This window comes from Uloborus diversus, chromosome 2 (genome assembly GCF_026930045.1).
Source record: "Uloborus diversus isolate 005 chromosome 2, Udiv.v.3.1, whole genome shotgun sequence".
In the NCBI taxonomy this organism is placed as follows: Eukaryota; Metazoa; Arthropoda; class Arachnida; order Araneae; family Uloboridae; genus Uloborus; species Uloborus diversus.
Window position 1 is genome coordinate 6,528,813 of NC_072732.1, and position 72,089 is coordinate 6,600,901.

Here is a 72,089-nt window from a genome sequence, read left to right on the forward strand (position 1 = left end):
TTGCTAGTAACAGAGCCAATAAGATGCTTGGGTTTATCAATAGATCTATTTCAAACAAATCTAAAGAAGTTCTTCTGCTCTTATATAGAAGTTTGGTTAGACCTCATTTGTAGTATGCTGTTCAGTTTTTGTCTCCTAATCTTACGAAAGGAGATTATTGGAAAAGGTTCAAAGGCGGGCTACAAGGCTAATAAATGGACTTTCTCATTTAGACTATGATTCCCGGCTTAGAAGGCTAAAAATGTACAGTCTTGAGCAAAGAAGAGACCGAGGGGACATGATTCAGTTGTTTAAATTTATTAAGATGAAAGATGCTACGGGGCTGAAGTTTAGCACTGAAAACAGGACGAGGGGTCATTGTTTTAAGCTATTTAAATCTCATTCTAACATGGATATTGGGAAAAATTATTATTTCAGCAGGGTAGTGGAACCTTGGAACAACTTACCGGAAGAGGTGGTAATGAGCAAGGGAGCTGATAGTTTTAAGAGGGCCATTGATCTTCACTGGGGTTTGTAAATTGACTAGGAGCAGCCTAGGTGGGCCCAGAGCCTGTTGCTGGTCGTCGCTTTTGTATTTGTAAATACTTAAGCGTGCATGTTCCGCACTAGCACAGCCAGAAATTCATTCAGGAAGAGGTTTTTTTTGGTCACAACAGTCCTTACATGAGTATTAATTTCTGTATTAAGATTGGCAACCAAGACCTCTGGCAGAAATGTAAAACCCCAACCCCTCCCCCTCCCGCCACTTTGCTGGGCCACTGAACTTGATTCTTTTTTGCTACAGTACTAAAGTTACTTATATCTCTATTTTATTTTCACTTACTAATATGAAAGCTTAGAATAATTGGAATTAAAATGATTGAAATGCGTCTTTTCAGAAATTCGGAAAGTACCCATGAAAGGGGGCGGTCAGAAGATAGTAGTATTGAGGGCAAGCTCAGCATTATAGATACGTTATCGATCAGGTCACAAAAGTAAGTGTTTTAAATATATAATTTTTAGCATTAATGTTGTGCAATATAACTATATTACATCTCTACAACTTCAACCATTTGCATCTATCAAGGAGTTTCATGTTAGTAACATGAAACTCCTTGATTTGTTAACCCATCTGACATGATTTTTTTTTACTAGAGCAGACCATTTAATGGAGTTTTTCTAATTGTATTAACTATTAATTGTTTTGATGCAAAGTATTATTCTAAATTGACTTAGTGTAAATTTTAGTTAGATTGGAATTTTAGATTGACCTCTATTGACCGATTTCTGAATTTTTAAATTATCTGGAGAAAAAAAGGCAAGAATGCTGGACTTCTGAGCTCCTTCCATCTATGCTATGCTATTTTACATTCATTTTATTTTTTGAACTTTTTAGCTTGAATAAAACTGATGTGTTGTGTGTACAATGACTGATCATAAGGCACATGAATAGGCTTCATGATATTAAATATTTGATTTTGAACCTAAATATCACAAGCAACAGGCATTATTATAACACATATTTTTTGAGTTATATCATAAATACGTTTTTTTGGTTACAGTTTAAATTTTTTACAGTCGAGTCCTGACTTATGTGAGGGGTGCGTTTCAAGACCCCTCGCGTACGTCGAAATTTCGCATTGTGGAAAAGGGTACATGTAAAAACTTTTATAAACGTACCCAGTTATTTTAGACACTTGTAAACACCACCTCAAACTGTTAAAAACCATTTCTTAACTATACGTTACAGTTTCTTAAATAAAAAACTGAATTTTTATTTGTATTTTAAATTAAGAAACTGTTTTTTTCATACACATAAAACACTGCTACAATGCACAAAATCAATGAGTAATAGGAAAGAAAGACATAAAATAAACCAGGAAGGTACGTACAGTATGCATTAGAGTTAGAAAAACAAACGCACTATAGTTTCTCTATACAGTAGATCTAGTAATGATATTTGTAACTTAAAAAAGTGAAGAAGATGATGATTTATACTGTATGATCTCAAACCATTATTTTATATTTTTTAAATACGCAATACAGTTGCTTCACTAGTTCTTTTATAATGTTTATATCTATGGCAACCCCCCCCCCCCCCACTTCCTGGTTTCTTAAATTCACAATATAAGAGCAACTTCCATTTTCATAATTTTTGCAATTTGCTTAGATATTACTCGGTGAACTTTAACGGATTTCCTTTTCTTGACTTTTAATTGTACATATGAAAGATGGTGTCATTATATTTCAACAACTTTCACATTTAGAATGAAAGAAAAAATTTGAAAATGAGGAGTAATTGCTTGTATAAGCAATGTATCAGACTTGTACAGTGTGAGAACATCCGCTCGCAGTGATGCTAAAGGGATGAAGGTTCATTCACGAAAAAAAAGTTAGAAGCCAATAAAACGAAGCCGATACTTTCACACTGCGATTCCCTTCCTAAAATTTTCATGTTGCATGCAAGGAATTCGCATTATGTCTAAAATTCTTTACTGGTAGAAAAAATACGTTATAGCCATTTCGCATAAGTCGGATCGCGTTGTAGCAGGAGTCGTCTGTATTATAAAAATTTGTTACACAGTTAATACATCTTTAATATATTTTTATTTTATTGTGCTGCTTAGTTTCAGTTAAATATATCTTCCTCAAAGAAGTTTATTCGTGTGAAATTTCATTTCTGTTCTTTAATGAAAAAGATTTTTTTTTTTTAATTTTTTGAGCAAGCTCCTTCTCATTTCCAGTACTTCTGCATTCTAAAACAGGGGTCCCTAATCTTTTTTCACCCAAGAGCACATTTTAGAATATCGGCCGGATGGCGGATGCCACTTTGTATTGTTTTTTAATTGATTGATTAATAGGGCAATAAAATTAAACCGATAAAAATTGTTAGTTATTCGTAATATTTTATGTAAAATATATAACTGATAAATACTATTCACACAAAATCTTCAAACAATTCTTTTAAACTAAAAGTTTGAATTTTAAAAGGCAATACGATTTTTATCAATGCATTTCATTGGCCATTACTTCGTAATTAGGAGAAATTAGGATATTCCTGCTAGTAAAGTTGTATTTTTTCTTGAGGAGCTCACTGAAAAGGAAAGGTACAGTAACCGCCGCTTATATGAACCATGTTTGTTCTAAACATTGGATTGATCAATTAAGCACTGATTCAATTGAACTGCATCCACTGTATTACTCGTGTGAATTTTAGTTTTGATATTTTCATAATACCGCTGCAAAGGTAATGCAACTCATCTTGGGACCCGCCATGTGAACTACCCGAGAAGTAAAGTTTCAAGCTCAGGCTTAATCTTATCGCAACTATACTATATCGGAAATTTGGTTAGCTAAGACTTGGGACGGTAGGAGAAAGAGGTTGGTCATATTTCGCTTTGCTCATAACAATGTTAAGTGTCATTTCTACTTTTGTGTGGCTAATAGTTAAATATGAGAACTTTCGCGCTGCATTTTTTTTTACTGAAATATTTTTATCCTCATGCAGTGGTGGGCAACATAAGACGATGAGCGGGTACTGTGGTGCCTGTGGACATAGGGTTGGGGACCCCTGTTCTACAGCACATGAATTAGGAGGATCTCTTCCAATTTTTTTATTAATGTAATCTAAATTCAGGAGTAGACTTGGGTTATATAAAGTTTCGAAACCAGTATTTTTTATTGCATCCTTTGGAGGGTAAAATACAAATGTAACAGTATGAAAATGAATAAAATTAAACTATTTTATTACTTGCAATTTCACACCTTGAATGACACAGGGTTTGCACGGGTCATGGAAATCCTAGAAGTCATGGAAAAAAAAAATAAGCAAATTTTTCATACCTGGAAAAGTCATGGAAAATAACAATTTTTATTCAAAGTCATAGAAATTTGATCCAAGTCATGGAAGAATGTCCTGGGCCAAGAGAAAGTAACAATAGTTAAAAGAGAATTAGAAATATTAAGTGAGTTAACAGTATTGCACCATAAACGCTATTAAAAAACTGAAAAATTGGATGATCCTGAAATCACCCCCTAAAACAAATCTGAATTTATAAATCTCATTGCATCCACTTCTGTAGCAACCGCTAGTCTTTTTTTTTTTGCAATGTGATTTTACTGCTTGGACATCACTCATTTTGAATTTACCATTATTTTCAACAATTCTTATATTTTATATTCTGTAGTAGCTAACTTGCACGTTCTTGATTTTGCCACGCCCACTTAAAAACGCAATTCAATTGTTTCTCATTTTCATCCCTCGTAAAAACTTTATTATAAAACTTATCAGAGTTTAACTTAATTTGTTGAAGGTTTTAGAAACTTAAAATCTTTAGTAAGGTGATAGAATGCAGAAAGAGGATAATTCTAATACTCTAAAGCAGTAGTGCCCAACATACAGCCTGCATTTGGCATCCTCATAGACCCACTGCACCTATCAATTGCTTCCACGCACCCCACTGCCACATTCAATGTTGGGAATCAAGCACTATATTCTGGAATTTCTGAGTCTATCAATTTATATGCATTTGAAAATGTTCAAATAAGTAAACAAGTACACTTGAATCAGAAGATTTTATGCACTACTGAATGTTTTTTTTTTTTTAATATAAATATCTGGTTTAGAAACATGAATTTACCAAAAAATGTGGCGTTGGGTTACAGAACCAAAACACGGTCAAATTATGTGGATGATTAAGTGCACTGTTGACACTAAAAGGCAACTTTTGAAGCAATTTATTGAAACTTAGTAATGATTCATTCAACCTTTGTCCTATTCATTATCATTCTATCTGTTTACAAAATGAAAAAAAAAAAACAACTATTAGATTTGATTTTAAGTATCATTATAATCCATTCACTATCTTTCTTTTATGAAAATTTATATGATGAAGACAAAGAAGAATAGTTTAGTTTTTTAGGTGTACCCTGATATATTTTCAACCACAAGTAAGTGCTTCGAAAAAATAGTGGCATTTACGTAGAAGTTTTGCTAAAGCTCATTTCCGAAGAAAAAAAACGGCAAGTTTGATATTAAATAGTACTATTCTCTTCATGTAACGAGGTCATGGAATTTTTTCATTCGAATAGAGTATGAACCCTGATGACAATAAAAGTATTTATAATTTTCAATTATTTTTGCAGCATTTAACAATTTTCCATTTCATATGATCTTGTTAACCCAAAACTAGGTTTTCGGCTTTGTATAGAATATGTTCTTTTCATTGTTTTAAAACTTATTTAAGTGTCTAAAATCAAAAGTATGAGAAGCTGTCATTGTAAAGCTGTTGTTTAAAAAATGTTTTACAGCTTGGGTACAGGGTTTTAAACTTTTGACAGTTGTATAAATTATGTGAAATATGTTTTTTACATCGTGATTAAAAACCAAATAATAATGTCAAATTCACCAATCCTGATATAAACATTTTTATTCAATCATATAGATAGTAACTGTCAATCCTGTTTGAGACTTTCAAGAAATGATGAAAAATGGTGATCCTATGTTTTTTGCAGGTTTCAATGCAGGTTCTGTTTTCAAATACATTGTTCGTCATGCACCCTAATTTTCAGCACGTATTTCCAATTTGTTCATTTTGAAAAAAGTAAAAAATTATCTGAACTTTCACTTTGCCCCACATTTTCCTACTTATAACTGAATTATTATAAATGAAAAAAGTGTCTTAAGAGTTCATAAAAGTATTAAAATTTATTTTTTAAAATACTGCATTTAAGCAGTATAATCTGCTGCGCATAAAAGCATCCATTTCTTTTAAAATATTTTTGAAACTCTAGTTTATTTTGCACATTATCTAATTGCTGCCATTCATACCTGCATCTATTACGTTTAAATTACAAAACAAAACATAGTTTATTTAATACATTATCTATCGGGTACTACCGATGTTAAGTAATAAAATTTTCTCTGGTTCCTGGTGAAATTCGAACTAATCAAAAGTGACACATCGACATTGAGTGAGGTTAAATGTAATGCAAATATATGTAGTCACGGCAGGTAATGTGTAAATCGTCATACTTAACAGTAACGTGGAGTCCACATCCTTTCTTTTTTTTTAAATTTTGTTCAGCCAATGAAATGTTACTCCTGAAAATGAGCTGCTTAATAAAACTTAGTAATGTTAGTCTGAAAAAAAATCAATGATTTCTCTTTTCATATAAATGTTGATATTATTTTGGACTATTCATCCAGTTCTTGTTTAATCCACTACAAAATTGACTCGTTACCTTTTTACACCATTTCTAAAACCACATATTTATTTTCAAACAACAATAACAACACATCTACACTTAACAACACAAAGTTCTATTCTACAATCGCAATTACGCACATCAGAGATCGGGAGCAGTCAGCGCCCTCTATACTGTCATTACTTTGATTTACAACAGTTGATAAGTAATTTCTTCAGTAGTTGTTTATTTAAATTTTAAAACTTTTAGTTTTTTTTAAAGGATTTTTAAAATCTTCAAATTCTAAGTCCTGAAGTAGTCTTTAAAGCTTGAGTAACTTTTATCTATTTATTTATTTATTTTTTTTCTAGTATTAAAAGTAAAATTTCAGATATTGATACAAGACTAGAAAATTTAAATAGGGTCTATAAATTTGGTTATGTACGTGTGAACAACTTACTGATGTAATAGTTTCTAAATTTAATTCATGGGGGGGGGGGGGACATATTGAGTTTAAAAACTTTTAATTCTTCTAGATAAATCTCTAATTCTTGGCATTTTTTCACTTTTATTTTCAAATCTTTCTGTTGAAGAAATGCTTTTTGCACCCAAAAACTAAGCTTTTCAAATCAACTAATCACAAAAAAAAAAAAAAAAAAGTAAAAGAGAATCTTTATACTAGCATCTCCTCCCCCTCTCCCTTCTGTTTTTTGTAATAATTAGAAGCTGCTTATAAATATGTTTTTTGAAGGGTTTTTCTCTCTCTTTAGCTTTGTATGTAATAAACATACAAAAGGCATTTTTAAATTGAAATGCTTTAGTCATTGTCTGTGTCATATAATGCTATATATAAATATATGACAAATGTTTGCAACAACTGCTAAGAAACAACTCTGTGACTGTTTGCTAAATGTTAATATGTCAAATTTGTCATCTTTTCAAGAGAGAAAAAACAAAACATGATATGTAGAGTTATCAAATTTTGGTGTAGAATTATATGAAAGTTTTTATTATATCATGTTTGGTAGTTCATATTTTTCCAGCTTAACAAATTCTGGGTGTAGAAAAATACCCCTCTAAACACATATCATGGTTGGTAATATAGAACATGGTCAAATTTGACCTATGGGTCATTATACAAAAAACGTAAGTTTTTGAAGTTGGAATTCATAAAAAAAAATCTTCAATTTTTTTAAAAGTTACTTTATATTGTTCCTTTTAGGCACCTTTTTACTCTCACATAGTTAGTCACATTCTTGATTGATTATTTTATAACTTTCTTTTGTAGCTAAAATTTTGGGTGTGAACGGAGGGTAATGGATAGAGTAAATATATATTTAAAATGTCATTTTTAAACTTTTCATATAAATAAACATTACATCTTGTATAAGGAAAAAGATTTGAATCGATTAAAATGTACACATATTTCTTAAAATGGATTTAAAGAAAGTTGTATGCTCCATTTCTCATTGTATATCCTCCATTACATCTGTGATACAGAATATCATACAGAAATGGAGGATACAAATACTTATGTAATTTACTTTAAAAAAGTGATTCTTAACTATTTTTTTTTTTTTTTTTTTTGTACAGAAACAATTTTTTCTTTTGTATCCTAGTTCTTGAGTTAAAAAGTTAAGGACCTATTTGACTTCAAAGAGAATAATGCTGAAATTCTTTCACACTAATTTCTTTAGCTTCACTATTTCTATAGGAAATTCTATTGTTTAATTAAATTCTGAACGGAGAATACAAGAAAGACTGTGATAGTGTTTCAAAAGATTGTGAATGCTATATATTTCTTTATTTTGCAACATAAAGCTTTTAACCTATTAAAAAAAATACCAAACGATTTGTATTTCACTATTAAATTTGTTATACTTTTTGTATTGAGTAAATAAATGAAAAAGTGCGTGGGAAGAGATGTGTTGGGACATGTATCCTTCCGTTCAGTGAAAAAAACATTTAAAAATTTTCATAACATCATTAATTTGTATTGATCATTTTCAAAATTTGTTATTCTTCTCTAAATCTTATAAAAAAATTGCTTAAAAATAAATATTTTTGAAACAAACCACACTGGACATAAAAAAAGGCGTTTTTTGTAGAATGACCCTATCAACTTTAGCAAATAACCACAGAACTAAATTAAGATTCTAGTTAGGTATGTATTATGATTAATCGAAAGTAGTTTTTGCACTTTACCAGATTACAATATTGCTACCAAATGAAGCTTTAAGAATTACTTATGTTTTTTTTTTTTTTTTTTTTTTTTGCTACAAATGTTTTGTATTTGCTTCAGACTGTATAGTGACAGTGTTCAGAATTAAAAATTTTGTTACAAATCCATGAATTCACCTGATACAAAACTGATCAATCTGATACAAAACTGTTCTTTCTAATAAAAAAAATTGGCATTTTTGCTGATAAAGAAATGAATTTTTGATTTTCTACCCCTGTCTATGATTTAAAAAATAATTTTTGTTAAAGTATCATGTAAAACAAAAACCATTAAAAATTAAGCTTTTTAAATATTTACCAAGACAAATACTGAAAGTACTTGTCTCGGTAAATATTGTGAATTTTCCTTTGTTAACCCTATCAACTATTACATAAGGAAGTTTTTTATGTCATTGGTGCATATTAACCTTTTTTTTAAGCAAAATATTTTTTTAATGAACATTTCGGAGAATATCATCAAATGTTCATTAATTAAAACTCTTCAATATTTATTCATTATTTATTTTTTTGTTTCCAATGGGGATGTATAAGATACCCACCTCAAGAATTGTCTGGGCCACAACCAGACCTAGTGCGCTCCCCAACAATGCATCAGTCTTTCATGTGTCACCATTAAGGCACGGATGCATGACACAGTAGTTTTTTGATGCCCAGTTCCCACCAGATGGAGGCACCTAGGATTTGATGCGAAGTTGCACTAGGAATTTAATTTTGCCTTGGGGAATTTTAAGCCTAACAAATACCCTAGGGATCTTTTACGTGCTGCATAATTATACGACATGAGCGCTGATGATTTTCTGCATCTCGAAAATCCACCGGCTGGCTACCTCAGGCCGGCCAAAACCTGGGTCCACAGGCATAGAAGGCCAAATGACAAAAATATTTTATTTCTCGCTTTGTCCCATAAAATCAATAAATAAAATCCACTCATTTGTAAAGCGAAAGTTAACTGCCAAAAATGAAAAATACTATTTCAATGCAAGTTTTATTATAAAATACAATGTTCTTTCTTTATGTACTGTAATTTTCAAAGCAAATTTCCAATTTGTTCATTTTGAAAAAGCCTCTACTAGCATATTTTTTAAAAATGTAAATGTAGCATTAGAAATTTTATAAAAGCATATATTTTTTTTTTTTTTTTTCTGTCTGGAAAATGTTTGCTATTCTGATTATTCATTTTCTGTTTCAGTTGGATGAAGTGTGATGTGAAGCTCTGAAAATCAAATAATGTGATTGGATACAGTTTCGATTCATATTTTTATAACATATTTTCTGTAATTACGATGTTATGGAGGTTTTTTTATATAAATTGGCTTTTTTCTGTGTGATAATTCTTTGTAATAAAGTAACATAATGTATACTTGCTTCGTTATTGCTGAGTTCTAAGTTTTTAAGTAATTACAAAAACTTTGTTTAGTACAGCCCATTCTCTTATATTTCACACTTTTCTGCTGCAGCTGCAATATTCTTTAATAAACATAGAGCATTCAGCCTTTTTACTATTATTATTTTTATTTTTCTGTAAATGTAATTAAAACTTAAGTGTAAAAGTAAATAAGAAGCTAATGATTTGTTTTTTCTGCAAAAGTAATAGTGAATTCATTTATTTAACACTTACCTAAGTAATATCTAACATGTTTCTAATTTGTGAGAGTATTTAAACCCTATTAATGATGAAAAGTTTCGGGAAATGATTTGTTAAATGTTTTCAACCACATGCCTATTAATAACTATTATATGGGTGCTAATTACAGGTGGGACATCGATGAAAGGAATTACAACATCGATGGTGTTGATACAGATACATAAACCAAAAAAACATGTTTTCAAACATCGCTCTTTTTATCAATATATAGGATCAGGTGGGGTGGAATGGGTAGTTTATTAATCTGTGAGAATTTTTTTTTTTTCTTTTTTTGATTAATAGAAACACATGTTATTTACTAGAGACGTACAGAGTACCCGGTAACTACTCGGTACTTGGCCAATACCGAGTAATTGTAAACAAATTTCTCTCTTGCATAAATTTATACTATTTAGAAAAAATGGGGCTAAAAATATTTGGAATTGTGAACATATTTTTTTTTATAATAATTATTGGTCCATACTCCATACTGGAGTCGACCCTGGGACCTTCCACTTGGTCGCCAAATGGCCTAACCACTGAGCTATTTTGCTTGTGGAGGTAGACATCTTATATATTATTATAACAAAAAGATTAATTTAGTTGATATTTATTTAGGAATTATAAAATCTGCAATTAGCACCATTGAGTCAACATAAAATTTTCTTTCCTGCATGAAGTATTACTATTCGGAAAAATTGGGGTTAAAAATATTTGAAAGCGTGAAAATAATTTATGATGATTATTATACCCCCACTGGAATCGAAACTGGGACCTTCAGCTTGGTAGCCAAACGCCCTACCCACCAATCTGTTTCTGTTCTGGAGGTCGAGGTCTCAAACATTACAATAACAAAAAATTCACCTTAGTTGATATTGATTGAAGCACTATAAAATCTGGAATTAACACCATTGAGTCAACATAGAATTTTCTTTCCTGCATCAATTATTACTATTCGGAAAAAAATATTTGAAATTGTAGAAAAAAGTTATGATGATTATTGACATCCACTGGATTCAAACCCGGGACCTTCCGCTTATTAACCAAGCACTTCAACCACACAGCTATTTCGGCTCCGGAACCTGACATCTTAAACCATATAAAAACAAAAAATTCACCTTAGTTGATATTGGTAATCTAGAGGTAACATCATAGAGTCAATATAGGATTTTCTTTCCTGCATAAATTACTATTCGGGAAAAAATGGGGCTAATAAAAGATTTGAAATTGTGAAAAAAAAAATTATGATGCCTTTTGTTCCCCACGTGAATCAAACCTGTGACCTTCCGCTTGGTTGCCGAAAGCCCTAACCACCGATCTGTTTCGGCTGACAAAACATTCTCCTTTATTGATATTAATTTAAGCACTATAAAATCTAGCATTAGCATCATTGAATAAACATAGAAATTTCTCTCCTGCATAAATTAATATTATTTGGAAAAAATGGGGCGAAATAAATATTTGGAATTTTTTTTGAAATGATTGTTGGTTCATACTGGAATCGAACCTGGGAACTTCCACTCGGTCGCCAAACGCCCTAATCACTGAGATATTTCGGTTCTGGTGGGTGGGGGGTGGGATCTTAAACCTTATAAAAACAAAATCATCACTTTAGTTGCTATTGGTTTAAGCACTAAAATCTAGAGGTAACATCATTGAGTCAACATAGTTTTTGTTCCTGCATAAATTAATGTTACTCGGAAAAATGGAGCTAAAAAATTATTTGAAATTGTGAAAGAAAAAAAATGATTATTTTTCCCCACTGGAATCGAACCCTGGATTGGGCGCTCGGTAGCCAAACGGTCTAACCAATGAGCTATTCGGTTGTGGAGGTCGAAAGTTTAAATCTTATTATAACAAAACATTCAACTTAGTTGATATTGATTGAAGCACTATGAAATCTGGAATTAGCACCATTGAGTCAACATAGAATTTTCTTCCCTGCATAAATTATTACTACAGTAGAAGACAGTTGCGCACACCTTGAAGCGAGAGCTTTTGCATTATACAGGTTTTTGCGTTATATAGTTCATTTCACAAATTTTCAAATTAATATTTTACAGAATATATCTTTTTTTTTTCCTGCATAAGTTAATACTATTCAGAAAAAATAGTGCTAAAAAACTATTTGAAATAATGAAAAAAAAAAAAAAAAACATTGATTATTAGCACCCACCGGAATCGAACCCAGGACCTTCCGCTTGGTAGCCAAACGCCCTAACCACAGATTAAATGGTTAACAATTTTAATGGTGTCAAAAAGAAAGTTGTGGGATAATTCCTTCACTTTTTATTGAATGAAGAAAGTAGTGCCTAAATTTCAGCTAAGCCTAAAAAAATTCGAGTTAAAAACGCAAATAACTCCCGGAGTAATCAAGTTAGAGCATTGGAACAAATTGCGTAGATCGCGGAAAATTCTACCCTTTCGTCAGTAATATTAATATGTGCAAGTAATTTTTCACCCCCATATTCGAGAATTAATGTGCAAGTTGGGCTTAATTTGTAATAAAAAAAGAACTACTCGTCGAAGTTTTTTTGAACTGGTCTGCAAACCTTTCCTGTGCTGAGAAAAGAAACTAAATTTTCGGCGAAATCGGCAGGGTAGTTCTCGAGGTTTTCGCCTTTAAAGAAACAGACGCTCTTTGGAGACTTCATATTATACTATGTAGAGATAAAAGCAGGGCCGATCCTAGGGTGTGGGCCGCTCCTGTGCAAAGATCTAATGTGCCGCCCCTCAAGCGTAATTTGCATATTTTGTCTAATCTTTGACGTCCATATAAATATTTCTTAAAATTTCTGTATCAAGTTCTAATTTAAAAAAAAAAAACAAGAATGTTGAACCTATAAATTGCACCTAAGGAGTTTCTTACAATAAAACTTTTCTTCCTCTTTTATATCTTTGAAGAAAATAATAGATACCAAAATTTACTAGTCGAAAGAACGCGTTTTATAGTCTGTCTTCGGTGACATCAGAGAAAGGACGGAGGAGGAGGAATCAGGGGAGGGAGGATTGCTTCCAGAAAATTATCGAAATTGGCGTACAAAAAATAGTTAGTTAGAGTCGTGTATATTCAAGGTGCATGGAGAAATTTTCGAAATTGACGTCAAATATTGCAATTTTAGGAACTTTTTCGAGACTTCAGGGTAAAGTCATGTTGGAGTTTTTCCTAAAATTCTTTCAAAATTGAAATCAATTCGAAGCTATTTTTTTGTGACCGTAGCTTAGGAACGATCGGCGCTCTTCCCGAAAATTTTCCGAAACTGAAGTTTTAAACAAGCAGTTTTGGATTATCTTGTTGACGTTGCTAGAGGGAGGGAGATTCAATCATCTCCTATAGAAAGTTTTCGAAATTGAAGTTTAAAACGCAAATTCAGGCTGTCCTTGGTGACGGTAGGGGATCTGGCGGCTTTCCTCCGGTAATTTCTCGGCACTATTGTTTCAAAAACCCATTTTTGGCTATATTTGAAAACGTGAAAATATTCCGAACCGAAATATTTTTCGGAACTAAAATCCATTTTAGGAAATTTTTGGGAAGGAAGGGTTTTGGAGCTCCCAAGTGGATATTTCTAAAAGCGCAATTTTATATGCTATCTTTGGTGATGTTAACAAAACTGGGAAGCTCTGGCGTTTCTTTCGTATATTTTTCGATATTAATATCTGAGAAACTCAACTATAGACTTTTGTCCATCTCATTTCGACGATTGATGGGCATATGCCCTAGCGCCGTAGAAAGTTACATAAGCCAGGCAGTTTTCCCCCAGAGTTTTTTTAGAAAATCGTATTTTACGCATTGTTTGATAACGATGGGACAAAGAGCGGGCGGGGGTTCAGTGTGCCCTCAAGAACTGTTTTTTGAAACTGAAGTCAATTTCGAACTGAAGGGGTGGTATTAGGGGCCTCTGTAAAGACGCTAATTGAGACTATCTTTGGTAGTAATGTTTGGGAATGGATTTTGGAACCCTCCATCGGGGGGGGGGGGGGGCAAAAATTTCGAAAAAGAAATACGAAAAAGGTCATTATGCAAATTTTGATTACATTAAGAAGGGCTGTCCTCTGAAAACACATTTTGAAATTTTAAAGTCAACATTTTCAGGCTATGTTTAATTAAGTTAAGGTGGAAAGGGTGAATCAAAGATTTAATTGCCTCCTTAAGATCGGTGGTTCAAACAGCAAAATTTTCCGAAATTAAAGTCCTAAAAACGCAATTTTAAGCCTTCTTTAGTCTCGTCAAGGAGGTCATGGCATCCTTTTGGATCTTCGTTTTGGAGGTACGTTTAAATTTACTACCCAGGGCAAAAGCCCTGATCTGAAACCGGCAGTTCTTTCGTGATTTTAATTCTAAAAAAAATGCTGTAAAGGGGCAAAATCACCAAATCTTAGTTCGTCATTCATATATGTTTGATTCTCAGGGGAGTCGCAATTTTCCACTATTTCTCCACGCATCCGCGATCGCTGAAAATAGAATTTGCTGTTTGAAATGCTTGTGAGAGTATCTAATCTGTATAGTTTTTTTAAATATAATATATAAAATATGTCTTCATTGTTCAGATCTATAAAAGCTTTGTGGGTAAACATTAGTGGCCGCCCTGGGCCCTGAGTGCTCCTTTTAGAAGGCACCCTTTCATGCTTCAGGAGGGGGAAATTTCCCTCATCTCCGCTCCCCTGTATCCATGCCGAGCACCGGTTCTGTCACAAATTTTGCAACCAATAAACCAACACAATGTTCCCTAACAATTTATTTTTCTTAAACTATGCTATGCTGTCGGGAAATCGGCGCTTACGTTGATAATTAAACAATTAAAATTCAGCATATTTATTTGACTTATTATTTTTTCTTGTGAGAAATTCTTGAGGAATTTTGCTTGATTAAAAGAATTATATAATGCGGCCTGCGGCCGCCCTTGTGCGGTGCACACGCTGCACACCTGCTAGGATCGGCCCTGGATAAAAGTAAAGTTTCAAAGAAATTCTGGAAGGAAGTTTGTGGCATACTTGCGTCCAAGAGACCCCATAGACTTGAAAATTTGTACAAAATTACTTTGAGGTCTGGGAGTGTGCATCTGGGGTTTTATTTTTAAAAATTTGAATTATTTTTATTTTTAATTAATTTTTTAAGCTCAGATTCCGCGTAAATTGCCTATTGAAGGGGTGAAAAATTGCTTGAATATATTAATTTTATATATAGTTGGAAAGGGTAGAATTTTCCTCTGTCTACTCAATTTGTCTCAATGCTCTAACTTAAATACGGCAGGAGTTATTAGCGTTTTTAGCTCAAACTTTTTTTGGCTTAGTAGAAAGTTAGGCACTACTTTCTTCATTAAATCTATCAGTAAAAAGCGAAAGAGTTGTCCCACAGTTTTGTTTTTGACACCACTAAAAAGAGCAGCTTTTTTTACTCCAGATCTAACTTGACCTATGGTAGAAAAACTAAGCTTCCATATCCAAAGGAAAAAAAAATACAAGCCCTGAAAAATAAACTAAAGTTCGAATAATATCATCACCATTAAAATTATTGATGTTTCATTTGGCGTATTTTCGATTCGCATGTTTCTTCTGTTTTATTTACAAACTAAGTGTTTCGATTTTAACCGAAAATCTTAGGTTCAATTCAATTCAACCCCCCGACCTACAGAGCAAAATATATTACCAGAGACCACAAATATGAAACGATTTTTCAAACGTACAAACCGCAGTTTTGCAATGCTGAGGAGCCCCTTAGCCCTTACGGCTCTGCAAGTTGGTACACGGTATTTTAAAACCCAAGGAAAGGGTGCTTTCTGATCCAAAGGGTTCATTATGACTCAATGTGACCCACTCATTATGAGTTTTTTAATCTTTCTTTTTAACTGACGCTTTAAATGTTTGCGAATCAAATAAGATTGCAAAGCAATCTTTAGGGGTTGGTGAGTGTTAACGAGCAGGGGGCAGAGCCCCGTAGCATCTTATATAAAAAAAAAAGCCATAAAAAGAAATTAATCGCATCAAGCTTAAGGCTCGATCTGAAAATCTGTTCAGATCACATTTCTCAATGACTCAGATGAGAGGCTAGAGCTCTTTACTTTATTATTAATGTGTGTGTGTGTGTAATAAAAATGATGACAAAAAACAGATTAAAAGACAATAAAGTAAGAAAAAGCAACGTCAAAAAAAAAAAAAGAGCACAAATTGCCAATTGCAGCAGACACGTGTTTCGGCGATACAGGGAACGCCTTTTTCAGTGCAAAAAGCTCTTGGCTTTTGTCGGATGTCTTTTCATCCATAGGCTCATTACTTTTTGCATTGAAAAAGGCGTTTCCTGTAACGCCGAAACACGTGTTTGCTGTAATTGGCAATTTGTGCGTTTTTTGGCGTTGTTTTTTCTTACTTTACTGTTCAGCACAAAGGTATTTATTTATCTTAAGACAATATTTTACTCTCAATTTCAACAAACAGAAAAAGAAAAGGTTCAGTTTCGTCCGTAGTTCAATTTTCGGAGGCATCATCATCGGGGATGCTGCAGCTTTCGCTGTCGCACACGATGGCAGAAAAAACTTTTCTATGCAAGTACGAGAGGACTCGAGGTTTGCAAGAGTCTGTAGCTTCTTCTGCCTCTATCAGCGATTCTGGACATCGGCCCCAGCAATGTAAGGATTTATCTAAAAAAGAGAAAGTTTCACATCAATATAGAAAACTTAAAATATATTAAGCCAAATTCAGAACTATACAGAACATATAAACTAACTCAGGGGTATCTTTAGCTAGCTTATAGATAACGGCAAATTATAGCAAAAGAAAAAGGGCCAGAAATTTCAATAAACTCGATCATTATGAAAAAAGGCTCATGTCACAGTTTTCAACATGAAAAGAGTAAAATTTGGACACTTATGCATAAAATAAGGGTGATCTTGCATGAACAAATTTTGGGACAGAAATTTGAGGGTAAAAGGGATTTTTAAGATAGGAGTTGGGATTTACTACATCAAGCCAGTGCAGGACCAGAAATTCAGAGACTGAAGTTTTTTAGGTGAAAAGGGGAAAAAAGGGGGTGGGGGTGGGGTGGGATTTGGAAAAGAAATTCTTGGAAGATTGCATAAGTTTCGACTTAAGTTTTAGCCATATTTTTTATTTTGTCAAAAAAAAAAAAACCTGTAAATTTTAAAACCATAAGTGCTAAAGGGTTGCACAGTAAATAACAATTAAATATATCTGTCAGACACAAAATTACGCTACAATGGAGGACTGAAATGCATAACATATGACATAGCTATGTGCAAAAGGAAGAAAAGCAAGCCAACTTTTAATCTGAACCTATTAAAAAACAAACACTTTACTGAAACACAGATCCTTAGTACAGTAAATGAATTAAAAAGGCATTACAGTAAAATATGTTTAAAACAAGAAGTTCTGTCTAGAACTAGACGAGCCTACTTTCCCGTATACCCGTACTACTTTCTAGTACCTGATCAATATTCTCAAAAATAGTTAAAATCGCAAATGTTTTCAACCATATTTTCAAAATACTTTAAGCTGATTTCAAAGAATAAAATATTTCTCAGTAATCTAAAAAAAATTAGATAAGTAAAAAAAAAAAACGAACAAATAAAATAGCAGCAACTTTTAAACAAAGCAGCTAACACACTTTTTTCCATTAAAAAATCTTTAACAGCTTTCAAAACGAAAAAACAATAATTAAAATTAATAAGCTCATTAAAATAAATACATCATATCAAAAAAAAAAAAAACTTATCTTTTTCCCCTGTTGCCAAAAACAATTCTTTAAATGAATTAATGCACTTACCAAAATAAATAAATAAAAATAAAATGTCAACTTAAAGAAATAATTTTCATTGTCAAAAAAAAAAAAAAAATCGTCTGCGCATATCTTTATGTAGAAACATAAATGACTTCGAGTTTATTCGCCGAAAACTGAATACCTAAATTAAAACTTTAGCGTTAAAACAACAAGTCAAATCAATAATAATTATTTCACAGTCAAAACCATAGCTGCGGAGTCGGAGTCAATCTCATTTTGGGGTAAAGGAGTCGGAGTCGAATATCTAAGAATCGGAGTCATTGTCCTCCGTATAAAAATTTTTGCCAAAGCTACGAAGTCAGAGTCGAAGTCGGGGAGTCGGAGTCCGATTAATTATCGGGCACAGGAGTCGGAGTCAGGTGTCCCTAAATTCTCGGAGTCGGAGTCTGGAGTTTGGTGTCAAGAGCTATTTCCAACAAATTTGTTTGAAGTAAATCCGCCTTCTAATACAGAATCTACATTGACTTTCAGTTTCCCCGTAGGCGCTAATGTTAAGGCATTTGAACAGTTCAAAATTGAACGGAAAATTGTTCAAATAGAAAAGATATTTTATAAACAAGTTTTTCATCAAAAGCTTTTTCCTACAAAGCTTGTTTGAAGCAAATTCGCCTCACAGTTCGAAATTGCTTTGAATTTCGCCGTAGGCGCTAATGATAAGTTTTTTTGAACTGTTCAAAATTGAATCTTCGAGTTTTTCAAAAAAAAAAAAAAAGTTTTTTCGATTTAATTTTTTTTTTCATAGTAAAAGTCAAAATTAATGAATGGTAATTTTTTCCCTTATTCTCAGTAATAAAATACATGAACATTTGTACTTGCAGTAAAAAAAAAAGTAGGTAGTGGAAAAATAAACAAAAGGGGGAAAATTTTATATATCTCAATTGCAGGAAAAGTCTCAAAGCAAACGCAAGAATTTTATTTGTTTTCACTCAAGAAAAAAATGGCAACAGCATCAAAACATCTTATTGACTTTATTCACGGTAATTACAGCTGAGCTTGCTGTAATTCTATAAACAAAAACTGCGGAGAATAGTTTAAAAATAAAGATAAGCCTTGTTTTAAAATATGAAATTGACTTCAAATGAACAATTAGGTGTTGTTCTAACTATCCCTCATTCTTCGGGTAAAGTTTACACTGTGCCACATTTTAAGGGCTTTAACATGCTGCAAAAATGGAACAAATACGACCATTTTTCGATGAGACACACTCAAATTTACGATTATCTTTAAAATTGGAGTAAAATCATGCATTACTTTTTATCTAAACAAAAAGTACTCTATGTTCGCCCTAGCACCCCTGACGACGTGTGTAGCAAATGTGATGATGATTGGTCGGGTAGTTAAGGTGTGAAAAGGTAACAAACAAAATCACTTTCGCATTTATAATCTTAGTAAAGATAACTTGAGGAAAAGATAAAACACACTCCTTAATTTGATTCTTCTATCTTTAAACACGTGAATCAACCAATTTTATCATTTCTTCAATCAACGGCTAAATTTGAACTTAGAAACTTTTGAAAGTGATAGGGCAATTGCACCTCTTCCCCCCCTCCCTCCTGGTACGAGTCGCTCATGTGCTATTAGCTCATTTCATCAAGTACAAAACACACAATTTGGGATTTGTGCTCTTTGGTATTGGTCTGCCTAATTTATTGAATTATCTTATGATATGCTTTCTATCGAAGTCATTGCGAACAATTTTTTTTTTAAATTCAAAATAAACTGTTATTGCTGCCATGAATAAATTAACCAATTTTTTCTTCACAAAGAGGGAGATGAATTGTCTTGCACAATTTGCCGACCTATTATATTGTATCCAAAATGGTGAATACATTTCTAACTTATGGGTAATTGTTTTTAGAGCAATTTTGCATTGAAATTAGTTTAAAGCTTAAAAATTAAATGCTTTGGCTTTTGAGTCATGAAACAAAATAAACAAGTACAGTGCTTCAATTTTATGGTAATACTATTTAATTTACAAAAATAAAAAGTAAAATAACAAAAAATTTGAAAAAAAAAAAAAACTGCATTGATGGAATTAAAAGATTACTTTAAAAGTTTTAGTACTATACAAAAAAATTACACTGAAAAAGGAGATGGGGGGGGGGGGGGGGTTGGGGGGTTGCACGCATGTTTTTAAATAAACTATGGACAGCATAGCTCATATTAATAGTTGCACAAAGACTGAAACTATCGCTTTATCCTTACCCTGATTGCTGAATATGCGTCACGTGATGCAACTTTTACTTTTGAGGTAGACCGTGCAACGCTGGGCAATGCTGCTTCTTATAACATAAATACAAAGCCACCATTCAGCATCGTGCAACAGTAAATTAAGAGCACTGAATTTAATATTTTTTGAAACACTGTTTCCATCAGATAAAATAAAATACTCACAAAAAAACAGGTGCTTTGAGGAGGCTGTTATGGCTCAAGTACTAAACACATTCAATAGACAACTTTCTTTTCTAACAAACTTATGCATCATTATTCAAAGACATATATCAATATAAATAAAATAACAAACCCTGGTTAATGAAAGAGTGTTATACTAGCAGGGGTAGAAGTGACCGACTTGTCACATATAGGACATTTTCCGCAAAAAAATATAGGACAAATATAGGACACATTATATGAATAATTTTGCTATGAAAAAAGAAATAATACATATCATATATTATTTATTTATTCTTATCGATGATTTTATTTAAAAAAAAACTCAAATAAATTATTCCTTACATCGGAAATGACTTTCCTGTAGTTGAAAGAATAATTTTTGACAAGAAGTGTACGTTATAGACGAAATAATTAAACAAAATTTGAACAAAGAAAATTTTTATTTTTTCTTCCTCACTCATGACCCAAGTACTAATTCCACTGTTCTTTGATTCTATATCTAAACTGAACCCAGTAACAGTTGTATTAAGAACAAACAGAGCTTGAGAAGGATCCTCTTGATGTTTTTCAGAGTCTTCTTTATGCTTGAACGTTTTAGCATGCTGCCTCAATTGCGAAAATCCACTATTGCTTATGGGCACTGAACAGTAGCAAAAATGGCAAAAAGCGGTAAAATCATCTTTTCCTTTAGTGCACCATGCACCAAAATTTGTACAATTAATGTTCTCCTGGTTCAACAACAACAAAAAACGGGAATATAGGAAATACAAGACATTTTTCAAAAATATAGGAAATATAGGACGATTTTGATGTTTTTCTTGAAAATATAGGAAATATAGGATATATAGGACTACTTCGACCCCTGTACTAGTTGCATACATATAATCAATCATCATTCCAAATACTAATGTAAAAAATATACTACACTTAAATATACTACAAAAATGTATACTAACTACCTCAGAGTATCAGTTTCAGATAAATAACCAAGACAGCCGGAAAACTATTTTCCAAGGAAGAACAAAACACCATTTTCCTGAAATTGCAAAACAGAGATAAGCAACATACAAGAACAACATGTACTAACAATATTAAAACATCGAAGATTTTTTTTAACTTCAAATGGCAAGTATTTAAGACAACAGTACATCAATGAAAATACAAAACAGAAAAACTAGATGACAAAGACTTAAAAATTGATAAGAGTGATTCTATAAACCAAGAGAGTTTCTTATCCCCCCTCAGATCGGAATACGAGGATGCGAAGGGCATTTAGATAGATAGGGAAAATACACATCTTTCAGCGAAAATGCCAGTTTGCAAAAAAATGTGGAACTCCATGTGGATTGAAAATTACCGCAATAATAACCAAGGTTTGCCTATGTATATATATCAGTCAATACATATCCAATATTTATTTTGAAACTATCATGATATTTTGATATTTTCGATACTTATCATTTCAAACTGCGAGATTTGCAATATTAAAATAATATGTATTAATCATATCAATATTATCCATTTATTACTAAAAATAACTGAAAATAATACATGCTATACATATGATACATTAATATATCAGTAAAATAATATTCTATTTTTATTTTTATTCATAAAATTATTAGTAATGTTACAATATTAATATAGTTTAACAATGCTTGGTTAAAAATTAATGGTTGGTAAGAAAAAGGAAAATAATTTATGGCTGCGCACTGACTAATGCATATTTTTTATATCTGCATTATATAGTTATGTAAAAGTAGAGAACAAGAGAAAATTCAGTAAAGCAGATGCTGTTAAAATAACTCAATTCGAATAAACAACATTTTAAAAGTAAAATATAATTCCTGAAATACATATAATTGTGCGTTACAATAATGAATAAACAATGTAACATATGATTTGAAATACGTTTTCCATGTTTAAATTTTACAGAAAATTCTTTAATTCATTATATAATACAGAGATGTTTTTCATTGATTTTTACACGGCTCATGCATAGTAATCAATTTATAAAGTGAATATAATAGTCAATAACCAATATAATAGCCAGTACCAACTTTAGTTGTTATATTTTGGTCTTTCGCATTAAATTATCCTATTTCACAAATTATTGTAGTTATCAGTCACATGTAATACTATTTAAAGTACGTAAATTTTTAACATAAAATATATATTATGTATAAATAGTGAAAGAAACATTAATTATAGGTCTATATATTTTAATTATAATTTAAGAAAATAAACAGCAGGGATTTGAGGATGCAGTTATTATATAATAACTTCAGTTTGCGCTTATTGAAAATATTGGATAGATATCAAAATATGGGATATTTTCAAAAATATCATGTATTTTTCAAACCCTGATAATAACAAGCAATAAGAGCTACACTCATAAATCAGGACATTATGAAATGCATTAAAAATGCGCAGTAAAGTTAATTATTGAGATTATTAATTAAGCTACCAATCATTTAAAAGCAAAAAAAAAAAGTGAAAAATGAAGAAATTACTAAATTGAATATTGAATTAAGAAGATTAAAAATGGCCTGCAATTTTCAACAGAAATGAAATGTTATTTAAAAATAATTTATTACTTCAGTATGTTTAGTAAAATAATTATATTTAAAATAGTTATATTTAAAATTCAAACCAGAACAATTGATTGTTTAAATTTTCTTTCAATAGAAATAACCCTTATGAACACTGGAGACGAACAGTGAAAGAAAAATTTTTTTCCTTAAAATATAAGTGTCATTCTCCAGAACACATAACTTTTCAGCGCAAATATTTTTCAGTTTTGTAACCTTCTGTTTTCTTTTTTTTTTTTCATTCTTACATAAAAGTGTTACCTACTAGAAGTTACCATAAACAATGGCCCAGCTAAGTTCCAATTATTTTACTCATAAATAAAAAAAGCCTTGTTCACGGAAATTTAAAAAAAAAAAAAAAAAACTTTCAATGCTTAAAAATCAAAGCCAATTCAATATCAAAGCAGTAATTTTGTTAATTGTACAAACAATCAGCTATTTTAATGCTTAGTGGGAATATAATATTAAGCACTCTTAATTAAAGTACGGCTTAAAGTCAGAATAACAACACTAACTTTTTCAAACAAAATCTATCTTTTTATTTTTCGACAAAAATCTCACAACTTTAACTATGGCTGAAAATAAGCAAGGGGGCTCCCTTGTATGATGGAAAATAAAATTTGATGTCATTACTGCCACTTGTTAATGAGGAATGGCATTTTGTGTTTAGGTAATGGAGGTGATAATTTATTGTGTGGCATGTAGTGTGTGTGGCACAAAGTGTGGCAGTAGCCACAGTTTGTCTTACTAAAACGAACTAAAACACAATATTAAAAAATTAAATGCACTTAAACAATTAGTATTTGAGACACTTCTGAAAGGAATTATAAATAAATATGCATATACTTTTAATTAAACAAGTTATTAAGCATCATAAGCAGTCACATGTGCGACATGCCACGGAGGTGAGAATTTACATGTTGTGAATCAAAAATGTACTAAATAAAAATTATTATTAAAAAATTGTTGGCAGGTTTAAATAGATATATTTTTCATGAAATTAAAAATCATTGTTAAATGAATTGTTTCTTAAAGTTTTTATTGTAACGGCGTGTGACAGAAAAGTTACTTTTTGAAGAATGACCCATAAACTTTCCGAACCACTGATGGTCTGCAAAATCCCTTTAGTTTTCAACATGATCACTATTGCTAAGCTCTTAAATAAAGAGATTCCAAAATCACCTTTTTGTTCTGATTTTGTACTTTAAATGCTAAATTACCTTATTATCATTAACATCTACTTGAATATTTAAAAAAAATAGAATGATAAAGAATTAAAGTGAGAAACCAATGTAAAATAAATAACATTGTAGCACAAAGTGTATTCGATTATTTTTCATTTAGAATGATAAATGTTAGCGAAGTACTTTGAGCTTCCATTGTGGCATCATGTTCATTGTGCCCCTTGAACATTCCCATTGTTAGAATGTTTAAGGTTACTCTAAGTAGGGGAAAAAAAGTAACGTTTTCTTGTGTTCATACCTGGTGATGAGTCTTATTCAAATGCGATTGACTTTGCTGAAGACACTTTCGTAGCAACTCGGGACCTATGTGGAGCAGGAAACGAAAATGTTAGAAAATGAAGCTGAGGAAGAGTCGCAAAAACGACATAAATTCGGTAAATCTCAAGAAAAAATGTCATAATTTAATTAAGCTAGTTGTAGAAAAACTTTGAATGCAGATTCCGATCGAATTACAACTAAGTCTCGCGGAAGGAGAGAGTTTACATGTCAAACCTTTCTAAACTGATGAAACAAAATAACTTTTTAAAAATGAACTTCTTTTTTCCCCATATGCTGTATTTGCGGTCAACACTAGCAGATACGAATAAAATCTTTAAATTTTTTTATAACAAATACAGTAAAACTTCAATAAGTAGTAAACAGAACAAATGGTCGCTCCGTTTAAGTTGTCATATTCCTTTGGTCTCAACAAGTTCTCATTCAGTAACGTAAAATGATCCTCCTTTACTGGTCACCAAATTTATTTTTACCCCGGTTAACTAGTCAATCAAAAATTGATTTCTAAAACTCTCCTTTCTTATCGGATCTTAGAAAATAGCGTCGGACTCGGTTGAAATGCTGTGCGATAACCATTTTTCCTTGAAATCTGGTTCCTCGCTTCTGATCATTCAAAGCATACTTTTTGCTATAACTGTGCCTAGTGCCAAGAATATAAATCAAAGTCCACCCAGCAAGACCGACAGAATCTAACGCCTGGAGAAAGATTGTCAGTATATAACATCCGTTCAAGGTGCAACAGATGCCGAATTCAAAGCTTGAAGTACGTTAAAAGAGAGAGTTATTTTCAGTAAGCAACAACTTCATCAGTCAACATTGACAGATTGTTTTAATGTACCACAAGTAGGGGAATGTGGGGCAAAGTGAAATGGTTAAGGTCATGAAGCTTTTTAAAATGAACAAATTGGATATTTGTTAAGAAATTTGCAGTACATTAAGAAAGAACATTGTATTTCGTCATAAAACTTGCACTGAAACAGTATTTTTTAATTTTGGCAGTAAACTTGCCCCTTCGAAAAAAAAAGTTGAAAATTTTCACTTGAAAAATTCATGCCGCAAAGTGAAAAATGAAATATGTTTCTAAAAAAATATTTTCTATTCCATTATAAAAAATATTCTTGATCAAATGAATCAGTAAATAAAAGTTTCAATGAATAAATGAAAAGTTTCTGAAACAATAAACGAAAGATTAAATTAACTAATTAGTACATAAAGAAAAATAAATAAGAGAGTAACAGAGTGAATGAATATTAAAATAAGTGAATGAATGAAAAAATAAGTTAATTATTTAATAAAGGAATGCAAACAAATTAATAAATAAATAAATGCGTAAGTGACTTAGTAAATGATTGAGTGAGTAAATGAAACAAACTATTTCACTTTGCCCTGCATGTACTCGACTAATTGTGCAAAAAATTTAAAATACAAATAAGCTTAATATAAACTAAAGAAATACTTATTAGAAGGTGTCAATTATATATATTACATATATTACATTAGAAGGTGTCAATTAATTTCATAAATGTTAATAACAAGAAATTTACCATTTTATAATAATATAAATAATTTTTGACTTCACCAAAATATTACAATTTGAGTATCAATTTTTCAAAATTGTCTGTATTACCATATACTTTAATCTTTGGTGGTATTTTTTTCTTGACTGGAATAGACTACATCTATTACTATATAGTTCAAATAATACTAGATAGGTGGCAATGAAAGCAGAGTAAATATATCACCATTTCACTTTGTCCCACATTACCCTACAATAAAATAAGCTGTTATTGATGTTATGTACTGTATACGTAAGAGAAAATAAAACATGGTTAACTATAATAAATATTCCTCCCCCCCCCCCTTACATATTCAAAATGTATGCCTTAATTTTTTGCATAGTTGCCATATTTGATCATTCCCGAGATTTAAGCACAAAAGACACTAAGTGCTCAAATTTCCAAAAACGGAATTGGATGTTTATTGCAATGCAAACTATTCAAAATAATGCAAAATTGGCTTTTTTTGGATCATTTTTAATTATTTCTTGAAAAATGCAAAGTTTTTTTATTTAGAATAATATTTTATACTCATTGGTTTAGATGCTAGAGTACTAAAAGCCGACTATTTTGTCTAAATTTTAGATTATAAAAGATTATTCATTATTTATAATTAATTTTATGCAACAAATTCAAAAATCTATTACCTTAAATTTTACGTTTTGATACATGGCAACTAACACCACGTTTGGTCATTCGCAAGATAGAAGTAGACGATACTATTAATTACCCAAGTTTTCGAAAACAGAATTGAATGTTTGTCTCAATGCAAACTGTTTGAAAAATCACAAAATCTGCAATAAATTATTTTCTTGAAAGCGGAAATTTTAGCTGTATTTTATCCTCAAAGGTTGATATACATTGAAACTATTTCATCTAAAATGCTGTTTTCTGCCAGCTTCTCATTTATTTACTTATGTTTTTTTTTTTTTTTTTTTGAAAAAAATTTGAAAACCTTTTTTAATTTAAACTTTTTATAAATGTAAGAAAAGTACTGAACAATTATCTTTTAGAATGAGCAAAGTTTTTTCAATGTAAAAGAAATGAGCTTCATGCCAGTGTAGAAATAAATAATTTTCATGTTGATTGAATAAAGGTCAATGACACAATATTTAAATAAATATATAAAACTGATTCGCATCAGAACAGGCATCGGCTTTTTTTTCTCATCTATTTCTAAATTTTTGAGATAACAGAACGATCCCAAAACAGAAATTAGCTGACATTCTCACATTTCATGACAATTTCATGCAATACATATTTTAGAACTATCTTTTGGTATTTTAATTTATATGTAAATGCTTTCACTCTTTTTTAAAAAGAATTAAGTATAGAAGAAAATAAATTTTTAAGTTTCCTTTTGTTTCTTCCCACCAACTTTTAGCATAGTGCCTCAACCTGGTTGTTTCAATTTAAACTAGCATTTTGTGGCCATCACAAAACTTTCTTCTATATCTTTCTCATAACCCTGATCCCTCCCCATGCTTGACGAGGAAACAATATTCACAACAAAAACAAAATTACACACGCCAAAACTTGCTTGATTTATCTCACAAAAGCAAAGCAAAGAATGAAAATTGAAAATTATTTTAAAAGCCTTGCTTGAAATAATTACAAACATTTATTTGTTAACAAACACATGATGGCAACAGTTCAAAATTTTAAATCATTGAGATAATCTTTCAGATACAATTAAAATCATGAGAAATACACAGACGACAGTCGTTTACGATTAATCTTTCTTATTGTTGCATTAATAAAGCCATTTTTATTTTCAAAAAAAAAAAAAAAAAATATCAGCCATGGAGCGATTGGCTCAAAAATTGAACCAACGGCTGTTTACATATGGATTCACATTTATACCAAATTTCATCCAGAACGTAGCATTACTGCTTGCGATATGGCACAGCTCTTGATGCCAAAATAGAATCATTTCTTATACCCTCTAAGGGCTACTTGTCGATAAATTTTTGTTTGATTCTGTTCATTATTTCTTGAGATTCAGCAGTCACAATTGACGACAAAAAATATTCTGTAGTCCAATCCCTGTTTGAGCTATTGACACCAAAATTGAATTAGAACCTGTATCTGTTAAGCGTAACGTATGGACCAAATTTTATTTTATTTCGCTGGTTACTTCTTGGGGAATGGCAGGCTCGCATAACTCAAAAAACGCCTCATTGCTGCACACCCTTGTGGGAATTCATGCCAAAAACCCATGGGCGCAAGTTCACATAGGGGTACATATGTGTACCAAATGTTGTTCGATTTCATGCGGTAGTTTTGCTGTAGAGAGGCCACAAAAAACTGGTCACACACACAGACAGACATTTTCCAAAAATGGTCAAAATGGATTCAGCATGTCTCAAAATGTTCGAATCCATCAAAATTCGAAATTCGAAAATTTTCACGAATACAATACTTTCTTCTTTTTTACTTTCTTCTATATCTAATATATATGAGATATAGAAGAAAGTAAAAAAGAAGACAAACTTAAGTTGAGGAGAAAGTGGGCTACTAATAATCAACTAATCAAAATTGTCTTCTACTGGCCACTGGCTAAAATCTAAAAAAATTGAATTTCCAGGTTGCATAAGCAGAGGAATTACATAGATGAAAAGGATCAAATCAATATCCAAAGATCCAAAACCAAAATTTCTCAAGAAAGCTTGTTGCTGTACTGACTAAAAAAATGGCAGAACTTATGAAATTTAGAAATTCCAAGAAGAATGACAGGGCCCGAGTTAAAAAATGATTTTGATCAATGTATGAAAAATAAATAAATAAGTAAAAAATAAACTGACTTCAAATTGATTGATTTTAATTAACACCTCGGTTATAGATAATAATCCCTTTTATAATGCTGAAGAATTTAAAAATCTGAAGCACAAAGTAACACTTCAAGACTACTAAGTTCTGAAAAAAATAGTTCCTCGTTCCTTATAACCAAAATCGGAAATACATGCGGGATATATTTTGTGAATTTTGTACAGTAATAATTTGTTTTTAATTATTTAGTCACAAACTAAGCAAATGAAGAACAGATATACAAGTTCAATAATATGTTGCTCTCACAAATATATTCTTACCTAAACACTGTGATGAAGTTATCAAACATATGATTAAACTAGAAATTCTTTCATCAGCTTCTTCAGAACTCATAGAGAATGCAGCCAAGGGCTCATATGTCACCCTTCTAATTATATCTTATAACAGCTAAAGGAAACACATCAACCCGACAAGCATCGAGCATCAAAAACAGAAGGAAGCAAGTTTGGTTTCATACACAATTAGAGAATCTGAAAGAAGAACAGAAGAGTTAGATATAATTTGTTTTTCATTTAGTGGAGGCAAAAAAAATGTTAGCAAGCTTCAACTATAACTAAGATAAGTGCTACTGCAAAGAATTACACACAGAATAAACACAATTCAACAACAAAAAATAGAATTTAAAAAAAAAATCTGTAATTTTCAAATAATGTCCTCAAATGAAAACAGACCTATGAAATGACCAAACACGCGGGTTTTCGAAAACAAAAGATGAGCTCATGTGATTTGATGTAAAATAACACTAATCTGATTTTTTTTCTTTCTAATGCTGCTGTGTTAGACTACTTCAACATTTTGCAGACCTAGTGCAATCCCTCAATATGGCATCCAGGTTTTCATGTGCCACCATTGAGGCGAGAGGTTGTCAATGGCGCAGATAATTTTGATGCCCAGTTTCCCAATAGATGAATGCACCTGGGCTTCTCTTGGATGCAAAACTCCACTAGATTTTAATTTTGCCCAGGACATTCAAAGCAAAACAAATACCCAAAGGATCTTTTACATGCCACATAATCATGCAACACGGGGGTTGATGATTTTCCGCACCTCCCAAATCCATTGATTGGTCATTGCCCGTCAGAACCATGGCACAAAAGACAAATGCCTTACCACCAAGGCACCCAGCCCACACTACTCTGAAATAGGTTAACACATGCTAACAAAGCTAAGGTTCTGGATAATTTAGAACAATGTCTCTCAATATTTTTGAGCTCATTGCCCCCCCTTTAGAGATGGACTAACACCATTGCACCCCAGGCCCCATTTCCTTGAAAGAACCATAACTTGCCAGTGTACGCCGATACCATTGATAACGTAAACGCAAACTTAAAATGAAGAAAAATGTTTTTGATAAATCAATTTCATCCAATAACTCCCAAACTATTAGAAAAAAGGAATGAAATAAATAAAAGCACCTTTTCATAGGGTTTTTTTTTTTCTTTTTCAATCATTTATTTTATTTAATTTTCTTTCTTTTCTAAAAAGAACTGATATGTATTTAAAGAGAAATACTTAACTGAAACCATTGAGGTACTTTTCAAAAACAGCAGTGAAATTTTTATGAAATTATTATCTTTTTTAGAGAGAATTAAAAACACTGACAAAAAAAAGGGGGGGGGTATAAAAATTCATAAACTTGATGATGAATGATGAAATACATCATTCATGTTCCATCAAACTGTATCTATTTATTTTTTAACTTGTGATTCTTTTCCTGAACTTGCAGCAATCGGTCTTGTATTCTGCAGTGGGAAGGTAAGCAGTATTTGCAAAAATGAGTTTTTGAGATATTTGAAAAGAACTGCATTTACTATTCCATACTAACAGGAGGGAAATGTTGGAATTTGACGTTATTTCTGAGCTTTATATTCAGCGGAAACTGAATAAGCAAGTCTGTACAGTAAAGCTCACAAGTTCAACAGATGTCAAAATTCAAAATAACAGGATCATTCCATATCAAATCATCCAGCCACAAACGAAAATGAAACCCATGGTCTCAGATTTTAATGATATTTTCTTCATTTGTTCTATTCACCATCACTACTAATCCTGTGAATTTTATCATTGATATTTTGAATACTTTTTGACATAATAATTTCCGAAAATGTGTTAAAAGACACGTTTTTGCTTTTCCAAGAAATGTTGTGCTAGTGACATAGTTAAAGCAAAAAAAAAATCATGTCTCTGGCAATTTTCATGAGATCACAAAGATTTTTTTCACTAGAAAGTTCAGAATAACTTGCAGAATAAGAGAGAAAAAAAACAAATTTGAAAATATATCTAGTGAATGGTGCAGTTACCATTAGCTCAAACTTGGATTTCTCAAACATTTTGAAGAAAAAATAGGAAGTTTTGGAAAAACATTTAAAAAATACAGCAATAAAGAAATATTTTTTAAAAAATAATTCTTAAATCATAAACTAAATGGTTCTAAAAATATTGGTGGTTTTTTTACTGCCAGTAACTTCACAGGAAACAAGAAACAAATTACATACACAATAGCTTTTAAAACAACTATTTTTGGCTTAGTACTATGCAATACTCATTGCTCTAAAATCACAAACATAAACTACATAATACAAAATGAGGCTGTTTTACAACACATTAGTTCATAATTCAATATTGATAAAGTTAAAAATAAAGAATTTAAAAAAAAAGAAGTCGCTGAATCATGATTTTGTACTAAATATTCAGAACCTAATACAGGCTCATTTACTACAGTAAAACCCCTCTAATGCGGACACTAATGGGACAAAAACTTTTGTCCGCAACAGAAGGGTTCTGCAGGACAGGAGTTTAATAATGTTATTTGCCTTCGAATCGGGGAATTAAAAATTGTCCGCATAAGAGGGGTGTCCACACTTGAGGCAGGGTTCCCACTCCAAAATGGAAATCAAACTAAAGCACTTTAAAGTACCCTATTTTTTTCCCAACTACAGTGATTTCTTTCGTGTTCTAAGCAAATCATAATATTTTCATATTTTATGTATTATCGGGTCTTATACCTGGTTCCTGGAGATCCCAATAACAAATGGACAAATACAAAAAATATAAATTTTAATAAAATGAAATTCAAAAATTAGGACAACAGGGTAAATGAATCTGAAGAGCAAAAATGAAAATTTGAAACTTAGTGCAAGATAGAAGTCCCTACCTTTTATAAACCATCTACAGTGGTTTCATGGAGCATTTTGCGATTTTGAAGAGTGGGGTTTAATATTATGTTTAAAAATTTTAAAAATTGCATAAAAATAATTCTCAGAATTTTAGTAATACAATATTTATAAAACTAAATCAAACTCTGAGCATAATGAACTTTGTTTTCTCATATTCAGATATATGTGATCTTATCTTAAGGTTAAAATAAAAAATATAAAATAAGAAAAGAAACGACTGAATAATATTAACAGTTTTGAAGTTATTTAAAGAGCCAAGACTTCAAATTATTATTGAAAATGTATACAAGGGAAGGGACCAGAAAGAGAAAAATACATGGATCTGCAAAATCGATAACATAAGCACAACGCTAGGCACGTATTTACTTCACAATACGATCAAACACAATGGCAAAAATTACAGCACTAACAACTTTTCAACAGAGCAACAGAACAGAGCTCTTCCCTTGTGCACAGTCAACTGATAATTAGACATTTATACATCAAAAGGCCTATTTATTATCTTGCATTGGAAGCTTCTAGACAGATTCACGATCATCCATAAGGTTCGAAAAGTCGGTTTGGTGACATTTAGCAATTTGTCGCCAAAAATAAGTTACCAAAAATGATGCCAACTTGACAATAACCAAGCCCATAGACTTTAATGTTAAATGCACAGAAAGCTTGTCACATTGCTAAGAGCACAAACTAATGTAATTTTGAATGAGAATGAACGCCAAATTAAGCAAGATTACAACAAATTATGCATGTAAAAATGCATAAATGATAAAAATTTACTAAGTTTATAACAATACTCTTTCATTTTGTGAAAGAATAAGGCATATTCAACCAGTATTCAATTCCAAAGGCTATTAAAGAAGGGAACTTTAATAGGCTAAGTTTTAGGAGAAGGATTATATAACTCAAGGTATTATTTTTAAACTATTTTTTTTTTTTTTTTGCTAGACTTGGATTTTTTTCTTATTAGTAGAAAAAAAATTATTTAAAAGAAAAATCTAAAACATGTTTGGTCTACCATATGTATTTCAAGCAGAAACCTGACAGCTCCAATTGATAACAACTATAGGTAAAAACACATTTATGAAAGTGTCATTGAAAAGTTATAGAAGCAAATTCTGACATAGCACTAAATACCCTTAAGACAGATCCTCTAAAATTGAATTTTTTCAAACATATTTTTTTTTCTTTTATGATATCTAGACGTTTTTAGAATGTAGAGCTATATATTTCTTGCGTAAAGTATTACTGCCAGGAAAAAAAAGAAGAGAGAAGAATCCTTTTTTTAGAAAAACACTTTCCCAAGAGTGAGATTTGAGTATTTTGTGTCCACGGAACTGCAAGGAATTCATATTTTCTTTTAATAAAGCATGCTTTTTTCTTAATTATTGATTTGCTAGCAGCATTTTCTTTTCACTTGTAAAAGTAACAATATGTTATGAGAATGTGTTTTGCACAAAAAAGAAAGGATGAAATAAAGGTGAAATGGTGTAAAATAAAAAGTAATATTAAGTAATAAAAGTATATAATAATTCTGTGTTAAACTTTCTCTAAAAAAGAAATTTTTGGTGCTCCAAGTGCAACATATGATCTCCAATTACTGTTGAAGTATTACACCCTCTCAGCAAGCAAACCAAGTCTTGCTTTGAAGATAAACTATGTCAGCACACAATTAGGGCACACAATGAGTACCAAAATAGGAAATAGATTAATACAAATCCCTAAAGTAACGAATAACAAATTGGAGACAAATTGATGCAAATTTGGCAGCTATAACAAATCAAACTCTCTTACATCTTCGGAAGAAAAAGACTTAAACTTTAGAAATATTTTGCTGTGTATGGTAATAGCAATAGCGACCCATTCTACAATGGGAAAGTAATTTAAATTTTGCACAAGGAAAAAGCAGAAATAAAATTTCTGGTACAAGGTGTCAGAAATTTTCCCTTGTCCAAGAGAGATACTTTCAGCAGTAATTTGAAACAAATTTACATTTTGTGAATTGAAATGAAAAAAAGAAAAAAGTTGCAGCTGAGAGTAACCCAAAAGTAGAATACAAACGTAATCCCAGTATCGAGGATTTGGAGCAAAGAGCAAAAATAAATTGTTTTCGACTAGTAAGAGACAACGATCAAATTATTTCAGTTATAAAGTGTTATTTCTTAAATATGACACTTTTTATCATTAAAAAAATCTGTTTGTGGGTTAAGAAATGATAACTTAGAATACTCAATTACTTTTAATGCATATTACTTTCATAAAAAAAGGGGTAACCCATAATTACCTGAATCCTGGGTAATTCTTGTCATTCAATTTAAATAAAATTAATAATAATGCAATTTTAGGTAAAGGGATTTCTTGAATAATTTCCAAACTGTTTAAGCTTACTCCATGCCAAATTAAATGATTTTATCTTTCATACTTTAAAAAAAAATTAAGATGGTATGATTTTTTGACCCCTAATTAATCTGTCTGACCCAAGTTGTATTACAGTGCCTTTTCCATTAAAATATGTCCAGTATACCACGTGAAAACACTCATTTTAAAAATGCAAGTAGTAAGATAATTTCATTTCCCTACACACCTAAGTACTTTGCTACTTTTCTTATCCACACTAAAATATACACAAAGCAGAATTAGTATATCAATAATTCCAATTAGCGGAAATGTTTATGTAAAAATTTAAACAGATCTTAATTTGATGTAGGTAGAAATGGGTATGGTCAAATAAAAATTCGAATATTTTTTTGTAGGGGGGGGGGGCTTAGGGGAAAAGTAGATTTTCTCTGGAGAAGTTTATTTCCACTTGAGAAAAATTCAAAACTTTTGGCACAAAATAAATGTATGCAGAAAATAATATGTATAGTCCTTTTTTCTTTTTTTGTAAAAATATTTTTTTTATGTTCAGTATCCCACATAAAACTTTGCTAATGGAAGCTGTGATTTAAACTCATTGAGGACCCAAAGTACTTTGTGCTACCTTTGTCAAATAAAACTGTAAAAGGTCAGTATTATATCAATAACATCAATTAGTGCAAATATTTTAATCTATAAATTTACAAAATAAAACACACACACATTCTTCTTAAAATTAACCACCAAATGGATTAATGTCAATAATTGTGGATGCTTTAAACCTACAAATCTAATGCTGGCACAGTTACAAAACAAACAGACTTTTTTAATAGTAAAAGTTTTAAGCATATTTTTAAGAAGGAAAAATAAAATGGATAGCATGAATTTTAAATATTAAGCACTTAGATTACATTAAGTTTTGTAAGAAAATATAACTATTCAACTACACTTTGATTGGTAAAAATTCACATTTAAGGGATTCCAATTTTTGAAAATTTTACATCTTTAGAAATAACGTAACTGAATTCATATTCTCAGTAAGTCATGGCAAAATGACGAGAGCGTGCAAGACATCGAATAAACAATGTGAAGTGTAAGAAGAGCTTGGTGAATAAAAATAAGAGATGATCAAGAATCACAATCACAGTCAACAAAAAAGGGAAAGTTTTACCAACGTGATTAAGATCGGATTTTGAAATGCGTAAAAAAGCTAAACTGACATGCAAAGCATAAAGACATCTATGATGCATAAGTTTCACGTGTAATCTGTTAATGCTGGCACGTACGCCACACTAAGTTTTGGGCTCTGTAAAATGTTACTGTGTTATAAAAGTATCAGAAGGCATAGGGATTTAAGCTTTCTCTCAGTTTATCAAAGATATATGCAGCTGAAAAATTTTTATATGCTTTTAAAAAATGAATCGAAAACACATTTGAAAGAACAACAACGATAACTTACAGTTGAAGCTTCACTTTTGCTCCTCAACACTCTTGAGGTCCCAAAATCTTCAATTTTCGGAATACTTTCATCAACTTATAGCATAAGAAAAAACTATTCCAGGAGAGAAAAAAATCAGTCACAGAAAAAGATAGTCAAAAACATGATGTAACCATCAAAATAATAATGATAAGTTAACTCTCTCTCTCTCTTCTTGAAGATTTTTTTCTTCCATAAGTCATTTTACACAACTTATTTGTAGATAGTTGCAAAATCACAGAAGTTTTTAAAAATTATGGAGGAAAAGTGTTAAGAATATTTAAATTCACAATATTAACTTCTTGCTGCTTTAGTTATGTTCATAAACTTCTTTAACCCATCACTAAGCCTCAAAGTTCATTTTCTCATTTGCAATACTACAGAAAGCCAGACCAGGGTTGCTACGAAAGATCCCACTGGTCTCAGAAACAATTTAAGGTTATAGACATCAACCTACTTTTGTTAAAAATAATGTACAATATACATTTTTCACTTTTGCATAAAAACTTATTTATTAAAAATTGCTTTTGAAACTTTACAAATGATGATTACCAAATTTTATTTATTCAATCATAAATAATAAAAAATTTACTTACATTCATCATGCTGAAGTAAATGTTATTAGCAATGTTAGTTTTGTGAAAACAGCAAATGATTATAATTGGGGCAAATCTAACCTGGCAGCATTGTGACGTAGATCCCAATCATAGCATTATGGTGCTGCCAGATTAGGTTTGCCCCAAGCAGCGGTGTTTCCATAGGGTGTACTCCATATACTATCAAATTATTTTTAGACACATAGCGTATATCCACCCTCAAGCTCCACAAATTTTCATATTATGACATATTATGTATACGATCTCATATATTATCAGATATTGTGCGTAATGGATTACTGGGAGTATACATTAAGAAAAATTTATGGGAACACCACTAGCCCCAAATATAGGTAAATTTTCCAAAGCAAATTTTTTATTCTTTTTTTTTTTGCATTGAACAAAGTTATTTGCTCATTCTTCTAAAATGTGGTTCTTTTGAAAATAAAGAAGTTACTAGCACTTAGTTTATTAATTATCCCATAACATAATTTTTCAGCAGTCTGTAACACAGTTGAAAAGACTTTTTAAAAACTCTGTTAAGTAAAGTGGCATAATATCTGTCATAAAACTAATAAACATGTGCCAAATACTACTTAAAATTAAAATTATAAACTAAAAACATCATGTAAAATGTAAGATAAAGGAAAATATGCAAGCATATTCCAAACAGCTGGTTTACCATGCATCAATGCTGATGTTGCAATTTCACGTTAATTATAACCAAGCTAAGCAAGGTAGCAGACTTCTCAATAAAGTCGAGATTACGTTCACACTGATAGCAATGATTAAACTATTTTAAAAACTTTTTTTTATTAGAATGTAGTGATGGTTTTCCAGGCTACCACAGCCTGTGAGAAGAAATAAAACAATCAACAGAGCCATTTCACAGATACTTTTCCCTTAAAAAATCTTTTTTAAAAAAGGGCAATTTTCTTTTTTCCAATTTTAAATATGATGTCAACTTTCCTAGCTTATTCTTATATTTCTTTGATAGTACCTCTTTTGTATAACATTAGAGTATCGTTGTAGCTTTTCAAAAATATTTTTTTAATCTGCTTTTGGTTTGTGACAGAGGTCTTCAAACTTGGGCCAAAAGTGGCCCAAATCGGGGCTGGAAAATTATATAGCCCGACATGCCAGGGGCATGTAAAAAATTTGATTGAGCATGAATATTTTACCTTTACATGCCTGGCTGGGCATGTAACTTTTTTTAATCATATATTTCTTCCTAAAATTTTGTATTTTATTGAAAAATTTATGTATCCTATCCATAATTATATTTTCATTTGGAGCGATATCGCTAAAATCATATTCGGACAAATAAAGTCATTAGGAATCGTCGACAACAGGGATTGCTCGAGTCGAGCAGAAAAAGAGTTTCGTGTGTCTGGTTTCTGTGGAAAGGATTTCCCCCAATTGCACATGCCTCAGTAAGGAGAAATCTGTTAATCTTGGCATGAAGTGTATGAAGAAAAGCATTTGAAAACGAAGTTATTGTTTCAAAGAAAATTATCTATTTTGAAATATGAAGATTGAAATAACATGGAAGATAAAACTCAAAAAATTGAAAGATGGCACTCTTCAGACTTAGATAAAATGAAAAGCTTTCTGCAAACAGAAATCCTAACTGGAAAATTTTCAGCAAATAATTATTTTGCCTAACTCACAATTCAATAAAAAATTAAATTGATATTTAGATATGAAAGAGACCAAAAAAAAGTGCTTTAAATCATTTATTTATTTATTTATTTATTTTTACAATAACATAAAGCTTGCTTATTTTTCACCAACTGAAGAAAACTGCGAAAATCATTATATTTTTTACACATGTGCTTTAAAAGCCTTTTGGAGAAAGGCTTTAACCGAAATAAAAACTTGGATTTTCTTAAAAACTCCCTTAATTTTTTTTTTTTTTTTTTTTTTTTTTTTTTGAATCAACGTTAGCAGTTTGAAAAAAAAATTTCTGCAGAGCCAAAAATTTTCTGCGAACACCGTTCGCGCGTTCGTCTATATTATGCAACTCTGGCACTCTTGTAGATATTTTTTAAATTTCATTAAAATACTCAAGAGTCCTGGCCCAGTTCAAAAATGATCCATATCCGGTTCACAAGCTATATATTTCCGAGTCAAGCTCTAGGTACCAAACAGTTCAAAGTTTAATCCTACGGATTTCTAACTGTAGAAAACCATTATATTTATGCTTTTGAAATTGTCAGAGTAACATCCCTTTACAACATGTCATGCCAGGCATTGATATTTTTATGAGTGAAAGAGAGATAAAATATCGAAAATTCGGCACATTACCTAAAAAATTATTTAGCAAGTCATCTATAATTCCAGTCTAAGACTGAGAATCACAAATTTTAGTAAACATGGTCATTTTGATAACTGAAGCGTTACATGAGTTTCTGGCTACAAGTGCTATTGTCAGTCTAAAATCCATCTTACAGGGTTTATACTCTATTTGGATGAAAAAATTCCATGACTTTTCAAGGACTTTTTCATGACTTCATGAAAATTTTCATGACCTTGTTACATGAAGAGAATAGTACTCTTTAATATAAAACTTGCCATTTTTTTATTTATTTTTTATTTTATTTTATTTATTTTATTTTTGGAAATGAGCATTAGCAAAACTATGTGAATGCCACTACCTAATTGAAAAAATATCAGTGTACACCTAAAAAACTGAATAACTTTTACCTGTTTTCATCATATAAGTTTAAGTTAAGTAAAAGTTTATGGGTTTAAGTTTACAGTGAATGATGCTTAAATGTTGACTATTTTTTAATAAATAGGCAGAATGATAATGATTGGGGAAAAGGTTGAATGAATCATTACTAAGTTTCATTAAATTTGCTTCAAAAGTTGCCTTTTAGTGTCAACTCGACAATTTTTTGGTTCGTTAAAATAAAGCAACATTCTTTAGTAAATTCATGTTTCTAAACCAGATATTTATTTTAAAAAAATAAAAATAAAAACATTTCATAGTAAATAAATCTTTTGATTTAAATGTACTTGTTTACTTATTTGTACAGTTTCAAATGCATATAAATTAATAGGTTAAAAAATTCCAGAACATGTTTGAATAATGACACTGAACGTACCAGTGGGTCGCATGGATTAGTTTTGCGGGCCGTATATTGGGCACTACTGTTATTGAGTATTAGAATTCCCCTATTCTGTATTCTATTGCATGACTAAAGATTGTTCAAAACCTTCAACAAATTGAGATAAACTCGGATAAATTTTAAAATAAAGATTTAGGAGTGATGGAAACAAACTTGGATGCAATGTTTTTTGAGATCTTTCAATTTTCCAGTTTAAATAGCTTTCTTAGTGTAATTCTAAATCACTCAAGATTTCTAATACACTTTTTAGCTAACTGTTACTTTTTCCCAGAACATTTTTCCATGACTGAAAATAAATTTCCACAACTTAGACTGAAAATTTCAATTTTCCATGACTTTTCCAGGTCTGAAATGTGGTTAATTTTTTTCCATGACTTTCCAGGATTTCCATGACCCGTGCAAACCCTGATCTTAGTACTTGAAAAAAATAGTATTCATACTATCCCATTATTTTCATTGTACCTTCATTCGACCCGAGTTTGAAAATATTAAGCAAGATTGTTATTAAAACCACGCTTTGTTCTTTAACCATTACTGTACCCGAATTCCCCCCTCCATGGGGTAATTTGGATATAGTGAAAGTTATGTTTGCCATTTATATGGAAATGGGTCTATTAACATGTAATTTGTAGAAAACTATTCTGAAAAGTCATAATGCTAAGCTGAAACAAAGAAAAGAAAAAAATATGTAAGTGAGAATTTATTACAGGACTGCAAAGTTCAAAGTAGGTTATTTTTATACCCAAATTATCCCAACAGAACCTAAAGAATGTCCTGAACACTTAAAAGGAAAATAAAACTACTTACTCTTTAGTTTCTGTTGCCATTGCTTCTTTTCAAAACATTCTTTTATCTTCAGAAAGAGACAAAACCCAATTTGTGCAGGAGGAAATCTAAGGTACAGATTCTGTAAGAAAAAATTCTTTCTGAGTTTTACAAAAAAATCTCTGAAAAATCACATATGATTAACTTAAAAATGAGAATTATATTTGTAAGAATGAAGAATTTTAAGAATTATGTTGTTGATAGATTTAAGTGCAAGAGCTGGAATAAATTTTTTTAAATGGGTAGGAGATTCCCCTTCTAGCTCCATGTGTGGAAAAGACTAAATTTTGAAAAGGTGAAAAACTTGCAATTTCATGCTTTAATGTATTTTCATTCTAAAACTTTGCATCTTACAGTTCTGTTTTTGTATACCTTCATGCAACCAACTCTTAACAATTACTTTCTTATATTCTGTTAAAATTACACGAAGAATTCAAAATTTAATGAATCTCCTAAGGTAAGCAAAACAGTATTAGTAGCACTGCTAAGTGACATCCTACACTCGAACTATTCAGTTTGGCAAAATATTTAGCAGAAAGGTTTTTAATTAGGATTTTGTATGCAGAAAGTTATTTGTTAATTCTAAATCTAATCAGATCACCATCACTTTTCAACAAAATGACTTCTTGACAAGGTTTTACACTTTAATAAAAATTGGCTTCATAAACATTATAGAATCTAAACAAAAATCCAGACCCAACTACATATGCTGTCTCTAGTAATTTATACGGGAAGACGGACAAAACAAATTTCGCATGTTAACTTTCCCATGAAATATGGCTTACAACTACAAAATACGATTTTAATCATTACTGATGCTCTATAAAAGATATGCGATTTTTCTAACGATAGCAAAGTTCTTATGATGCTCAATCCAAAAATATGACAAATAATATTTTTTTAAAAACTTACAACTTTAATACAAACACAGTATCATATTATCTTCAATTAAAAAAAAAAAAGGCTCTCCTCTGATATGCCCCCCTCTTGGCGAGATTTTAATTTTTCGCTCGATACGAAAATCGCCAATAAGGCGATAACTTGGCAACCCTGGTTTTGCAACTTGAACGCTGGAAAGTAGTTTCTCGAAGTCTGTCTTTTTGCACGTGTCTGTGTGGTAGGAGATAGGTGCTCGTATGTTCCGCTCTTAGGGAGATTTTAAGTTGAATACTCTAAAATAAAGTTTCAATTCAAACTTTATTTTAGAGTATTCTTTTTCTTGTTGTTTTTTAATGTTAATTTAGTTGAATTTTCTATTTTAATTATGAGTTCGGTTTGTGATGTTGTCCAAATGTATCAATTGAAATTTTTGAATGAATCTTCTTTTTCTTTTTCGTCAGGTCGTCCAACGTTTGGACGTACCGGAGTCCTAAATAGATTTTTTTATATTTAAACTAATTGAAAATAAAGAGGTTAGGTAAGTGAACATATTTTGAATTATTGTGTTTTTAGTGTGTTTCTGGTAGTTTGTATTTTGGTCTGGTTGGCATTTTTGTAGCACAAAAATGGTGTTAATTTCACATAAAATCTGTGACTTTATTGTATACTGAACGGAGGAGATCTGTGACTTATATCCGACTGTGATGTATATTAAAAGTCGGAGGGATAACGGACCGAGCGGCAGCGAGGTCCTGGCGAGCCCGAGGTGTCATAGTACTTTCGTAATGAGACCGAGGCAGAGGTCTCATTACGAAAGTACTATGAGACCGAGGGCTCGTATCCCGGAGAAACAACGGAAAAAAAAATTAATGCATTAATTTCATTAAATAATTAATGACATAATTTGAATTTTTCCTGTTGGCGCTAAAAAAGCATCGCTAAGAACGATGTATGACATATGACGTCATACATAGTTTTCTTGGCGACGCTTTTTTGGCGCCAACAGGAAAAAGTCGCCAAGAGGGGGGTATATCAGATTTGTTCCAAAAAAAAAACAATCAACACCAATTCTTGCTTTCACAGTTTCGCAAACAGTAAATTTTAAGTGCAGTATAAGAAAGAATAGAATTTGAACGCGTTACATTATAGTTGACGCGATAGCGCGATAACATAGAGAGAGATTCACGCTCTTGGTCTTTCCTCTTCGATGTACGCCCTTACGGGGCCCAACCATTGAGAAGGAATACTAATGGAGGGAGCCATAGCAAATGTATCAGTGAAATAAGCTTGGGATCCAATGTTTCCCAGGTCAGGTGACTTGTTTGACTGGGAAGTTGTCGCGTTTTGGCACGCAATCGCTCTTTTGGCATTAAATATTTTTCAGACGACGAGACGGCGCTTATTATGAGGTCGGGGCTACAAATCAGAGCAACTCTGGCTCCAACTCCTTTACCGCATAATAATAAATAAATAACGGACACAAATACAGGCCTATCATTCAAACTCCCTCTCCCCACTTCTTTTCGGATTTTAAAATATAATGTAATTGCATTTTTCATGTATTTTGATGTTTATTCCCTGAAATGACGGGCATGTACAAATAGTTTAAAGTGTTCTGTTATTGACTGAAAATTTATGGATTCATATGTATTGTAATCAATGTTTTGAAATGATTTCATACGCAAGCATACTAGTATTTAAACTGAAGCATAAAAATAGCAAATCTTTATTCTTGCGCATCTGCTGTTCACAGGAGCTTGCGTGAAGATACTCGCCAACAAAGCAAATGTACACAAAATGCTTAAGAGCCGTTAAAATAATTACCAGTTAAGTAAAAAGTGTTTTTATGGAACTAAAATGTTATTTTCATTCAAGATATACAATGTTTTACAACTTTTATAGGTAAAATAAATACAAAAATTTAAAAATTATAGGCAACTGTGGAATATGTACTCGTTGAATGCATGTAAATGTTATTTTTTCTTTATTTAGAAGTAAAAAACATTCGTACATGCTAGGGAAAAGTTACTGGACCTCCTGGTGTGGCTTTTTCCTCACAGTTTACAATGCTAGAATACTGCACTATTACTATAAATCTAATTTTTCCCTGTTACAGTTAAAGGTTGTCATCATGCATGATGTCTCCACGCATGTAAGCATCCCTCTTATATGACATGAGTACAGGAAATTTAAAAAGCGGCATTTTTACTTTCTTCTATATCTAATATATAGAAGAAGGTATTGGATTCGTGCAAATTTTCGAATTTCGAATTTTGACGGATTCGAACGTTTTGAGGTGTGCTGAGTCCATTTCGACTATTTTTGGAAAATGTCTGTCTGTCTGTGTGCGTGTGTGCATGTGTGCGTCACGTCTGTGTGTGTGACCAGTTTTTTGTGGCCGCTCTACAGCAAAAACTACCGCATGAAATTGAACGAAATTTGGTACACATATGTGCCCCTATGTGAACTTGTGCCCATTGGTTTTTGGCGCGAATTCCTCCAAGGGGGGCGGAGCAATGGGCCTTTTTTTTTGAGTTACGCTTACTTGCCATTACGCAGGAAGTAACTAGCGGAATCAAACAAAATTTGGTCCATATGTTGCCCCTAACAGGAACAGGTGCTGATTCAATTTTGGTGTCAATAGCTCAAACGGGGTTGAGCTATAGAACGTTTTTTGTCGTCAATTGTGACTGCTGTATCTCAAGAAATAACGAACGCAATCAAACAAAAATTTTTTGACAAGTAGCCCTTAGTGGGTATAAGAGCTGATTTTATTTTGGTGTCAACAGCTAAAAAGGGGGTAGCGCAATCGCCCGTTCTTTTTTTCCATTGTGAGTGCCCTATCTCAAGAAGTAATGCTACGTTCTGTTTGAAATTTGGAATATATGTGAATCCATACGTAAACAGGCTTTCGTTCAATTTTGACTCCAATCGCTCCAAGAGGTGTTGATTTTTTTTTTCTTTTTGCGAATAAAAATAGTTTTATTAATGCAACAATAAGAAAGATAAATTGCAATAGATTGTCGTCTGCGTATTTCTCGTGAATTTAATTGTATGGAAATGATCGGAAATATTATCTCAATGATTTAAAATTTTTAACTGTTGCCATCTTATGTTTGTTAATAAATAAAATATTTGTAATTAATTCAAGTAAAACTTTTAAAGTAACTTTCAATTTTCGTTTTTTGTTTTGTTTTTACAATAATTCAGACATTGGGATGTTCGTCAAGGTTTTGCATGTGTAATTTTGTTTTTTTTAGGAATATTGCTTCCTCGTCAAGCATGGGGAGGGATCAGAAAAAGGAAAAATATAGAAGAAAGTTTCGTGATAGCCACAACATACTAGTTTAAGTTGAGATAAGAATATTTATTATCTTATTAGGGTGCTATTAGTTCAAAGAAGACATGTTTCTGTTATTAGGCAATAATGTTTTCTGTACACTTTAGCAAACTAGCATGTTGGGAGATGTCTGATATTTTTTTGTCCCCAGTGAAGTCCTTCAATTTGGTTCATTATTGCTTCCAGTTTTCTACTGTTGTACCTGCTTCTCACAGTCTGGTTATTGCTCTTCATACTTCAATGTCGGCGACTCTTGCGGGTGCTCAGCATCCGCAAATATTGAGAGAGGCTGGTACTCGAGTACCACAACACCCTCAGAGTGTCAGCGCCCCTCTATGTATTTATAGTTAAAGTAACCAGTTTGTGGGTACCGCCGATGGCCCGGTCATGTTTCGGGCTGATTAGTTATATTGTCAAATATAAATACTGCACCTCTGTGTTTGGAATAACACAAATTCGCAAAAGACAGCCTCATCAGCCCTTCTGCACGCATACGCTACAGGCCGAGGGTGGAGGGGGCTGAGCCTTCACCAAGGGGGGGGGGAGCTTCCGAAATGCGGCCGCCAGTATCATTAAAAAAAATATATATATTAAAAAAACATCCTCACATATATAATAACCAATGATCGAGTAACCCACGAGTTTCAACAATGAAACTCGCGCCATGGCATGATAATTTTAAAATATGTTTTGGCGATGTTTAACATGCAGGGAAAGGCTTTATTGCGACAAGGCTGAACTTGATCCGTTACTTGTTTTACTGATAAAACTGTCATTTCAGGGGAATGAAGAAACGAAAAAATGGTCAACAATGAACGCTACCTACTGCAGTTAGGGTTACAATTTCAAGTATCAAAATATCACCAAATAGGCAATAGCTTCGTTCAAATGTAGAAGCGATTTTCACCCGTCATACCTTGACGGGTGGATTTCTAGTTACAAAATAACAACAATAATAACAACTATAAAGACTGAAAAGAGGCCGAACTTGAATAGAATAGGCCATTCAACGTTTTGTCCCGCACGTGACGGTTCATATCTTTCCTTAAAAAAGATTTTAATTTTGAAGGGTAATGACGAAATTTTTTGTTTAAGAAATCATACTTAAGTTTGAAATTTGTAGTGTAGAAAAAAAAAATATTCATTATTACTTTAAAGTATCATTTTAATGAAATATATGAGACGTCACGCGCGTGACAAAATGACCATTTTCCGTGGATATAAATGACGCTTATCATAAAATATATGGACGTACAAGTTTTTAGAAAAACAAGTAAGAGAAGAAAAAAAAGTGTACAAGCACTATGACAGACGGCAAAACATTGAAATAATGATTCAGCATAAAAGAGATGACTCTAATCTTGTTTGGCAGGGTGCAGTAGACGACGTGAAAAAAAAAATAAATAAAAATAAAACGTGAAAGTTTGGAAAAATTCGCACAGAGCTGAAAATTGGTACAGACTTTTAAGACATTATTTTAAATGAAATGCCAAAAATCCGCATCGATCCCGGGGGAGTAAAAAATTTTGATTAAGAAGATCAAAGTTTAAAAAAAGCGATTTTTTTCGCAATATCTCTTAAACACAGGGCCGTCTCTCTAGTAGTTTAACACCGCTCCAGACAAGGACCAGGAATGCCAATCCTCCCCAAAATAAAAAATGTACTACGTTCTTTTCCTGACAATCTAATATTTCTTTATTAGAGAAGGAAAGCTGGAAATGCAGTGCATTTCTAGTAAATAAAATGGTAGCCGAGAGATACCAATCGACGAGAATGTCTTCGCTTCAACAGAATCGATCTATAAAGAAAGGTTTTAGAATAATCACTAAGAGAAAATAATTCAATTAAACAGTACTTGCTTTGTGTGTACTCTTTCTTGACAACTTAATGAGATATGTATTGCTTGTGATGTACAGAGTTTGAAAATTCAGATAGAACTGTGCAGCAGTCTTCCTCGAGCGAATATGAAAATCGTCTCAATATTCTCACGACGACAAAAGGTGCGCACGTAGAAACCAACTTTGTGAAAAAATGACCATTTTGAGGTAAGGATCAAAATGAAAGATTTATGTTTTAATCGGAAGTAGTTCCTTTTAATGAATTTCCTTTATTGGTACAGATTTTTACTAGTACCCAGTATTTTTTTACGTAATTTTATGTTGTTAGAACAAAAAAACAATTAAAGTGTAAAAGTATTTAAATTATTTTCTTTTATCCAATACTACTTTTAAAAAAAACAACAAAAGAGAAAAAAAAACACTGTGTCTAATCCGGCGGACACTGCTCTAGCATCAGTCACCAGAAAATCTGCAAGAAATGAGATCAGTGAAGCTAATCCTTTACTCCTTTGAGGATATCCTTCATTTAAGTCTCCATTTACTTTAGTTTACGTTTTTTTTTTGAGCAATCACGATTGCTTATTGCTTTCATTTATCTGTTTTGAGGTCCTATCATTTTTTTTTTCCCGCCGCCACCCTCTGCAGCATCACCGTCGACCGACCGCCTCACGATGCTGCTCCTCTAGCGAAAACCGTGCCCAGGTTGCGTCAATATCCTACACACGCACGCATACAAACACATACACCTACAAACATACACACTCAAACACACACTCACATACACACAACTACCCACACACACTCACATACACACAACTACCCACACACTCATACCTGCACATAGACATAAACACACATGCCTACACACACATACACATACCCCCTACACACAAACACACATACCCCCTACACACAAACACACATACCCCCCACACACATATACACACACCTACATACACACACACTCGTGATTGCGAAAAACATAATTTGAATTCAAGAGGTCAAATTCAAATTATTATTTGTTTTTTGCCAACGGAAGTCAATCGGTCAGTTGGGGGGAAAAATATAAATAAAATAATAAATGGTGGAATCAAATAGAGCCACTGTGCTTCAAAGGGTTCAAACTGTCATCAGTAATGACCATTCAAATGTGTAAGTGTTTGTACACATTTGTTCAAGTGTTAAAGATGTAATAATAGTAACTCCTTTAGAGAAATCCTTTTCATTTTTTTTAAATATTCACATTCTGTTTCTTTAATGAATGATACAGAAATATAGGCAATTCGGATAAGGATTACCATTTTCCATTGAAGGTGCCACAGTCTCACATGTGACTGACTTGGATGTAAATAGAAGCCCATTGGGTCGCCACAGAGTCAAGAATGTGCCAACACAATTCCTGTTCCGTGAAGAATCTTGTTGGCATAAACATTTATAATATAAGAATGGTATATAAGAATGGTAACTCATATCTATATTCATTATTAAGTATTTTGTTATTATGTATATGAAATAGTTTGCTTATCTTTCAAATATGCCCTTTCTAAAGTAAATCACTACACGATTTGTGTCAATGCAGTTAATTAATTTGTCAACAGTTTGAAACAAATTTTTGCAGCAATGAAAAAGCGCCAATTTTTCTCCTCCATCGCTTCTTAACGTAATATGTAAGCTGTAATGGGCGGGACAAATTTGGCGGATTTTTTGTATAATGGCTTGATACCCCCTCCCCCAGCGATTTAAAAAAAGTATTTCACAACAAAAGAGATGCGTTTCCTTTACATTGGAAAATTAGTTTTCAAAATCTACAATTTGTTTCGTCATTGCTATATGAATAGGGTAAAAGTATCAAATATTTCGTACTAAAAATCACAACAGGTAGCCTTTGGGTGTAAGCATGCATGTGACACAGGCAATTAAGTTTTAAATAAAAAAAATATTTAGCGAAATAAATGAGTCATCGCTATCTTTGTATTAAATGTAAAAATTAATTGTGTTTACTCCTGTTTAGCTAAACTTGTAAAATGTATAACAAAATGTGCATAAAATTATAGATTCTGATTGGCCCGCAGGTGGCAACGTAATGCTCCTAATTTATCCCAGATAGCGCACGTTACGTTTAAATGTTTCATAAATGTTTAAAAGGGGTCGTTACAAAGTTAATAACCGTTTTAAAACATTTATTAAGCTAAATGTTCCTTTGGGGAAATTATGCGCTTGTGAATTATTCCATTAAGAATTGCACTTCAAAAAGTCACTGATAGGTGGCGCTATGCACAGAAAGTATTTAATGCGTTCTAAATGTTAAATAATCTTTAAAAAATGTTAAACTAAAACTGCTTTTTCCCCAAGTAGCAAGCACACTTAACCGTTCTTAAACGTTTGAAAATAGTTTTGACATCTTTGGTAAGTAAAATACCATGCCTTGCCTTCAATCTTCGAGCTGAACCGAACCATTGCGTCGGTCACTCGTCTGGTCAGTGCTAATTCTATTTTAGCTGCCAGTTTGTTTGGCATTCTTGGCTTCCTTAAGAGGTTTTCCACCTCCAGCTCATTCACTTCCTATGCCGGGCTGATGAGTGCTAATAAACACGAAACTACAGTCCTCGGCTGGAATTGACTGAGTTGGCGGTGTATTTCATGTAGTTTTGACATCGTCAACTCAACAAGCGTTAAATTTTTTATGAAAGGAAGTGTGCTTACTACTCGGGATGTCCCCCATCCATTCAACAATGTTGTCTATTTGGATAACCATATTCACTACCACTACCCGACATGAGCAATTGAACATACCGACAAATGTTGTCCTTTAGAGTGGAAGAGTTGCCGATTATAGACGTTACACGGTACTCTAGCCGAGTGCAGACTCGGAGTCTGAGTTGCATTCGCACTCATTTTTGAGTGAAAGGTCGGAGTCAAGAGTCGAAGGTTTAAAATTTCAAGAGTTGGAGTCGATCATTTGGAGTCGTTGGAGTCATCAAAGTCTCTGCCAGTGCTTGCGTAGCGAGAGTCGGGCTTATTTGTGGTGAGGGAATCGGAGTCAAAGGCTCTGAAATTCTTGGAGTCGGAGCTGTTTTAGTGACCGAGAGTGAGCAATAAACTTTGTCTGCGCTGCAAGCCAGGTGATTGTGCATAATTACATATGCTGAGCAGTTTTTGTGGTGCTGCTAGCTACTGAAACACGCACGAAACAATTTCTTTTATGTTGTAGTGCTGCCATCTTTCAGCAGTATGCAAAACGATATCTCCTGTTGGAGGAGGGTCGGATTTAATGTTTTGAGGTTTAACTAAAGAAAAGATTTAAAATCAGGGGAGAAATACCAACAATACTTAAGTATGCGTAAAACAAGAACAAAAATGCACGATTGTTGACACACTGTTACAACAGTTAAAGCAATTGTCTAAATGGATGCTTTTTTTTGTTGAAACCTGCAACAATGCTTTTTTTCGACAACAGAGCGAAGAAAATGATATTAATTCACTTTTGAGTGGATGTGAAACTTGTAAAGTGGAATTCTAACCCTGAACAGCAAAAAGTCGTATTTTTTGCAGTTTTTGCGGAACATTTATTAAAGATTGTAAGTATAAGCTTCTTTTTTTTCTCTGTACACATACAGAGACTTTAAATTTTAAATTTAGTATTTAAAATAATTGTTAGAAATGAACATTTTAGGGGATTAGAAATTTCAGCTCCTACGAATGATTTCACGCCTATCTAAATTAGTACGGTGTTATTAAAAAAATATTTTAATGTGGTGAAAGTTTGATGTGCGAAAAATTGCAGTTTTCTAACGAACCAAATTCCAGTTTTGGATAGTAAAAAATGCATGCGTTTCTGATTCTGGTGACTTGAAGTTCCATAATATGTAATGCTATAAGTTTGAACTATCAAACTTTATCTTTATCACAACTTGTGTTTAACCGTCACTGCGTTGCTCGAAGGGACATTTTTAAAGCAGGCTCACGCGAGCGTAGATGAGGGATTTTTGAATGGCTGTCTCTCCAAGATTTTTGACGACCACGCTGCACAAGTTTCCTAATGTAACCATGAACTAAAAGTGCAGAATAAGTGCATATCTTTTTTATGCCGTTCGTTTTCTTTTCACGGCGAAGCGCATTACGACACGAGCGAACTTCGGAGATTTTCTAGCAGTTCTGTTATTCAATATTGGGATATAGGCAAGTCAGTGAGATTACTTCATTGCATTTGGAAACTAATGAACCTTATTTTGCACTTATATCAGTATTTATTTAAGATCTCCTTTCCTCGGACTGAAAGTAGATTTCAGTCACAAGTCCTCTTAAGAGCTTTCCTCTGATAATATTTGGCAGCTCCTTTAAAAATTTAAGCGAAGCTTCAAAACACGTGCTCCCCTCACTCATCAAATCAAATCAATTCAAACGATCTAAAATGGTCAACACCTGTTGGCTTGCACTGTAGCATTCGACAATGAACAATAAACTTTCTCTGCACTGCAAACCAGGGGATTGTGCATAATTGAGGAGTTTACTTTCAAAGTGGATTATATCCACTTTTGGAATTTTTTTTGAGCAATCACGATTGCTTATTGTTCTCACTTGACCGTCCTTGATGTTGTGGTTCCTTTTTCAGCTTGGACCAGGGGCCTCTGCAGCACCACCGCCTACCGGCGCGGTTCCTCTGGTCCTGAGCACTATCTCCCGGAATCCACTTCAGCTGGAAGGTGGCGTCCATGCCTTACACACGCATGTTCATACATATTCACGCTCGCACACGCCTTTACGCACATACACACACCTACGTACACACACTTAAGCCTACACACACACTCAACTTTACACACTTAACCAACCAGGAGGAGGGACAAACTTTGGGGGGGGGGGGGCGGGAGCCGTTTCCAGAAACAATAACTCCAATGAGTAGGGTCTTGTCGCAACTCGTGATTGCGAAAAACATAATTTGAATTCAGAGTTCCAGAATTCCAATTAGAGAATAATGGGGGAAGTGGGGGTCACATTTTTTTTTTTTTTTTTTTGAGCAATCACATTGCTTATTGTTCTCTTGACTGTTTTGATGTAATATGATTTTATTTTTCCCCCGTCTCCCTCTGCAGCACCGCCGTCGACCGGTCTCACGATGCTGCTCCTCTATCGAAAACCTTCTCCAGGTTGCGTCACTTACTTGCCTACACTTACACATACACCTACACAAACACATACACCTACATACACACACACATACACCTACACACAAACACATACCCCCCCACACACAAACACACATACAACAACTACCCCCCCACACACATGCCTACACACACATACACATACCGTCAACACAAACACACATACAACTACCCACACACACACTCATGCCTTCAGACACATACATATACTCCCCCCCACACACAAACTCACACGCCGACATACACACACACTCGTGATTGCGAAAAACATAATTTGAATTCAAGATGTCAAAGTTCAAATTATTTTTCTTTTTTCAGAATCTCTAATGGAAGCCCTATCGACCCATGCATTTTTTTTTCTCTCGAAGTGGTTCATATCTACTAAAAAATGCGTAAACATTGGTTTTACCACCTAAACGGTGTATATCCATCCCCTTATTTCTCGCCAGGGCTTTTACTGCAAAGTGGAACCGATCCCTTATTTGCCGTTACCCGCTCATTCACTTTCACATCAAAAGGGCACATATCCAAATTTGAATTCGCCACTTCTAACTCAAAAGTAGTTCACAAATAAATAGCGAAGCACTAGCTGAGCATTCCCAATCAAGCATGATACCCGTCCGTATTAAGAGATCACAGCACCTGCGCCTTGTGCAAGTTTTATCAGTTAGGCAAGCGTGACCTCAAATTGTGATTACTAAATTAATATTAAATAATTGATATTGTTATCAAATTGTGATTAATTAATGATTAAATAGTGATTAGTTGTGATATAAATTGTGAAATATATGTATATTAATATAAAAATCTGCAATTTTGTTATTTGAATCGGCTTGGGGAATTTCCTTGTTCATATTTAATTCGATCGAAAGGTTTTTTTTTTTTTTTTTAAATGTTCAGTGAAAAGGATAAAGTAGGAAGGAATAAAGTAGAGTAAAAAAAAAGTATACATTCAAAAAGGTTGAATATTTTGTATAATAAAGTTTACTTCTGAAGAAAACGCGTGCTTTTTTTTTTTTTGCAAAAGGGGTTGTATCCACTGTTTTACATCTAAAATAAAATTGGCAATTTAGGTCTGATAAAACTTAGCAAAAGTTCCTAGACAATCGTCACTTGTTATTCTACCAAAACATTGTAAGAAATTCGAAATACTAACAGTTAGTGTTTGTGTGTAAAACATTTTTCTTGTTTTGACAAAAAAAAAAAAATTTAAAACTGGATATATTTGAAAGTAAACTCCTCTTATATATTGAGCAGTTTTTGTGGTGCTGCCCTCTACTGAAACAAGAACGAAACAGCTCCTTGATATGTGTCAGTGCTGCCATCTTTCAGCAATATGCAAAACGAAATCTTTTGTTGGAAAAGTGTCGGATGCAAACCGTAGTGCATGTTGAATAATATTTAACCCGAAATAATATTTCAACGGAAATTAAAACTCAGTAAAAAATTTTTTCAGCTGATTAGAAAATTATTTTGATCCTGCTTTGATGAGACCTTTTTAGCTTCCTCCCCAACAAAAATGTTTCGCAACGTAAAATTTTCGCGATTAACGACGAGCTCGTGAAAAAGGCAAAAACTAAGCATCGCGTAAAAAGTGGTTATAAAGTACTTCACAGCAAAGAAGAATCAGGTTCGATGCAGCTTTTGTTAAAGTTCTTGGTCGCCATAAAGATAAGAGCTATGTTCGCTTGGTTAAGGAGGTCCGGGACACAAAAATCGTCAAATTTTGCAATTTTTTTTAAAAATCATTTAAAAAATTATTCTGTTTTTTCTGCTTAAAAGGACGTTTGAATCGTGTTTATATCATTATTAGAACAAAAGATATAATTCTTTTTGTTTCCCGCACCTAACTAATGTGTATTGAACTTTAAACGCGTTTTTCTCCAAGATGCAATTTTTCCCGATTTCTTGCTTTCAAACTCTTATAAGTCAAGCACCGATAAAGATAAAGAAATGAAACTTGGAGCATGTCTTTTTCAAACACTTTAATTTTTATTCGACGATTTTGAAAAAAAAGTTTACTGCAAAAAATATGATTTAAAAAAAAAAAAAAGTATCTTTGAATTTTTCGAAATTTTTCTTCAAATATTTTTTATTAAATCAATATTTTTAAAATTGCCGAATAAAAATTAAAGCTTAGATATTTGTGCATACTTTTTTGAAAAAAAAAATTAAAAATTGACCAACAATATTTTGAGTTATAGCAATTTAAAGCAACCCCATTTTTTTAAAAAACAAAACAAATTAAACTAAAATATTTTTTTTTTCATATTTATGTTGTAATTTTGCTTATTAATTGGATGGTGAATCAGTGTAAAAAAATTCAAAACTCTAAAGTATATAATAAATTTTTTTTCAAAATGTGTCCCGGACCCACTTAAGATACGCAGCGAGAAAGGCAACCAAGCAGAATTTTCAGAGTAAAAACTTCTCCCTTAACCCTTTGGTTACAAAACCTGGCGGAATCCTAGTGTATATATACTATATATGTAAAAATATATATAAAACTGTTGAACAAAATGACACATTTTAGCTTCAAAAGGCAACAAAAGATTTGTCTTTGCTGCATTCAATTTTTCTATCATTTATAACTAATTTTCGACACGAAGAAATATGGGAAAAAAAGGTGAGACAATCACGAATCATTGTCTCTTGCTAGAATCTCAATTAAAAAAAAGGTACAAAAAATAAAATGAACTCTTTATTACCGATAATTACTGCATTAAATTTTGATTTCAACAACACTACCTTTGAATTTTTTCACCGAAAACAGCTCGCTCTTATTTTTATTTTTTATTTTGAAGCCCTTCATTTTTCACCAGAGCTTAGAAGTTTATTATAACGGCGTCATATTACATTGAAGAAATTTACAAATACAGTAGACCCTCGTTTTACGCGGGTCTATTTTACGCGGTTTCAATTATACGCGGTTTAAGATTTGACACATTTATTTTATTTTACGCGGATGAGTTTCGGTTTTACGTGGATGCGGAAATGCAAACAGGTAAAATGTTTCCCCTCTTTCAAAATCCAAACTCCTAAAGATTGCAGATTACGCGTCATCAACTGCATTTTGGCGTCCTAATAATCGAGCACTGGAGACATTTTATGCGATGGGTTCCAGACGTCTTTCCAGAAGTAGAGTTATTGAACTCAGACAGTTCAGAACTCACTGGAAGAAGAGCTTTTAGGAGTGACAAAGGAGGCCAAAACCAACAAGGATACCGACGTCGGTGACGCACAACCAAAAACGTTCACATTGAAAAATTTGAGTCATTTCTAGACAATAGAAATTATCTGTCTGATTTGTTAGAGAAGGAAGATTCTATCATGGAAATGACGCAAGTGATCATGGATGGGTTAATGCTCTGCAAAGAATTAGAGAAAAATTCTTAATGACTGCCAAAAGACTATCATAGCCAGCTCCTCTTTAGAAACGGAACACGAAATTAATTTATGTTTTCCTTAAGCATGTTGTGCATAAAAGTCGATATAAGTACACATTAAATTTATTATACAATTAATCATCACTAGCATGAAGTATTTTGTTATCTACGGAACCAAACCCCTATTTTAACACTAGTATTAGGTCTCAATCAACGCGGTTTCGATTTACGCGGCATTTCCGTGGAATGACTAACATTCCCGCGTAAAACGAGGGTCCACTGTATAATAAACTCTTTATTTGGTGTCCGCGTAAAATAAAATTAAGGTGGCACAAGAAAGAGAGACATTCAGACAGTTTAAGGTAAGGTAACCAACTTCTTTAAGACTTGACAGAGATTAAAAAGAGGAAGAAAAGCAACTATGATGAATTTTTATGATTTTTTTCAAAACTTGCTTTTTAACAGCACTCGTTTACAACGAGCAAATATCGCGGTCCCTTCGCCGTCATTATAAGCTGGTTAGACTGTATCTTTATCTAATGACAAAATAATGCGCTTTGCACTGATGTCAGCAGTGAATAGCATTTCATCACTTGTGATGTCATGAGCAAAAGCACAAAAAATAAAATTAAATCGGTGGTTCGATTATTATTATTTTTTAAATACTATTAACTTTGTCAAATTATTTAAAAATGGGTTAAAACCTGTGTTTTGAAGCATATTTTTTCAGAAAAAAATACTTTTAAAATTTCGGAAACGACCCAATTAGGAAGCGGATTTCGATTATTGTTTGATCTTCTCGTAGTTTAAAATTTGTTTTATTCATTAAAATATGCAACTTTGATGTGAATATACGTGACGGAAAATGTGCGGATAAAGTAACAATTTAGAATGCAAAGGAAAAAAAACGGATCATAGTTTTATTTCTATCGTGTGTCTTTATGATCCTCATTTTTTTTCTATTTTTCTTTAGATCTTTCTTTTTCACTCAATTGAATGTAGTTTTTGTTTCAAAGATGTTGGCTCCTTTGGGCTTTTTAAGAACACTATTCCAACAGTAATTATTCAACGTATTGTTACCAAAAAAGGATTACAGCAATACTAACTGACCAGACATCATTTCTTTGTTGCAACAATAGAGTAGTTCTTCAACAGAGGGAATTGGAGGAATCTTTTCACTTTTAGGTGGATGAGATACGCATAGCGTTGAATTCCAACCTAAGCGCTTTGAAATTTCAATTTTATTCTGAATTTCAGAGAAGATTTTCTCCAAAGTAAGGCAATATTACTTATTTTATTTTATCTCTCAACAGAGATCTATATTCTCAACAGAGATCTAAAATTTCAAAGAATAAATTGCAGTATTTTATAACAGTAATGATTTCACCAAACATGGTTAAATTGATGGCGATTTAAGATACCGTTAACAGGATGAACATGATAAAGACAAAAAAAAAATGAAGAAATGAGTTGTTGATGTTGATCAAATGAGAAAAACTATTTTAAATATTACGATCGATTTTAAGCGTAATAATGATCCTACTCCGTAAACATATAACTTTGTTGTTGAATGAAAAATGATCAAGTTAACTTTGCGCTTAAATATGATGTGAAAACCCATCATAAATAAAGCTCACACTGTCAAGAATATAACAATTTGTCTTGATAATTTGTGGTTTATTTTCGTTGGTTCTTCACTTAAATTTGTTGTTAGTTTATACCTAATTTTCAAGCTATCAATAAAATTTCTTCTGTTGCGGAAAATGTCGTTTTTTAGCCTACTTTCCCAGTAAAAATCAGAGAAAGAAGAAAAAAGCATGAAAGAAGGCTTAATACATCTTAAAAATATCCGAAAAACAAAAAAAAGTCAAAAATAAATAAAATAGTTAGATAAATATTGAAAAATTAAAAATTGGAAAGTAGGGTATTGAGATGGGGAAAAATGTCTGTCGGTCTGTCTGTCTGTCGGTCTGTCTGTCGGTCTGTCTGTCTGTCGGTCTGTCTGTCTGTCGGTCTGTCTGTCGGTCTGTCTGTCTGTCCCCCCCTAATAACTTTTGAATGAATAGTCCGATTCGAACAAATTTTTTTTTGTTAGAAAGATCTCGGCGAGGACATCTCATTCCCATAATTCATTTTTTGATTTGAACAATTTTTCGTTCAGTTTTGAACAGTTCAAAAAAACTTAACATTAGCGCCTACGGGGAAATTCAAATCAAAAATAAATCTTGAACTTAGAAGCGAAGTGGCTTCAAACAAACTTTGTAGGGAAAAACTTTTGATAAAAAACATGTATCGAAAATATCTTTTTGATTTGAACAAGTTTTCGTTCAATTTTGAACAGTTCAAATCTCTTAACATTAGCGCCTAAGGGGAAACTGAAAGTCAATATAGATTCCGAACTAAAAGGCGGATTTACTTCAAACAAACTTTGTTGGAAATAGCTCTTGACGACCTACTCCCGACTCCGACTCCGAGAATTTAGGGGCACCTGACACCGACTCTGACTCCTGTTCCCGACAATTAATCGGACTCCGACTCCCCGACTTCGACTCTGACTTCGTAGCTTTGGCAAAAATGTATACACGGAGGACAAATGACTGACTCCGATTCTTGGATATTCGTCTCCGATTCCTTTATCCCAAAATGAGATGGACTCCAACTCTGCAGCTATGGTTTTAACTGTGAAATAATTATTGTTGATATGATTTGTTTTTATTTTCACGCTAAAGTTTTAATTTAGGTATTTAGTTTTCGGTGAATAAACTCGAAAATTATGCGCAGACGATTTTTTTTTTTTTTTTTGACAATGAAAATTATTTCTTTAAGTTGACATTTTATTGTTTTTTTTTATATTGGTAAGTGCATTAATTCGTTTAAAAAATTATTTTTGGCAACAGGGGAAAAAGAAACGATTTTTTTATATGATGTATTTATTTTAATGAACTTATTATTATTATTTTTTCGTTTTGAAAGCTGTTAAAAAAAATTTTTAATGGAAAGAAGTGTATTAGCTGCTTTGTTCAAAAGGTGCTGCTATTTTATTTGTTCGTTTTTTTTTTTTTTTTTTTTTTGAAGAAAAGTAAGGAATATTTTATTCCTAGAAATCAGTTTAAAATATTTAAAAAACTATGTTTGAAAAAATTTGCGATTTTAGCTATTTTTGAGAATATTGATCAGGTACTAGAAAGTAGTATGGGTATACGGGAAAGTAGGCTCGTCTAGTTCTAGACGGAACTTCTTGTCTTTACATTAATGCTGCCTATTCTGCAACTGTTCTTTTGTTATTGATCTAAAGTATAATTTTTATATTTTCAGATGAGAGTAACTGTGTTTTACACCGGACTCTTATCCATCGTTGCTGCCTGCTTCTTCTACAGAAGGCGACAGGATAATGGGTAAACTTTTAATCTCATTAATCTAAAGCAATTTCAAGCAAATTTATCAGTTGAAAAAATACTTTTTAAAAATAAAGTCAATAATGTGGCTATATGTGTACATTAAAAAACAAAATAACATTATTAGAAACTTCTCTAATGTTTAAGACGGTAAAATATTTAATCCTTGACCGAAAAAGCTTTGACTTATGACTAAATACACTATTGACGCATGCTCGTTTTCTCTTGTTAAGATCACATTGCGTTGTTTAGCAGAGTTCTATTTTACCATTATTGGCACGATTTTTTCTTTTTTTTTTTTTTTTTTTTTTTGTGTGTGTGTGTGTGTGTGTGAAATAAACCAGGGTGGTACAATCAGCGCAGCGGGTTGGAGGGAAAATGACCGACTTCGGACAATTTTAGACCCTTCAACTTTTTTACTCAAAAATCTGGCTCAACTCGACTTATATGCCGTAGCATTGACTGAGTGAGTGACTCTGGGGGAAACTAGCGAACTCCAACTCATGTTTATTAAATGTACCGCCAGCTTAGTCATTCCAGCCGAGGACTGCAGTTTCGTGCTTATTAGCACTCATCAGCCCGGTTTAAGAAGTGACTGAGCTGGAGGTGGAAAAACACCTTAAGGAAGCCAAGAGAGCTAAACAAACTGGTAGCTAATATGGAATTAGCACTGACCAGACGAGTGACCGAAACAATGGTTCGGTCCAACTCGAAGATTGAAGGCAAGGCATAGTATATATTTCTTCATGGTAAATATATATTTTCAACTCATATACCCCAAAATTAGTCCGCCTCCGCAGCCCTGGATTTTATTCGTGTTCTAGATTAGAGGAAAAATATTTTAAAGACATTCTAAGTAAAGTATGCATGGTTAAGCGTAAAAGAATATCCCGGTTTTAAAAATTTATATTTCATTCATCATTCACTGTCCAAGTGTTTGTGAACGTACATAGCTACTTAAACCCGCACGTTCTACACTAGCACAGCCAGAAGTTCCATCTGGAGCGAGGGTTTTTGGTCACAACAGTCCTTACACGTATATTATCTGCAATCTCAGCAACATGGATTTTGAAACAGGGAAAAATTTTATCTTTTTGCAATGCTGTATTCGTGTAAAATCAAAATTCATCCGCGCAAAATAAAATGGAAGGTGTAAAATTTTAAACCGCGTATAATCAAATCCCCTCTAAATAAACCCGCTTAAAACGGGGGTCATCGTCATGCAAATCAACATGTAAAGCTCAGTACGCAATAAATAAAAATAACATACCTGTGTATTTTTTTCATTCCGGCCCCGTGGCATTTTTATGGGACTGCAGTTAAACATCTGCATCGCAGTTACTCGTCAGGATTTTCGAGGACAAATTTTTGATACCCAAGTGCCTTTAAACTGTGTGTGATTCAGGTAATCTTCAATCTCCCTCTCTTCTATTTTTTTGTTAAAACAAAACATAAAATAAACATTCAGTAAAAAAAAAAAATCGTCACACATTAGAAGAGAAACAATTGCATAGTGGCGCAAATTTCTGTCAAATGGTTTTGGGAAGATTATTTAGGATATTCGACACAAACTGTACAATCAGTAACAGAAACACAAAAATAAAAATTTTATTCGCTCATTATAACTTTTATTCGTAAAAAGAAACCCTCGAAATAGTTTTTTTTTTAATATTAAAAGAAGCCCACTTTTCTTCCAACCCCGACAAAATCAAGTCATTATATAACGGGTGCGAATTTCTTCTCCTTTTCCATTCCTTTTGTAGAAGCTAGAAACCCAACAAGCTATGAACAATCGCGAAAAATTACCCGCAGAGTCTTTAAATTTGGCGCTTTTCTTTTAAAACATTTGGCAGACTTCTAAAACTTCATTTCTCGATAATGAACAGACAATGCAATTAAAATTTGGGACAAAATACACTGTCACAGAAAAAAATGTACCTAGAAAAAATTGAGTGGCAAGCAGGAAACCCGGCAGGAACTTAGTTTGATAGGAGACATGCTTTTGATTTAAATTTCGTCGTCAGTCAGAAGGATAGGTGCGCTATGCACATACGAGATGCGCAGATAAGTAAGATTGAAAATGTGACTGTTTGTGCAAGAGGACTATTCAAACGCTTGATTGTGTAAGCTGGAGTGTCACTGACAGGAAGCATGTGATCTTCAATGATGAGTCCCGATTCTGCATTAGTGGTCTTGACCAAGTCACATGCGAGTGGAAGCGGCCAGCCCAGTAATCCAATTCCACATCTATTGCGCGGCAAACGAAGACTTTCACTCGCCCTTCTATGCACTATGACGGTTCGCTGTCAAGTGAACGACATTTTATCACAGGCTGTACTGCCTGTGCTATGAAGTCGTTCAAGTGAGATTTATCGACACAACATCGCTCGTCTTCACGTTGCACGAAACTTTTGTTAATGCGTTCAAGAAATTACAGTACCTCCATGACCCTCTAGATCACCAGATCTCTCACCTATAGAGCACGTTTGGATCATGCTTGCTAGACATATAACTGCTTGCAGACGCTTGCTAGACATAAGATGGCTTACAGCCATCCAAGATATTAGTTGATTAGCTGCCCAAATGCAAAGCTTATGGTATGACCCTCTGGAGGGGTCACAGTTGATCCACTTTATTCCATGCCAAACTCCGTCTTGTTTTGTATAGCCGCCAGAGGAATCTATACTGCAGGTGGTTTTGTAAACCTTTGCCATGTTATAACATCTCAATAAAAAATCTCTTGCTCTGAATTTGTAATCATTTGTTTGTGTCCTCCTTGACCACATACATTGTTAAGTCTCTTGAAGATGGCTCGTTTCCGACTTTTCACTCCAGAGTCCCCCGTACCAACCACTGTTTGTGGCTTACCCATTTGAATGAGACATTGAAGACAGCTCTGCTTTTATGATCCAGACCAGAAATCGAACAATCCCTGGTCCAGCACCCCCAGAGGTATCATTTAACTTGGATAACTTTGTGACCACGAGCATATTTAACGTCCCCCAGTCACCCTTAATGAAGACGGTGGATCTATGACCAGCGAGGATCGAACCCTGGACCCTCCGGTCACGAGTCCGATGCCTTACCGACCAAGCCACCACAGCCACGTTCATTTCCGACTATGTGCTTATATTCTTTGTGACAGGGTGTATGTCTCAAGATGATTCTCTGATTGCTCCCTATTTCGACTTTCTTCGTAACGAACTGATCATGTGGTTTCCTGGTTAGAAGGGCTAATATTGTATTTGAATTTTTTTAATATGATCACGTTATTTTTATTGCTCTACATTTTTGTTCCAGACAATCCAAACAAAAAATAAAAATATCAGAAAACTATGAAATAAATCAAGATGAAGGAAGAAGACTTGAAATTGAAAAATATTATAAGAATAATTCAATATTTCAAGCATCTAGTTCCTCCATTTTCATCATCATACTTTCGGCTCAAAAAACAAAGCTCACTTCAAATTTTGGACTACATAGTTTTTACGCAGAAGTTGTGATTATTTCTTTATGCATCAAAAAAATTGAAATACCAAACTTGAAACTTCAAACTACAATAATATATGGAATATTCTTTAGTATTAAATCTTTGAACCAAATAGACGTCAACCATAAGTCTCAAATAAACAAGATCGTGAAATTGGATGTCATAGGATTGTTACAACTCCAAAAATATCAACCTGAAGAAAACTACCATCACCATAAAATTCCACAAATAACTTCTGTCTTCACCCCAATTCAAGAGCACTCTAGAATTCTACTTGCATCATTTCACCAACGCAACAGGGAAATATTCAACTCAAATACTGCTGGAAGACAATGCTGTGCCATGGCCCTCGCAAGTATAATTAAAAGCTCAATTCAACCTCCGCACCAATGGGAAACTGCAACTCTAGATCAAATATTAACAGAGGGCAATAAATTGTATCAAAATATCATAATCCTCACCAACAACAACTCAAACTTTGAAGCCATCAGCCATTCGGGATTCCTTCTTGTCCAAAATTTTGATGCCATTAAAACAGATGTCAACATTTTCAACAATAGCTTTGAAATTGACTATGCTCCAGATCCACCTTATTATGGAAGTTTACGAGATGAAGTAAATGACAATATTATTGGATTGACATTAGAAAAAACACTTGACTCTCTTTTCGAACATCATACATCGGGTATTCTAATAGCCCGGTCTTTTTCATTTGGAGTTATACAAAGCAATAGCAAATTCTACTTCACCGACTCCCATTCATGTAATGAAAAAGGTTCCAGAAATATAAATGGAAGAGCTTGTACAAGAGAGTGCGATACCCTTCAGGAACTAACAAAAATATGCAAACAAGCCATCGGCACAGCTAACACCCAATTTACCCTTGATTATATAGATGTGCACATCAAAAACAATAGCGACATTAGTGAAAGTACAGACGAATCATTACCCACAGTACATTCCAGCAGCATTGCCTCCAGCCACAATAGCAACATTAGTAAAAGTACAGAGGAATCATTACCTAGAGTACATTCCAGCAAAACATTTGAATCTTCAAAGCAAAAGAAAAATAAATATTCCTTTAAAGAAAAATTCTTGCGCTTTTTAAAGAAAAGTTTTTGTCAAAACTGCTTTTGCTGTAAGAAGAAAAAAAAAAAGATGTAATGAAAATGTCGGATTTAAATAAATACGGAGCTTGTAGACCGAATGAATCAACTTACCCACTGGACTAAATAAAAAACTCGACTCAAATGACAGAAAAAATAACCTTAAAACAAAGTTCAAATCCAGTACCCAAGAGCATTTTGAAGGTAAGTTAGATTATTTTTTTGACAGACAGATGCGGAAATATTTTGAGCCTACAATAAAACTAAACTGATAGCTTTTGCGAAGTATGGTGGCTTTTTGGCAAGGTTAAAAAAAATGTAGCAAAACTTAAGAAAAATAGTTTGCTGTGAAACATGTTTTCTCCCTCGGTATTTACTTCAAAAATTTTATTGTAGAAAACATATGTGACTCAGAGGTTTTCTTTGCTTATGTTTTTCACCGAGTGCTGAGTATTTCAAAGACAAATTTAAACATTAGTTTTGGAGCTTCGCACCATACCGTGCATCTAATATTTACGACTCAGATTTAAATCATTCATGTTTAAGGATTAAAACTAAAACGTGTTTTGGAAATTAAACCTATTTTACAAAAAATAAATAAATAAAAGACTTGATGTAGTTAGTTGTTATAATCAGATTTGAAAACGAATCCTCTGACATATTCAGTATTCAGGTCATTTCTAGGCTGACGGTTAACGTAGTGCATCTTCCTATATTGACACTCAATAGATTTGTGGCTTATTACAAAGGGTCAGATAAACAGCTTGATGGAATTCAATGAAGGAAATATCTAAATATAAAGCATTCAGCTCACTGGAGATTACAGTGGTAAATCTTAAAAATTCTAAGGTGCAATGATTAGTCATTTAAAATCTGAAGTTAATGCTCTTTCTTGCCACAATACTCCCACAAAGTTTACATATCTGATTAATTGTGGTGCGTAAACAGTAGAAGTTTTTAAATTTACGCAATAAATCTAATAAAAAAATAGACTGCAAATACTAACTGGTTATCTTAATATTTACTGAGTATAAGGTCAGTCTCCACTCAGAGGAAGTTCAGATGCTGTACTGGCGTGCAAATTATAGCCTTTGTCGCCAAAGAACAGCAGTTAGCATTGGTGCATCAACCAGGGACCTGCAGTGGAGGCCCATACGTAGCAACGTTCGCTTTTGACGTCGTAGTGGAGACATTGCTGTTGCCCATTCGTTCATCTGGTCAGTTGCTCAACTGTTGCACGTTTATTCACCTCATCTCGCAGCCGTCGCTCATCTCTGCCATCTATGGGCCTTGATGCACCACTTTCGCCTCGTTGCTGATTTTGGATAGTGCCATTTTGCCATACACGGTACACTTTTGTCAGGGTGGTGAGCGAACAGATTAGAAAACTAACCGTTTCGGTAACGCTTCCACCCTTGCCCCGGAAGAATTAGTACCTCCGCGGATAAATAGCTACGTTTTTGCATGACTGTAAGAAGTGAAATGTTTTCCAAATGCTTACAATGAAACTTATCTATCCACCAAATTTGGTGATGGTATGACTGCACTGTGTAGAGTATTGACTTGTCATCGGGTCTGAGGTCGCGTGACAAAATTCAGAAGAATCCGATCATATTAAGTAGAAGAAAATTGAGTTCCAAGATTCCACCCGAACAGACATGCACCAAACAAAGTTTATTAAATTCTAAGAAACCAATAATCATTAGTTAATTAGATAATGTAATTAAGAGTCATTTGGACACTTTTGATAGTAGACATCTTCAATTTTCGTAAAAATTTCAGGATGTGTTAGTGGTACTATAAGAAAAAGAGAAGTTTCTTTTTATAAAAACTGATATGTTTGCCCTTGAGTAGAGGTCAAAGTTTAAGATCATGAAAAAAAAAGAGATAAATATATGATTTTTTTGCTTCAAAAGCAATGGCTGAACGGCAATTCTTTTAAATGTGGATACTACTTGATACTAAGTACATGCTAGCATAAATACTTTGGTGGCTCACTCATGGTTTTGAGGGCAAAGGTCGATTGAAACTGCTACTTTTTTTACTTTTTTTTGCCTTGTTTTGGAAATAAGTATATAATTAACTACTCACCACAGTATAGTTCTAAGAAAAATATAAAATAGTCTTCGTTTTTCTTGGCTTTAGTAGTTAAACGGTCTCAAAGTCGATGATTTTTTTTAATGCCCAAGTTTAAAGGTCAATAACTTTGGGACAGCGACGGGTCAACAACTTTGGGACACAGCTGCAGTTAGAGATCGAGTGGTGTAGTTTAAGATGCAGGTTAGAAACCCATGGCAACAAATCTTTTTTAACTGCGCGGTCTCAAATTTGCTCATTTGAAACAAAAAGAATCACAGTTTTAGGTCAATTACTCTAAAACGCCGGTCAATAACTTTGAGCAAGAGTTGTAATTATGCTCTACGTGATGTAGTTTTATACTCATATCGGAAATCCATGAGATCTAATCATCTTAATTAAACGGTCTCAAAAAAGATGATTTCAGTATAAAAGAGCGTTTTTTCACGAGTTTATATAAGTGCTACTCAAAATCTTATGAGCTCAAACTCACATAAATACTAGAACAAATCAACAGCGAAATGTACTTTAAGCTCCCAAAATTTCATGCTTCCTGTGTAATTTCTCACTAAATTAGTTTGCTAATTGAAAGGTGATAAATCAATTTACAAAGGAATTCTGTCATTTTCACACATTTATTATTATTATTTTTTTAAATGCAAATCACCAATGACAAGCCTTACAGATCTTGTGTTGGTCAAGTTTAGGAAATAAAATAGCATTTTGCATTATGCTGGACGCGACTCTTGCAAAATCGTAATCAAACACCGTTACTTCAAATCTTTCTGAAGAATCTTAGCAACAACTTTTCTTGAATTTAGCAACTCTGTCAATCGGTTTCGAAATGGATTCACTGAAAATGATGCCAACAACTGTGCGCTGAACTATAAAACTATTTGATGTTATGAATCTTTATTTTATTAAGTCAAAGTATGTCTAACTAAAGTCTTTTTCATTATTTGCAGAATTAGAAACAAATTCAGGGGAAGAGACGCTGCGTGGGACAGTTGGATTAAAATGTGAGAAAAGACGGATATTCAAGAACTTCGATCATGACTTAATTTTACTGACTATGACTAATGATTTATACAACTGATTATAACTATTTATTGACTTTGACTACTGACCTTGACTACCGACTGTGACCACCGACTTTGACAACCGACTTTGACAACCGACTGTGACATCCGACTTTGACAACTGACTATGACTAGTGACTTAGACTTACCTGACCAAGAATTACTGAATATGACCTTGACAAACTGAGACTAAGACATTACAACAGAAGATGCAATGTGCCGATCTAAATTTCCCTGTGATGGCTGCTTTATTTTTAAACTAAACATTTCTTTCTTCCAAAGTGATTAAAAAAAAAAAAAAACACCCAGTGCAAAAAATATTTTTAAAAAATCGCCGATTAGATCAAAAAGTTTTGCTTGAAAAGATTTTCTTTATATATTTTTTTACTTTTTTGGATCAATAAACAAAATTTTACTTGGAAATTTTATTTTGTTTACTTGTCATTACATTTTAACATTCCTAACGTTGTTAATTAAAGCTCAAGGGACTTCTTCATTGAAGCCACCGGGTACAAAAGTCAACAAAATATTGTTACCACTTTTGCACTTTTAGAAGCCTTTAAAAAAAATTTGCAGCGCAAAAAAATACATAATCTATTCGCAATTAGTAATATTAATTACTGATTAAAAGATAATGATACTCTACAAAAACAAAAAAAAAAAAAGCGAATGGATGTATGTTTCAATACAAAGATATAAACATACAATTAAATGAAGTATTTTAAACCGCTTTAAACGTAATACAAATTCAGACATTTATAACTAAATGAAAGCAAATGAAGGACGAGTACACGTTTTATTATTAGTAAAGAAGACCAGAAAGTCGCCCGTCAAGGCATGGCGGGTGAAAATTGCTTCTACACTGGAAAGAAGCCATCGCCATTTTGGTGATATTTTAGACGTTGAAATAGGTAACCCTAACACCAGTGGATTTACCCTAAGCTCCAGTAGATGGCGTTCATTGTTGCCGACCATTCTTTCGTTTCTTCATATCCCGGAAATGACACAGTCTTACCAGTAAAACAGTTAAGACACCGGATCGAGTTCAGCCTTGTCACGATAAAGCATTTCCCTGCATGTCAAACATAAACCAAAACACATTATCAAATGATCATGCCGTGGCGCCAGTTTCATTGTTGAAACACGCGCGTTACTCGATCATCGGCTATTACATATATATGAGGACGACAAGTGTATTGAATTTTCCCCTTTGGCACATTTCGTGACAATCGCTTAATATAGAAGTGAAATTCTGAGGCTTGGTTACGAGAGAGTTTCTGTGACCGCCTATATTTTAGCAGGTTCACGTTTTTCTTGACTCGTAACATAAATCGCAGCTATTCGCAACTCCAATAAACTATAGGGTGCGCTGCAGCGATTGTCTAATGGCGGATGAAAAAAATGCCGTAACTTATAACTTGCACCTATGCTTCGTGAATGGCAGTCATTTTTCATCGTGTTTGTGGGAAGCTTTCTTTTCTAATCTTCTGAAATGACATTACACCACAAACTGTCTGAAGCCTGTCATTTACCCCTAAGAAAACACGTGGATGGAATGGAATGTTTTACCTTTTTCTTTTGTGTATTGTTAATCACCGTAAGGTAGCGTATTCGAGCTCTAGAGTTGCGAAAGAAAAGTTGAACTAAAAAAAAGTCATTCAATTTGTTTCACTATGTATACTTTCGGTTACGAGTGTTACTTTTGGTAATTATCTCCTTTTGTTTTCTTTCGTAGAAGCTCCCCAAGAACTCCAACTGAAGAAAAATCCCCCAAAATTTCGCATGAACCAGAACAAAGCAAAACTGAAGAACCAACTGTGGAAAGCTGGCCGGGACCATCCCTTCGAACCCAAGATTCTGATTCAACGTCTTCCTATTTCACCGGAGAAAGCGGCGCATCCGATTCAGTCAAAAGCCGCGGATGTTTACACCAAACCCAAGAAACACGCATCCCGAAGCAATGTAAAGAAATGACGCTGGAGGAAAAAAATCAAACATATAAAAAAACTCCAAAAACAAGACAAGAAAAGAAGAAGGATGACTCGAATCAAGAATTTTTTCTGCTACCCTTGTTATTGAAATGCAAAGCAGAAAATGATCCTGCTAAACTTCAAAATATGGACCAAAATTTCCAAAAATTAAAAAAAATCACCATACATATTCAGTTTAACTGCACAGCTCTACAGTCATCCCTCATCCATGGTTCAATAGACTGCTGTTCAATTCTACTAAACTTCAAAATATGAACCAAAGTTTTCAAAAAGGAAAAAATCACCATGTCATCCAACTGCCATGTCATCCAAACCAACAGTCATCCCTCATGCATAGTTCAATAGTCATACATAGTTCAAAAGTCGTTGATCGTTAAATGTTCAGCATGCTATATATTCAGCCTTATTGAACAATAGTCATAATAAGCCTACAGAAAAGGAGGACCGCGAGAGGGAGAGGTGGGGCAGTCCTTCTGAAGTGGGCGTATCCCCCGAGGGTCACATGACGTTAATTGATATGTTGTTGTTTTCGTATGGCAAGTACAAAATGAAATACAGTAAAACAAAGGGAAAAAAAAAGCGTCAAATTGAGTCGAAAGCTTCAAGAAGGGCTTTGGCGACTTCAATGGCCTTACGTTAATTGATCAGAGAACGTTTCGGGAGCTCTGTGTCACCCACTAAGGAATGATGAATGTGACGCTACTACAGAACCAGCGTTCTCGTTAAAATGAAAGCATTACATAGAGGAAAAGAAAGATGAAAGAAAGCAAACCAAGTACTTTGCCCCTAAGTAGTTCCTCCCCTAAGGGTTTGCGAGCGATTACTACATAAATTAGACGAACGCAAGCCAGCAAATTGTACCAAAATCATGACTAACACCCTTGAATACATAGATATCAATCACCAGCTAGACATTAACGACTTGGGAAAGAAAAACATTCCTGACACAATTTTGAAAACAAACTCGCTATGAACAATAGCCAGAGCCAGAATAGACAAGAGTGTTGCACACTGGTGGCTCCAAAATGCAGAGCAGAACCTTTTCCCAATGAGCTCCTGTTGGACAATTTATGTCAATTTTTGATGCAGAGATCCGTGCAATCTCAATTCTGAGGAATCTGAAGCAAAAGATCAATTTTTTCTCAAAGGCAGTTATTCTAGTCGATTCCAAAGCAGACGTCCAGTTAAAAATCATGACACAGAAACTCAGATCATCTCGGAAAATAGACAAACCTTGAGCTTTCTTTTCAATGATAACAAAACAATCATTTTCAATGGATCCCTTCAGTCGCGGGAGTCGATGTAAACGAAAAGTCAGGCTCGCTAGCTAAGCAGGAACACTAGAGCCACAAGACAACAAACCAACTCCTCCAGAGACACTTAGAAAGCACATTTTTGAGAAATGAATGGACAATCTTAAATGGGTCCATGCAGCACAATCATCAGGCTAACCCTGGACTAACATCCAAGACACTTGGAAAACGTTTTGCGATAAGCCCCATAAAGAGACTGTGGCAAACTTCAGACTAAAAACAGGCCATGACTGCATGACGAAACATCTCAACAAAATATGCATTCTTCTACTTAGTATATGCCAAATATGTAATTCGGGCATTATGAACACTGAACAGCTTATATGCCCAAAACATGACAAAGAGAAAAAATGTGGAGGAATAAGTAAACTATATCGAAACATCAGAACTAACACTAACTCTCTGTAGAGTCTACCTTTCCTATGTTCCATTTATTGTTGTTTAAATATTATGTTCTTTTGTTGATTTGTTGCAGTTCTCATTTGTTATGCTTTTGTATTTTATTGCATTAAAAAAAATCATTAAAATAAAAACTTATCTACTGTTAGTCCAATGTTTCGCCTCATAAAATGGTGACAAAAGTTTTAAATGCACTCAGTTTCATTTTTGACTTATTTTTGTGTTTGACACAAGTTTTCAGCATAAAAGTGTCGTACTATCATAACTTTACTGTGAATTCTGCAGTACTTTTCCACGCTGATTTCAAATCTCTTATTAGTATTTTGATTCCCCGAGCATGTTTTGTAGTCGAGCTACCTGAACACAAGAATGTGTTGTCTGTGCAGAATGACGCAATTCAAAACAACATAACGGAGTCTAGTATAGAAACACCAAAACTTGAAAGAATGGTTCAGCCAATACAGCCGAGTCTCGACTTACGCGAGGGATGCGTTCCAAGACATCTCGCGTAAGTCGGAATTTCGCGTTGTGGAACAAGGTATGTTTAGTAATTTTTTATAAACGCACCCAATTGTTTCAGACGTTTGTAAACATCCATCATATTGTTTCAAACCATTTATTAACTATATATTGCAGTATCTTTTACAAAGAACCGACTTTTTCTGTGTTTTAGAAAAAGCGTTATTATTTGACATAAAATTTTGTAATTTAGCACAAAATCAATGATTAACGGAGAAGCGATTGCTTACTGCTTCCATTTGACGTTTTTTTTTTTTTTTTTTTTTTTTTTTGGCGTCCTATCATTTTATTTTCTCACCAGCCCCCTCCGCACCATAACCGTCGACCGGATCCTCACGATGCTGCTCCTATGGCGAAAACAGTCTTCAGGTTGCATTGCGTCCATATCCTACACACACGCGCATACATACACAACTACACACACACACGTACACACACACATACACACACAAACACATACATCTTCACACACATACACACATGCATACATACAGACACCTAAACATACACACAGACAAAATCATACACACACACAATCATACACACACACACATACACAACTACCCACACATTCATGCCTGCACACGGACACAAACACATATGCCTACACACACATACACATACCCCCCACACACACATTCATACACACAACTATCCACACACTTATGTCATCACACAGACACAAACACACATGCCTACACACACACATACACCCATACCCCCTACACACAAATACACACGCCTACATACACACACCCGTGATTGCGAAAAACATAATTTGAATTCAAGATGTCGAAATTCAAATTAAATTTTTTTTTTCCAGTTGTGTCACTTTTCTGGCCGGGATGCGATATGATGGGGATTGGGATTAGGACCGCATATGAAAAACTGTGCGAGCTTTTTCAGACTCGATGTTAAATCCCGGTTAACACAAATTTGCCATTTCAAATGCGCTTGCGCACGGACTTTGCTTTTTGGTCTTTCTGTTTTAAGATTTCGTGTTGCTTGTTTATATTTAGGCTGTGCTAGAGTCCCAACAAATTAATGAATGCGATTAGAGTATTTTCGCAGCAATTTCGGGATACATTATATGAAATTATGGATATGAATAACTGATAATCTTTATAAAGAAAAGAGAAAAATGACACTATTTATTGGTTTGGAAATATTTATTTAACGTAAACGTAAAACACGTTATGTAATTCAAAAATGATCTGAATATTACAAATATCCGTCTTTTGCGGATATTTTACGTTAGGCGTAAACAGCTTAAGATTATACATTTGTATTTAGGTTGAGGGTTCGGCTTTGGTATTGGAAGTGATGCTACAGATCGAGTACACTCTTTTGAGGTTAAAAATTTGGCGCTGAAAAAGACCTTTGTTTGATAGAAAAATCAAACTCCGTATCCATTAATAATTAGGACGCAAAACTCAATCTTTACCGAGGCGTAAAAACTAAATCAAAGAAAGCTTTGTAATTTCTCATTTTTATCTGTTCTCATCTCATATTAACAAATTTAAACGTTTTTCATTAGTTTGAGCAAGAGTTTCGAAATCAGCAAAGTCCACGCGCAAGCACAGTTGAAATGGCAAATTTGTGATAACCGGGATTTAACGTCGAGTCTTTTTCAGGGGTTGCTATCAATATTCTGAGTTTAACTCCAAATTTGGCATGAGAGCTGAACATGCGTGACGTGACGTGATGAATTAGAAAATATAGGTTCTTTTTATCCCGTAAGCAACCGGTAGAATTGCTTTTTTTTTTAATTTCAACTTTAGGGGAAAGGTTGTCTTTTATTAATTTGAAATTACAGTCACTAATCTCAAATAAATAATGAA

At 33.0% G+C, this 72,089-nt stretch overlaps 1 long non-coding RNA gene across 1 annotated transcript; it reads right to left on the reverse strand.

Annotated features, from left to right (window-relative positions):
- Positions 1 to 16,510: 16,510 nt before the first annotated feature.
- Positions 16,511 to 24,347, reverse strand: LOC129216025 (uncharacterized). The gene is made up of 3 exons (XR_008580157.1): positions 24,290 to 24,347; positions 21,176 to 21,252; positions 16,511 to 16,665 (listed from the first exon to the last, which is right to left on the reverse strand). It is a non-coding gene; the product is annotated as an uncharacterized LOC129216025 (long non-coding RNA).
- Between the last annotated feature and the right edge of the window lie 47,742 nt (positions 24,348 to 72,089).